Source organism: Pleurodeles waltl, chromosome 3_1 (genome assembly GCF_031143425.1).
Source record: "Pleurodeles waltl isolate 20211129_DDA chromosome 3_1, aPleWal1.hap1.20221129, whole genome shotgun sequence".
In the NCBI taxonomy this organism is placed as follows: domain Eukaryota; kingdom Metazoa; phylum Chordata; class Amphibia; order Caudata; family Salamandridae; genus Pleurodeles; species Pleurodeles waltl.
This window is the reverse complement of record NC_090440.1, coordinates 818,814,034-818,886,122: the sequence shown is the minus strand read 5'-3', so window position 1 is coordinate 818,886,122 and position 72,089 is coordinate 818,814,034.

Here is a 72,089-nt window from a genome sequence, read left to right as displayed (position 1 = left end):
GGGCCCGCCGTGCAGAAGAGCACCGCTGAACAGGGCCCCGCCGTGAAGATAGGCACCGCTGAAGAGGGCCCCGCCGTGCAGAAGAGCACCGCTGAAGAGGGCCCGCCGTGCAGAAGAGCACCGCTGAACAGGGCCCCGCCGTGAAGATAGGCACCGCTGAAGAGGGCCCGCCGTGCAGAAGAGCACCGCTGAAGAGGGCCCCGCCGTGAAGATAGGCACCGCTGAAGAGGGCCCTCCGTGAAGATAGGCACCGCTGAAGAGGGCCTGCCGTGCAGAAGAGCACCGCTGAAGAGGGCCCGCCGTGCAGAAGAGCACCGCTGAACAGGGCCCCGCCGTGAAGATAGGCACCGCTGAAGAGGGCCCCGCCGTGAAGATAGGCACCGCTGAAGAGGGCCCGCCGTGCAGAAGAGCACCGCTGAACAGGGCCCGCCGTGCAGAAGAGCACCGCTGAAGAGGGCCCGCCGTGAAGATAGGCACCGCTGAAGAGGGCCCCGCCGTGAAGATAGGCACCGCTGAAGAGGGCCCGCCGTGCAGAAGAGCACCGCTGAACAGGGCCCGCCGTGCAGATAGGCACCGCTGAAGAGGGCCCCGCCGTGCAGAAGAGCACCGCTGAAGAGGGCCCGCCGTGCAGAAGAGCACCGCTGAACAGGGCCCGCCGTGAAGATAGGCACCGCTGAAGAGGGCCCCGCCGTGCAGAAGAGCACCGCTGAAGAAGGCCCCGCCGTGAAGATAGGCACCGCTGAAGAGGGCCCCGCCGTGAAGATAGGCACCGCTGAAGAGGGCCCGCCGTGCAGAAGAGCACCGCTGAACAGGGCCCGCCGTGCAGAAGAGCACCGCTGAAGAGGGCCCCGCCGTGAAGATAGGCACCGCTGAAGAGGGCCCGCCGTGCAGAAGAGCACCGCCGAACAGGGCCCGCCGTGCAGAAGAGCACCGCTGAAGAGGGCCACGCCGTGAAGATAGGCACCGCTGAAGAGGGCCCCGCCGTGAAGATAGGCACCGCTGAAGAGGGCCCCGCCGTGAAGATAGGCACCGCTGAAGAGGGCCCCGCCATCTCAAGGACCGCTCCGCTGGGCCCTTCTTCTCAAGCACCGCTCCGCTGGGCCCTTCATCTCAAGCACCGCTCAGCTGGGCCCTTCATCTCAAGCACCGCTCCGCTGGGCCCTTCATCTCAAGCACCACTCCGCTGGGCACCGCCGTCTCAAGCACCGCTCCGCTGGGCCCTTCATCTCAAGCACCGCTCCGCTGGGCACCGCCGTCTCAAGCACCGCTCCGCTGGGCCCTTCATCTCAAGCACCGCTCCGCTGGGCCCTTCTTCTCAAGCACCGCTCCGCTGGGCACCGCCGTCTCAAGCACCGCTCCGCTGGGCCCTTCATCTCAAGCACCGCTCCGCTGGGCCCTTCTTCTCAAGCACCGCTCCGCTGGGCCCTTCATCTCAAGCACCGCTCCGCTGGGCACCGCCGTCTCAAGCACCGCTCCGCTGGGCCCTTCTTCTCAAGCACCGCTCCGCTGGGCCCTTCATCTCAAGCACCGCTCCGCTGGGCACCGCCGTCTCAAGCACCGCTCCGCTGGGCCCTTCTTCTCAAGCACCGCTCCGCTGGGCCCTTCATCTCAAGCACCGCTCCGCTGGGCCCTTCATCTCAAGCACCGCTCCGCTGGGCACCGCCGTCTCAAGCACCGCTCCGCTGGGCCCTTCATCTCAAGCACCGCTCCACTGGGCCCCGCCGTCTCAAGCACCGCTCCGCTGGGCCCTTCATCTCAAGCACCGCTCCGCTGGGCCCTTCATCTCAAGCACCGCTCCGCTGGGCCCTTCATCTCAAGCACCGCTCCGCTGGGCACCGCCGTCTCAAGCACCGCTCCGCTGGGCCCTTCATCTCAAGCACCGCTCCGCTGGGCACCGCCGTCTCAAGCACCGCTCCGCTGGGCCCTTCATCTCAAGCACCGCTCCGCTGGGCCCTTCTTCTCAAGCACCGCTCCGCTGGGCACCGGCGTCTCAAGCACCACTCCGCTGGGCCCTTCATCTCAAGCACCGCTCCGCTGGGCCCTTCATCTCAAGCACCGCTCCGCTGGGCCCTTCTTCTCAAGCACCGCTCCGCTGGGCCCTTCATCTCAAGCACCGCTCCGCTGGGCACCGCCGTCTCAAGCACCGCTCCGCTGGGCCCTTCTTCTCAAGCACCGCTCCGCTGGGCCCTTCATCTCAAGCACCGCTCCGCTGGGCACCGCCGTCTCAAGCACCGCTCCGCTGGGCCCTTCTTCTCAAGCACCGCTCCGCTGGGCCCTTCATCTCAAGCACCGCTCCGCTGGGCCCTTCATCTCAAGCACCGCTCCGCTGGGCACCGCCGTCTCAAGCACCGCTCCGCTGGGCCCTTCATCTCAAGCACCGCTCCACTGGGCCCCGCCGTCTCAAGCACCGCTCCGCTGGGCCCTTCATCTCAAGCACCGCTCCGCTGGGCCCTTCATCTCAAGCACCGCTCCGCTGGGCCCTTCATCTCAAGCACCGCTCCGCTGGGCCCTTCATCTCAAGCACCGCTCCGCTGGGCACCGCCGTCTCAAGCACCGCTCCGCTGGGCCCTTCATCTCAAGCACCGCTCCGCTGGGCACCGCCGTCTCAAGCACCGCTCCGCTGGGCCCTTCATCTCAAGCACCGCTCCGCTGGGCCCTTCTTCTCAAGCACCGCTCCGCTGGGCACCGCCGTCTCAAGCACCACTCCGCTGGGCCCTTCATCTCAAGCACCGCTCCGCTGGGCCCTTCATCTCAAGCACCGCTCCGCTGGGCCCTTCTTCTCAAGCACCGCTCCGCTGGGCCCTTCATCTCAAGCACCGCTCCGCTGGGCACCGCCGTCTCAAGCACCGCTCCGCTGGGCCCTTCTTCTCAAGCACCGCTCCGCTGGGCCCTTCATCTCAAGCACCGCTCCGCTGGGCACCGCCGTCTCAAGCACCGCTCCGCTGGGCCCTTCTTCTCAAGCACCGCTCCGCTGGGCCCTTCTTCTCAAGCACCGCTCCGCTGGGCACCGCCGTCTCAAGCACTGTTTATGGTTCACTGTGCCCACCATGCCTCCTCCTTGACCAGTGGAGACTGTCATCCACCTGATGGACTGTGGCTTTGCACTCCCCAGGATGGTACAGTGGGCAGCCCACCCACTGTAGAAACATTGAGAGACTGTGGCTTTGCACTCCCCAGGATGGTACAGTGGGCAGCCCACCCACTGTAGAGACATTGAGAGACTGTGGCTTTGCACTCCCCAGGATGGTACAGTGGGCAGCCCACCCACTGTAGAGACATTGAGAGACTGTGGCTTTGCACTCCCCAGGATGGTACAGTGGGCAGCCCACCCACTGTAGAGAGCAGCCCACCCACTGTAGAGACATTGAGAGACTGTGGCTTTGCACTCCCCAGGATGGTACAGTGGGCAGCCCACCCACTGTAGAGACATTGAGAGACTGTGGCTTTGCACTCCCCAGGATGGTACAGTGGGCAGCCCACCCACTGTAGAGACATTGAGAGACTGTGGCTTTGCACTCCCCAGGATGGTACAGTGGGCATGGTGGCTCCTCGTGGATCTGGCGTCGTGGACTCATGTGGCTGTGGTGCCCCCCCCTTCCCTTCCCCCTGAGGTGCCTGTAATTTTTACATCTGATGCCCCTGCAGTGTTCTCTCCAAGGGACTCAGGTCTCCTGTGTGGGCTTTGCCCTTGTTTCTCAAAACTTTGGCCCACGGACATGATGAATTCGTAGGATGTGCAGGACTTGTTACTTCAGTTATACACTGATGTGTATATCATTTGTTTTCTTGTAAATATCTTTCATGGTTGTACGATAATTTTCAGGAGCTTTTTGGTACATAAATATTTATTCCAAATTTGATTATTTCATAGCATTTTTCAGGGGTGTTTGGGTGGTGTCACTGTGACTTGTTGCTCTGCATTGGTGTGTACATAGATGGGGGGGGGTCGCATATGTGTGTGCCCGTAACCTTTCGTCCTCCCCCCTCCCGTGTGTCGTAGGTGCAGTACTCACCGTTGTCATCTGCGCCGGACTTCGTACTCGTGGTAGATGAGAAGGTAGACGAGAGCAGGTAGGATGTTTAATTCGGGTTCCATGCTGTCCTCCTTCCTCCTGGAGTGCGTAGTGGTGTGCGTTTTCTCGTTCGTAGTCTGTTTCCGCCGTGTTTTTATCGGCGGTGCTCCCGCCCCGGAAAAGGTGGCGGATTGGTGAGTTGTGATAGTGTGGGCGGTACATTGTCTGCCGCCTGGCTGTTGGCGGTGACCGCCGCGCTGTTTGTTTGTACCGCCGTGGCGGTCGGAGTGTTAAAGTGGCTGTCTGTGTTGGCGGTTCCCGCCAGGGTCAGAATTCCATTGTTTTGACCGCCAGCCTGTTGGCAGGTTGGCCGCCGCTTTAACACCGACCGCCAGGGTTAGAATCACCCCCTAAGGCAGGTTTGGATGTTAGGAAGGAATAAAGACAGACATAGCTGCTAAAGTGAGGCAAGTGCAATAAAGCTCAAATAGCTGAAAAAAGCATTTCTACATAGAAATGCATTCAGAACAAGCATATAATGATGAAGGAAAAGTAAAAAAATAATCTTACCTGAACATCTAGGGTGCTTCAGGATGCAGAAAGAGAAAAATAGGATGTGATGTCAATACTCCTCCCCTTTTAGGAATTGCAACCATGTTGGGAAGATTTGTTTGTATGTCGGCAAGGGAACATGCTCTCCAGGACGAAGATAGAAACTGTCAGGTAAGCACTGTAATGGTTAAGACGAACAATGACGTAATGTACACATGGAGATGAGATGTTGCTGAATGGCCAAAGCTGTTGATATATGAACTGGGGGCCATGTTTGAGTCCTGACATCTGCTCAACATCCAGCGATTATGGGCAAATCACTTAATCTTCTCATGCCTAAATTTAAAAAAAAAATGAAACTGACCTCCTTTAACATAATCTCATGCTCATGTATAGAGTGCAAGTTCATACTCTACTAAACTGCAAAAAAAAGTATGCCGCCGAGTTCTGAGCTGGTGGTCTAAACACAGACCGCCAGCCCATTGAGGACCCCGCCGGCCCAATAAACAACATTCTGCTGGGCTGGCAGGCGGAAACAGTGTTTCTGCCAGCCGGCCCAGTGGAATGCTTGGCCTGGACATTGCCAAAGTCTCCACATGGAGCCGTTGGCAATGTAGCAGTGCGGCGCGTGCCGCAACACTCGTCATGCATATCATGCGTGATGGGGCTGTGCAATGGGGCCTCTGGGCACCCATTCTGCCAGCCTTTCCCTGGCAGGGGAAACCGCCAAGGAAAGGCTGGGGGAACATAGGTTATTTATCCGGTGAGCAGTGCTGCTTGCAGCGCTGCCCTGTTGGATAAGGAACTCCGCCATTGTCAGGCTGCCTGGCTGCGGTAACCTGGCAGTGGCGGAGTTCTGCCTGTGGCAGTGTCCATATGAACATTATATGACGGTCCGGACTGCCATGCCGGTGGCGGTAATTATTACCGCCACCACCGGCATGGCGATCCGGACCGCGTGTGTTCATAATGACCACCTAAATTTCCTTATATCCTATGAGATTCAGATTAGGATATCAATTGCCCTTGTGACGGAGTAATTCATCCGCCAATATCAAAATCAGGCCTAAAATTCCTTCTAGTTTGTACCTCATTCTTCAGTTTCACTTTTACTTTCCTCTGAAGTTTCAATGTCTAGCTAACTTGCCTGACTTCAAATAATTGAAACAAAGATACAGGAAGAATACAAACTTGCCTTCATGTATCTATGCTACATTTCCTTGTGAAAGGAAAGCACATCACTTGGTCTGCTTGAATAGACAGCCCATCACGAGACAAGTAAAACTGCTCACATAACTAATAGGAAAGGGAAATGTCATCTGGATGGAATTGATTGTCTTTACTTCTTAGTAGGTCCAACTGGGCCAGGATTTTGGAGAGAAAAAGAAGAACAAAGGTGAAGATCAATCAGATGTGTAACATCTTACTTTTCTGTAGATTAAAGGATCTGTGACAGCTGTTCTAGCAAAGCATGCTTCTGAAACATAAATGTTGCTGAAAATGTAGAGAAACCTCAGTTTGATTTATTGAAGTAACTAATCACAGAAATGATTAGCCTTTTAAAACACTTGAATTAACTTTCTCAGACGAGAGCTTATTGATACAGAAGAAGAAAAGCAGAGTTGTCTTTGATTGGTTTGAAAGAGGACTGTGAAAATAATTTTATCTCCTAGTCTATCTTGAATCTCAGGATTTATATGGAAACCTGATCCAAGGGTTAAAGAACATAGGCCCTAATGATAATATTTGCGGTAAGTGTGGCCCACCACCATGGCGACGGCCGCCAAAAGACCATCACTGTGGCTAACATCCGTCCACCATAATATGACCACAGCCAGATTTCCACCACAAGAAGGGCGGAAATCTGTCTGTGGCCATGCTGGCAGATGATGTTAAGGCGGCGCTGCTACCACCAGTAGCGCCAAGCCAGTAGACCACCACCAGCCGTGTTATGAAAAATATTACTGCCTGGTGGTGTTCTGCTGGCGGTAGCAGTGCCTCGTCCTGTCCCCTGCTGGAAGACCCCCTAGATGCAGGTAAGTTGGGTTTCTGACAGGGGAGAGGCGTGGGGGGTGTTATGTGTGTGTGTATGTGGAGGTGTGTGCATGAAGGTGTGAGTGTGTGCGTGAATGCAAATGTGTGTGTAGTGTTGTTTGCATGTGTGTGCGCATGTGTGGGAATGTGTGTGTGAAAGGAAATGTGAATGCGTGTCTGCATGTCAGTATGAATGTGTGTACGGATGTGTTTGTGAATGAATGGATGCATGCATGTATGAATGCGTGTGTGCCTGTGTGCGTGATTGTGTGAATGCGTGGTGTGTGCCTGCGAGTGCGCGTGTATGGGGGGTGGATTGGAAGAGGGGAGCGTGGATGGAGAGTCGGGGTCATCTGGGAAGTGTAAGGGGGGTGGGTGGGCCTCCTACCAGTGACAGGGAAACAATTCCCTGTCACTGATAGGGCCTACCGGCATGGTTTTCATGACATTACTGACGCCATGAAAACCATGGTGGTAGGCAGGGTCAAAATGCCGCTGGCGGTACAGTAGCGGCCGCCGGGTTGGAGATTGTTATCTCTGGCCCAGCAGCTGCTATCGCCATGGTGGTCGGTGTGGTATATAGGCAGGTTGGCTTCAGCCAACCCCCCAATGTCATAATGTGGCGGTACTACCACCACATTTACAGCAACCGCTGGGGTCATGATCACCGTTATAGTGCTTTGCCGATTCCAACAACTTAAATGTCCAAGTCCTGTTTGTCCTGATAAATGCCTTCTTTGAAGCTGGAAAGTACAAAGGTCCCTGTGACAAAAGGAACATCATATGTTTAGAACAGAAGAAGCAGGTCAGGTGCAACTTGACATTTCATCAAATTGCACACATAAGAAAGTGTCCCCTTTTTCTGAGGAGCGTGGAAAGCCATGCAGGATCATGGAACTCCCATCGAGGAATTCCAGGAACCAATGGAAATTTTACATTTTTGTGAACTTGAAGCAGAGTAATCTGGTTTTTGGCTTTCCAGAAGACTGCTCTGTTACATTTCAAGGAAAAGGAAAAGACTAACAGGTTTCTAGGTAATCATTAAGACGATTTGTCTTCTTTAGAGGAGACCAGTTAAACGTGCCAAAGATGTTGCCTCCAAGAGACCCTTTTGTCATTTGCTCTTTTTTGTGTTTCTGACTATAAAATGTGAGGCTCCTGTGAGTCCATGAAAAAGTAATAAACCTGCTAAGCTACCTTGCCCTACTAAAGATTTTGAGACTCCAAAAAGTTTGAAGGGGAAGCATTTGACTTTTATTGAACCACTAACTCACCCTGTCAGTCCTTCCTTACAGGACATCCATGAAGGGTTCTTAGGTCCTGGTCCTCCTCCTCAATTTTAAACTGGGAGTACTAACAGCTTGAGTTCAACTATGCCTCACCAATGGTTGGCCACTAAGGATGTGTATGTCCCACTGTATTGCATTTATTGGGCCAACACTGATTTTGATGTTTTTATTGTTTCCTTTGGATAGTATTTTATTTCAACAACAATTTCTGATATGTATATATGCCTTTTTCATTATGTGCCCCTTAACTCATTACCTTTTTCTCTTTCACTACCTTGAACTTGAAACTGAAATTTTGTTTGTATCAGTCACATTTTCTTAGTGTTGATGGCATGCATCACTTGTATTTTTCTTTGGGAGGCCTTGATGCTTGTGTGAAACTCCAAGAGTGAGTCAGGAAGTACACACAGAAATGTTTTTATCTACTTGGAATATGATTGATTTGGTGTTGTGAGAGCTCAGTCACAGCTCACATGAAGACCAAGGCTTCTCTCTCTCATAGCTTTCCAAGTATGATATGATCTATGCATATGATAGAGTTTTTTAATGAGAAGTACTCAATATGACTGTAAACAGTATGCATGCCAATGTGTCAAATAATGGAAGGTATTGATGGTGTACCATATGAAATATATGCATCAACTAAGGATAACCATAAAGCTTTGATTTACAGCATGCATATTGATAGCTTTGCAATAAAAAAAAAACTGAAAATAAACCCTGACTGACCCAACCAATTACAATATTTATGGCATATATCAGACTATGAAAATGTGTACTTTGAAATAACTTCTTGAATACAGTCCAATGCTATTTAACATTCATTCCTGCATTGTATAAAGTTCATATCAAAACAGAAAGCTCAAATCAAAATAGAATGCTACTACATCAGATATTGGAAAGTGGAGTTGTTTTCGTAATGCCTACAATTCATGGAGGAGTGTGAGGTTGTTAAGTGGATTATAACAAGTGTGTTCCATATCTTGATCCTTCAGACTAAATGGATGCATGTGTATGTATAATAAACCGTAGCATTTGAGACTGTGGGGGTCATTCTGACCCTGGCGGTCATGGACCGCCAGGGCCAACGACCGCGGAAGCACCGCCAACAGGCTGGCGGTGCTTCCAGGGGCATTCTGACCTCGGCGGTAAAGCCGCGGTCAGAAACGGGAAACCGGCGGTGTCCTGCCGTTTTCCCGCTGCCCCAGGGAATCCTACACGGCGGTGCTGCAAGCAGCGCCGCCATGGGGATTCCGACCCCCTTCCCGCCAGCCTGGTTCTGGCTGGCGGGAACGGGTGTCGTGGGGCCCCCTAACAAGGCCCCACATAGATTTTCAGTGTCTGCGTGGCAGACACTGAAAATCGCGACGGGTGCAACTGCACCCGTCGCACCCCTTCCACTCCGCCGGCTCCATTCGGAGCCGGCATCCTCGTGGAAGGGAGTTTCCCGCTGGGCGGGCGAGCGGCCTTCTGGCGGTCGCCCGCCAGCCCAGCGGGAAACTCAGAATGACCGCCGCGGTCATTTGACCGCGGTGCGGTCATTCGGCGGCTCCCGCCGGGCATGCGGTTACCGCCGCCGGCGGGAGGCGGAATGACCCCCTGTATGTCTATAAAATACTGGGAATGAGATTGTAAGCACAAAGGATAGAAATGTGGGGCGAGCAATGAAATTGTTTCATCAGAATAGTTTTACAAACCTTCCAGTTTTCATCCTGTACAAAGTTTGCACAGTTTTCTGGAGTTGCAAGATACTAAGATAAGATACAGCAAACATTGGCCTTTTCTTTGTTTTCTAAATGTTTGTGCTATAATTTGCTGCAAAAGGTATGAATTTCATGCAAATGTGGCTTTTCATTCTTCACAAAGTAGTAAAGATTTCCATAGAACTTAATGACCATGGAAACATCTAAAAAAAGAACCTTGCAACTCTGTATGTCCTGAATGAATAAAAATTTATTTTAAGCACTAGTTTAGATTAAACAGTGTTCATGCACTGGGCACAGTTGTGCTACACGTGTTTACTAATTTCTCATTTAATGGTTTTGACATTGTCAAATCTGTTTAAAACTAGGAAGCACTTCCGTAAAAGGCGAATTAGTTGCTCAATATACACAGATTACATTTTTCCTGCATGTTATGTGTATGTTATTTGCAGGCCTGGGGGAAATTAATTCACATAATTTCTGGAGTTTTGCATTATACTTGTTCTGTGAAATTGCTGAAATCACACCATTACACCTTGTAGACCACAATGCAAGAAAGGAACATTTCCTATCCTTCCCCATCTTAGAAGTATTCCCTGTCATCCCTGGATCATGTGCCCACACATCTGCTGCACACTTGGTAGCTGCACCACAGAGTTTCCTGCAAATGCATATACATTTTGAGAAATCTTTTGGTGTCCTTCAGCAATTAAACCTATTATAGAATTTAACACCCAAAATGTATATGCTTACAGACTGTAGAAGCATTCCTCCATCCACTATACACAGAAAATGTGTGTTTATGTTTTTCAGCTGGAAACTAGCAGTGTGCAAAATTCATATATATGACTTTTGCAAAATATCACAAAATTTCAGCAAAATTAGATGTAATCACACAAAATGCAAATCCATCATTTTGAACTACATTCTAGCACAAACTGTATCCTCTTAGAGGGTTACTTTTATGGACACTGTTGTTGTCTCTTAAAATCAGTAATCAATGAGGACAGACTCGTTACTGGGCCAAGTTGCTTCCTCTTCTCATGTACTACATAACCATATACATACCCGTAACAGCACGACTGACGGTCCCCTTGATGAGAATGTAAAATTGATCTTAACTGTCGAGGTACTCAATCAGCCAGTTAAGCATAAGAAAATTGAGAACTGTCTTCATAAACTTAAGGCTGATGTAATCATGCTGCAAGAGACCAAGATAACACACAATGACATGACATCATTAAGACATAACTGGATTAGTGATGCTCTTTGCTCTCCAGCCAACAAGAGAAGAGGGGTTATAATGTTGATTTGCAAAACAATTGGACTTATCCGTAGAATCTCACATAACAGATAATGAAGGAAGATGGATCCTAACAAAACTTTCTAAAAACATAAATTCCTTTCATGTCCTCAATACATACGACTGGAACTCTGATGATGCAGAATTTTAGGACTCCTTGACTACTCTGCTTTGCCAAATCCCAGTCAATGAATTACACATCATGGGCAATGACATTTATCTCCCCTGGATGGCATTGTTGATAGGCAATTCAAAACCTCATTTAAGCCCCATAAGTCACACAGGTCACCTCTTAAACTCTGCTCAAGATTCAATCTACATGTCTCTTGGAGATTGCAACACCCTGACATCAGGGATTATACCTTTACCTACAACCCACACAAATGATATTCTATAATTGCCCATCTCTTGATTTCTAACACACACACTAACCTGATCGACCAAACAGATATTCTCTATAGGCTGATCCCATACCGCTCGGCCATAAACCCATCTCTCATGGGCACCAATATGCGACCACCATGTAGAATTTGGAGGTTCAATGACAAATCTATTAAAGATGGTGCTCCAGAGACATCATTGAAGATACCATACTAAACTATAATAAAAACAACTCCAACATATATATCTTGCGTCCACTTTCTGGGATATTCGTAAAGCAACTCTGAGAGGCTCATCAATTGAGATTCAATCCAAATTAAACAAAACCCACAATAACAATCTGCTGGAGTTAGGGAAAGAGATCAAACCCTCGAAACTAGCCACATTTCCAATTCAGATGCTCAAACTCACTCGATTCTTACAAACAACAAATATGAATCGAATTGTATTTTAAGTGAGAAGGCTGGGGTCTTGCTTAACAAAGCCTAAAATTGTGCAAAGTAAACAAAGCAGTACAATGTTGGTGTCATGTATGAAACATAAACAGAACCATAAGGGCATTACTTCACTGAAAGACAAGTTGAATGAGACTCATACAGACCCCAAAAGATCATGCATGTCTTAGAGATTTTTTATAAATCTCTTTGTGAAGATGACTCAGACTCATCCACTGATGAATGTAGAGAATATTTAAATAACATACAAATACCTACTATCACCGACTCAAAGAAGAGGTCCCTTAACTCACCAATGACCCTAGATGAAATCACAGAGGCTAATAAATCCCTTAAACCACACAAAGTCACAGGACCTGATGGCTTTACTGCTAACTTTTATAAGACTTTTGCCTCCACACTTAGTCCTACAGTTCCAGATCTCTTCAGGTACTCTGCAAATGACTAGCAAAAGCTTTTGTCTCGCTTGATTAAACAATCAGAGGTTGGCTTCATGAAGAATCAAATGTCTAGTGATAACACTTGCCTCTTATCCCATTTACTCGAGAGAGACAAATCCACCACCCCTGATACCATGGCAATAACTCTAGATGCTGACAAGGCTTTTGATAGAGTTTCCTGGACATTTTTATGTGAAAACCACTTAAAATTCAACCTGGGTGGGCCTTTACTGGGGTGGTCATGGCTGTCTACAGCGGTCATTCTACCAGAGTGTGACCTGAGGGCCTACTGTCCCCTTCCTTAAGCCTGGAAAGAGGTCTTAGACAGGGTTGTCCCCTATCTGCTCCTTTATTTTAATTATCAGACTTTTACTAAATACCACAGGGCTGACCTGGCAACCCTGATTCATAAAATATCTGGGCTTAGAGTTTGGATTGGACCTGTTAAAAACCCTACACCACAATAAAAAGTTGACATTAAGAACATTGAAAATCTACTAGATGGATGGAACCCTAAATTCATTACTTGATGGGGTGGTATAGAGACAAAATGATGGTGCCCCCGATAGTCAACTATCTTATAAGTATGCTGCCCCCTAGCTTTGTCCAATGACTTCCACCAAAACCTAGACAAGTTGTTCACAAAATATCTATGGCAAAATAAATCCCCTAGAATTTCCATGAAATCTACACCTCCATATGAATCTTGGCGAAGTTCATCTGGCTGGTTTCAGGAGTTATTAAACAGCTTCTTTAGGCTCTTTGTGATTTTCCCTATATCTGGATTACACCCCCTCATGACATTTAGTCGAACAGGAAATTCTTTAAGATTTGAACCCCACAACACTTTTCTCCAACAAACATAAGCCCTCCTTACCAGACATATATCATTAAAAACACACAAATGGGCTCTTTTGGAAAATGGTAGACTACTGAAGATTCCAATTACCCAATCTAAACTGATCTTACTCTGGCATGCCCATAAATTGGCATCCCTGGGCATCCAAGGGCATCTATTTCCTGAAATAATTAGGTACACAACAAATCCCTCTTTTCGTCAGAGAATTACAACAATTTATCCTATTAGATACAGACTTCTATGCCTTCCTAAAACTCAAAGCAAGTTTATCTAAGGCCAAATGCATCTATATGGACCCCTCATTTTCCTCAATCATCTTTTCCTTCAATAAATCCAGTCACCAAACCTTCACATTCTACAGGCTCAACCTCCAACCTCCAACTATCAAAAGAAATGGGTCACACTTGATACCATTTCTTCAGACAATTGGAGCCTGATTTAAAAATTAGTAGTCTCTCATAAAATCACCCCGTAGTCACCCCATACTAAATATTGGCTCCTGCATAGGACATTTTGGACTCTCTCTCGTCTACATAAGATGTTTCTTAGAGTTGACCCAAAGTGAAGCAACTGTAAAAAAGCCACTGGTGATCTCACTCACTTACTTTTTACTGTAGTACTGTTTCCCATTTTTAAGACCGAATAATCAACTTTATCTGGTCCCTATTTGGGATCTAACTGAGACGGGATTTCATCTCACTCATCCAAGGCTTTCTTGATCTACAGATCAAGACACCTAATGATAGTCTACTATTACACATATTACTGACTGCGGCCTGTAAATCCGTACATGCTAACTGGAAAAAAAAAACTGCTGGCACCTCTTTCCAGCCCTGGCTGAACCAGATCTCCTAGTTAAAGGGTGCCAATAACATTACTCTCCAAAACTCACCCTGGAGACCACAGGCCAGATCTGTTTGGAAGGTGCTTGACAACTACTTCGCCAATACCAAACATCCATGAAAATCTGCTTTGTTACTCATTTCCTGTCTACTCAACAAGGACAGCTCCAATAACCATTTTCACATATCAAGAACCTTCACTATTTCTTGTTACTCCGTATAATGCTGAGTACTCCTCACCTTAATGGTCCCTTCATGCACCATACCATAGATTAGTAGTCATTACTTACTCCAATATCCCCTGATGACTTTCACCACATTATTGCCTCTCTGAAAGTGTGAATAATGCTATACCGATTTGCAGAATTGTCATGCCTACTACGGTAATAACCTGTACTTATTTGATTCCTATGTTTTACTTTGCATTTAGACTTTGTGTTATACTTTGCTTTACATTGTATTTCTTTGACAATGTGTACTATATCTCTGTACAATAGAATGGTACAACTTTACCTGCCTTTTTCAACATGTGATTTGTATCCCTGTATTATGGCATTTTTTCATTTTGACTCTCCACATAAAAAACAATAAAGTTTTTGAAATAAAAAATGTTTGTGTCCATGTTTTTCAACTAGCAGTGTACACAATTCACATATTTTACTTTTGCTAAATTGCATGAAATTTCAGCAAAATTACATATAATCACACAAAATGCAAATCTATCATTGTGCAGTACATTCTAGCACAAACTGCATCCTCACACTAATTTTAGACATAAAGATACATTTCATGCTTAAAATAAATATAGCAAAAAATCAAAAGCACTGCAAACAGTCACACACATTCTGCTGTTCCCAGGCTTTTGCAGGATATTTTTCTACGAATAGCACATTTGCAGTAATGTTTGAACGTTTAATTAGATACACTGAGTGGCATAAAGGCAGAATTTCAGGAATTTTGCATAAGAAGTTTGACAGGAAATTACCAAATGAAGCAGATTATGCTGGCATAATTTGTATTTTGAAGGATACTCAGAAGTGCACTGAAAGATGGGCTTTCTGCCATTGAACTGAAAGAATTAAATGGCTAAGCCGTATGTCAGCTAAGTTTAACATGCAGTCAAAATTTGGCTAAGCCATCTTGCCTTCTTTCCGGTTTAGCAAGCCTTTATCAGAGATTGTAATCTCTGATGAACATGCTGGGCTCTTTCACAAAGTATTCTGTCTTTGCAGAGGCGATGGGTGGTTTTGGAAGCCATAGTGCAGGCTGGACTTTCATTTTCCATATTCCCCCCATTTCGTTCTCCTGCTGAGTCTGTTCTCCATTGGAAAAAGAGTGAACGGGATGAAATAAAGCGGGCCTTTCATTTTGCATGATTCTAGAGTTTGGAGCCAACAAATTACCAAACAAGAGCAGAGCAAATGGTCCTGCTTGGCTGTAAGAGCCAGTGCATGAGCAGAGCATTGACAATATTTAGCATGTAAATCAAGCAAGAGGTATCATATAAAACATGATAAAGTCCCTTCAAAATTTCAGATATTTTTTAACACACAGAAGCGTTTCACTTTACTGCGTCCGATAATCAGTGAATTGAGGGACGTTATTAAACGAGTAAGTGATAATTTTTAAATATGATCTGAATTTGTGAATGCCACATGTGAGCAAAAGGGCATGTCAGTTGTCATGCTTACCCTAAATGTGGCCTAGAAAATTATTATGCAGAAAGCAACAATCTAATAACTATTAAATTAAACAAAGAAAGTGTGCTGAGAGCGCACATCCTGAACTCACTTATTTGAAAGTGCTATCACGTGATAATGAAGAAAAAAATTAGACTGTGAAAAATATATATGCCTAGATCATGCAATTTGGACAAGTGGGGAGACTGGCTTTCATTAGAGGTTGCAATTCTTCACTTGTGAGAACACCCCCCCACTGCCGAACTCCCTTAATGTCAAACTCACCTACTACTCACTAGCTGTTACTAAATTTTAACTGGCAGAATTAGCGCATGGTAGCATCTGGACCCGTGTTCCACTATCCAGGAAAACACTCGAGGACCGCCAAGCAACTTGGAATTAGCAGAGCAGAATTCCACATTGTAATTCCGTTTTGCAGAGGTAATTTAGCAGAATAGCTAATTGTCTCTCAGTAAGTACAAAGAAAGAGCCTGAGTGTCCTTCACATTATTGGGTGTGAGTCGATTGAAATTGGCTTTATCGGGACAGCTATGCATCAGAGAAGACAGACAACAGAAGATAGTACCTTACAGCTTTAGCAGGCAGCTTCTAAATTTGGTTGGCTTTTCAGGTACTACAATTACATCATTGGTACAACAGCGCAATGCAGAGTATTTGTCTTGGCCCTGATGCCTGTTAACCATGGCCATTAACCATAGACTAAACCTTTAAAAAAACATTTATGCCTACTGCAGAAGTTTTTAGAACTGGAGTTTTCGCACACAGCTTTCCATTATTTGGATTTCGAAAACATTTTGATTTTTCAAAGGCTATGTCAGTTTAGCTTAAGACACCTTTCAAATGTTCATTTGGCTTTCATTTGCAGATTCATGTGCTCGAGAACCTTTCTGAAACCCGAACATGATCTGCAGAATGGGGTTGGGTTCCGTTATTTCTTTTCTGCCCTCCTGTAGTTAGGGAGAGCAAACAACCATGTATGGATGCTTACCACATTCAAACAATTTTGTGGCCATAATTAACCTTCACGTGCACGATCAAAAACATGTACAGGTCATCGCCAGTCATGGGTGTCACTGTTTGGCCCTTGGGCATGAAATCCTTTTTCCTGCTAAGAAATGCACTTACAAAGCATTTTCCTATAAACTAAATGCATGCTATACGTGTCCACAGAGGTTAAGACTAAGCAATGTGAGTTTTGTCTACTGCATACCTAGGGCAGTGAACTAAAGTGCAGCTCACGGATGTTAAAGAACTTTACAACATGTTATTTAAAAGAAAATATCTACTGAAGCCTCCAGAACGGTATATTCCTAAATTCTAAAGGGAGCTTCTCAAATATTGATGTATTTAAGAAGTGTTGTAGATAAAAAATATGTGTTTGAGAAAATATGGGGCTATCTCTGACTTCAACATGAAAAATCAATTAGTTATATTAAAATAATTCGTATTTGCTGCTACCTCTTTGCCCTAATGAAAAGCCTCGGATCATATGTTGGATTGAAATGTTAAACATTTCAAATACACTGGAGCCAGAATGAGTTTATTAAAATTAATTGATTTTCCATGTAGGAATCCTACAAATAACACTATTCCATGATTATTTGCACTTTTATAAATACACAAATTTATTTGTTTCTGCACACACACCTTTGGTCAATTTTACAACGAGTATCGCACAGTTGCCTGTACTGAACTACTATGTTTGTTGAATGATTCAGATTTCCTAATAGGTGAGTAGTTGGTCAGCTTTTCTAAACGTTTGATGTACATTACATTTATGGTTTTCCTAATATTTTTTCTCTGCCATAAACACCTCGGGCTAATCAGTAGTAATCCTTATTGAATCATTGTTTCATATGCAGTTATACACCTCGCTTCCGTTATGTTGTATAAGGTTGGGCTCACACTTAATAAATGAGATTACAAAGCATCAAGTTGTTGAAACAAAACCTGATTTTTCGAGACAGTGGGCCTGCAAAGTGAACCATAAGACCTTTCCGTATGTACTATAAGAGGTTGCAGTCATCGTTCTTTTTGAGTGGATGGGTTCTGTAAACATGGTTGATAAATGCTTCTCTAACTTCAACCAGGTCATGCCCGCTAGTGACATTGCTCTGTGTTTGATGTTTTAGTTGTGCCAACATAGCAGTGACATTGGTTGCTGCACCCAAAAAGAGACCCAAAACGGTAGTACATTATTCAAATGTGCATTAAGTACAGCACTACGCATGGTCAACCACTGGTACACTAATACCAGCCTGTAGAAAATAATGTTGGTAGGACTTACGATAAAACACCATAGACATTTGTCATAAATTAAAATAAATTGTTGAAAAGAGTTAAAAATAAAAATTTATATAGCCGAGAGTTAAAAAATAACAGTAAAGAGACTTTATTATTTGATTCCATGATATGTTAATAACGTTTTTAAATCTATAAATTACTGTAACAATAATGTTATTAAAATATATTTAAGTCACTTTCTATAAACACTGATTGTAATTATTAATACATAATAAAACAAAATAATTTAAATTTAGGTGGGAATTTATTTGTAACTTAAACGTAAGAAAAATAATTTATATTTTTTTAACATATTCAAAAATAAGTTAATATGACAAGTATTTTTTATTTTGCTCACATTAAAAATTAACATATACAAATATCTTACATGAATATGTAACATTTAAATATTTTTACTAATTTTTTAGTTAAATGAGCTTTTTTATTTTTCCCTATTCGTTATCATGTGGAAATTTAGCAGCCGAGGTGGAGATCTCTCTAAAGAATAGCAAAGATTAAACATGTTTCTATAAACTTTATAATAAATAAGTAAAACTACATTTATATTTAATATTCTTGTGAATTCATTTTATATATTATTGTTCAATGCAGAATAATGAAAAATTATCGTTTAGCACTATTAACTTCATGTTGAATTACATCCATAATTCTTTAAATTGAATTACAATTATTTTTGGTAGTTTAAATTAAAAAATAAATTCACACCTAAAGTAAAAACATACATTTTTAATCATGCATTATTTAAAAATGTGCATACAATAATTACAAATAATGTAATTTAATATTTAAAAACCGTTTTTACAATATTTTTTTACCTAAAAATGGTTAATTGCATATTTGATACTTAAATAATAACAATGATTAAAATGCAATATAGTGCTTAAAAGCATAAAGTGCCAACCGGGGCTACCTGGTCGCACTTGACCAGGTGAAATATTAAGAAATTCTGTCATTTTAGCAGAAATGTTACATTTGCAGAGTATTCTGGATAAGAAAACGTAATGGAATCCACACAAGCCATGCCATCATAGACTTCCACAAGAGCTTAATTTTCAAAACATTCTGAGGTTAGAAGGTTTCCTTGGGTGCTGGCCTACCTGCACCCAAATTGGACAACTACCCACATCACCCAAATGATTGAAATTAAAAACAAATACTGATGATTCCACATTGTATTCTGGGGTCTTTCCTGTCACTGATGATGGGCCCTTTCACACAAATGGGGTACTGTTTTTAAAGGGTGAAAAATGGGGTAGCTTGGTGCTAAGAGTTTTGTCAATCTCCTTAGATTCTAGATCATTCCCTCACAGAAACATGATTAAATTCTGTGATTTTAGCAAAGGTTCAGGATTAGCAGGACATTGTGAGTGCCAGCTGTCCCTTGGTCCAAATTCCACAGCTATACACATTTCCAGAAAGATTGAAACTACAGGGACACTTTTGATGTTTCTATGTTGCATTTTGTGGTCCTTCTGGTCATGGCAGATGGGCCCACTCACACAGTCAGAGTACCATTTTCATTAAGAGAAGTGCAAGCATGTAGGGTGTTAGCAGACTTCCTTGAAGATTTCAGAACATTCCTTCACAGAAATATGATGAAACACTGTGATTTTAGCTACAGTTTGAGGTTAATTGATCATTCTTTGTAAGAAAAAGTGATAGGATCTACACAAACCTCCATGACCTGCACTTCTCCAATTGTCTAGTTTTCATAAATGTTTCAGGTTGGTAGTGTTCTCTTGGTAGCAATTTACCCATGTCTCAAATTTTACAGCTCACTCTCAAGAAAGATTGAAGTACAGTGGGCAAATTATGAGGGTGTCTTTCATTTTGTGGACAATATCCCATCCCCCCCACACAAGTGAGGTAGCATTTTTACTGAAAGAACTGAAAAAAATGGGTAGGGTATATTTGCTATTATCCTTTGAATTTCACTCAATTTTTTGTCTCAAAAATGAAAAACAGGGTACTTGCAGGCACACATTTTGCAAAATATTTATATTGTGGCTAACCCCAAGTTAAGAGTTGTATAAATATTCACTGTTCCTAAACTTAGATTTTCATGGTTTTTGTAAAAAAATGCATGACTTTACAACATATCAATTTTTCATTCATTACAGTTTACCATAAGAGTTGTTAAAACTCACATTCATGGCATGGTCGTCCACAAGACTTTTGCTTTCATTCCTCCATTTTTGCTGAACCTGTTTCGTTGGCATTAGAATGCATGCTATCCCTGCTTACCAGAGTTAAAGTGCTTCTGTTCTCTCTTTTCAACAGGATAACATTGGGACATCTAATTGGCTCATTAAATTTACTTACAAGTCCTGAGCAATTGGTATTACACATACCCAGAGCCTGTGTCAGGGAGACCAGATCCTCAGGGCCTGCGCACGTTCCCAACATGTCCACCACTAGACAGCTCCAAAGCTCCGATAGATATACCACAGAGCCTGAGAGAGTCCCAGTGGGGGATTAGGTAGGGAACAGCTGGGAAGGAGACCTGTAGGAAGCAAGAGGTTAAACAACACAATGCCACAATATAATCACATTGACTTTCAATAGACTATGGTTCTAAGAGTTCTTATACTGTAATCATGGATAACCTAAGAAATTACTATAACTAGACCTCAAGAAATCTAAGTACCTAGAAAAATCTAAAATGGGTTAATACAATGTTTCATATGAGCTTTTCAGGAAATATCACATACTGTCTAGAATACAAGAACCTTCATCAATAATTTTTCAGAATAAACATTGCATTTTTACATGAGGACAAAGGCTATCTGAACATTCCCTGGAAACAACAGGAACTGTATTAGGAGCTTAATATGCACAAAGAATATCGCACTTTGAATTAAGCGTGTCAAAGAAATCCCAAAAGCTCAGGATAAATGTGTGCACCTCAAAAAACACGGCACACCAAAGTCTTCAATGTCATGAAATGATCGCACACTGCCGATCTAAAAGTCAAGCGTTTTATGCCAGGGTTGAATCACGCAATCTGCCAATTCCAACAAGAATATGTAAATGCCATGAAATGATCGCGCACACTGTTGCCGATCTGAATGCCAAGGTTTACATGTTAGAAATGAATTGCGCACTCTGACGATTCGAACAAGAATATGCAAATGCCATGAAAGGATCGCGCACAATGTTGCCGATCTGAATGCCAAAGTTTACATGTTAGAAATGAATCGCACACTCTGCCGATTTGACCAAGAATATGCAAATGCCATGAATTGATCGCGCACACTGTTGCCGATCTGAATGCCAAAGTTTACATGTTAGAAATGAATCGCGCACTCTGCCGATTCGAACAAAAATATGCAAAATGCCATGAAATCACACTCACGCATACAGAGAGTTTCACAACTAGGCCCAAAACTCGAATGTCTTTGAGAACGGGGGTCGGAGCCCAGCCTGACCTCTGCCTTACCACCCTGCTCGAGGATCACCAATATAATGAGGGCAGGCTTGGAATATCAAGGTAGGCCTCCGGAACAGGAGCTCAGGAAGTTGCTGCTGCTCTGCACCGGGGCCTCTGAATAGTGAGCACGTGGAGCTGGGCTGGCTCCCTTATAGAGAGTCAAGCCCAGCCCACAAACCACACCCAGTCATGCTGCAGGGAAAGCTTCTAAAGGTCCTAGAAAGGGACCACACCCTAACACACTCAGTAAGCCTGCAGCAATACCTTGCAAATGAACAGTTATTGCAAACATCATTAATAGTGCTTTTAAAGGTTAAACTCGGCAATGCAAAAGGTTAACATACTGCATATAAACACAATGCATGAATTATGCTCTTGCATAAAGACTGGGATTTTGCATTTTTGTCGCCCGTAGAGTGTGCACTGTCCTGATGTTGACAGCCTGTAAATTAAATACTACCAGTGGTCTGTAGCACTCCTTGTGCCACCCTCTGAGGTAGAACTGCAAAACATGCCTCAGACCTGTCAAAATAGCCTATAGTGCAGTTTTAAAGATGTTTATTGAATAAGATTGCAATTATTTTTTAACATTACTGTAAAAATTGCAAGCATAAAATTAAAAACATGGGGGCATATTTATACTCCGTCTGTGCCAATTGTGTGTTAAAAATGTTGACGCACAATCAGCGAAAACATTGCCCCGTATTTAAACTTTGACTCCCAAGCCCGCGGACGACAAAATGTCGCAGTGTGCGTCATTTTTTGGATGCGGCAACATGCCTTGTGTTAATTATATGCAAGGTAGGCGTTCCCGTCCCAAAAATGGCTTAAACGGTCATGCGTCGTATTTATGCTTTCGTGCAAAAATGACGCATGACCGGGAGGCGGAGCCAGAAAATGACGCACAGCCCAATTTGCACCAAAATTTAACACCTGGGTCAGGGCAGGCTTTAAAATGGGGCAAACACACCTGTATTTAATTAGAACACACAGGACAAACAGCAGAGCAGCAGAGCAGCAACAGGGAGCCATGGAGGTGATTCTAATCCAGCGTGCACACAGACGAGGAGCCCAGCAGCAGCAACAGCAGCTACAACAACACCAGCAGGGACCCCAAAGGCAGCGCAGAAGGCAGGAGAGGATATTCTGCCCCACAACCACCCTTCAGGGCCTCAGGGAACACGACATCATCCAGAGGTACCGGTTGAACTGGCAGGCCATTCAGCAGCTGCTGCACAACATTGAACCGCAGTTGGCCCCCACTTTGGTGACACCCTGCACCATCCCAACAGAAACCAAGCTGCTTGCGGTACTTCATATGCTGGCAAGTTGTTCTTTCCAAACAATTGGTGCCCTGGTTGGCGGAATATCTCAACCATCATTCTCCGCCTTTTTTCCCAAAGTACTGGATGCCATCATTGGACTGACCCCCCCCCACATCTGCTTCCCTAACACACTGCAGAAGCAGCAGGAAACAAAACAGGGGTTCTACCTCATCAGTGGCTTCCCACACATCCTTGGTGCAATCAACTGCACACATGTACGCCTTGTGCCACCTGCTGCAACTGAACACCTCTACCGCAACAGGAAGCACACACATTCCATCAACGTGCAGGCCATAGTCGATCACCAGGGATTGATCACCAACATCGTGGCTAAATATCCTGGGAGTGTACATGACTCATTCATCTTCCATCACTGCACCACCAATGAACACTTCCAGGATGGACAGTATGGCAATGGACTACTTGTTGGTAAGTACAAAAACCTACTTATATACACACTGCACAGCAACCCTCTACGACACACAACACATACACCACAACAGCAACATGTGAACAGGAACATACTGAGGTTGTGACATCACTAGCCATGTTTCTTAAGTCACCATTTGTGAGAAGGTAGCCTCTTTCTAGCCTTGTTACCCCCACTTTTGGCCTGTTTGTGAGTGTATGTCAGGGTGTTTGTCACTGTTTTCACTGTCTCACTGGGATCCTGATAGCCAGGCCTCAGTGCTCATAGTGAAAACACCATGTTTTCAGTATGGTTGTTATGTGTCACTGGGATCCTGCTAGTCAGGACCCCAGTGCTCATAGGTTTGTGGCCTATATGTAGGTGTCACTGGGACCCTGTCACACAGGGCCCCAGTGCTCATAGGTGTGCATGTATATGTTCCCTGTGTGGTGCCTAACTGTCTCACTGAGGCTCTGCTAACCAGAACCTCAGTGGTTATGCTCTCTCATTACTTTTAAATTGTCACTAACAGGCTAGTGACCATTTTTACCAATTTACATTGGCTTACTGGAACACCCTTATAAATCCCTAGTATATGGTACTGAGGTACCCAGGGTATTGGGGTTCCAGGAGACCCCTATGGGCTGCAGCATTTCTTTTGCCACCCATAGGGAGCTCTGACAATTCTTACACAGGCCTGCCACTGCAGCCTGAGTGAAATAACGTCCACGTTATTTCACAGCCATTTTACACTGCACTTAAGTAACTTATAAGTCACCTATATGTCTAACCTTTACCTGGTAAAGGTTAGGTGCAAAGTTACTTAGTGTGAGGGCACCCTGGCACTAGCCAAGGTGCCCCCACATTGTTCAGAGCCAATTCCCTGAACTTTGTGAGTGCGGGGACACCATTACACGCGTGCACTACATATAGGTCACTACCTATATGTAGCTTCACAATGGTAACTCCGAATATGGCCATGTAACATGTCTATGATCATGGAATTGCCCCCTCTATACCATCCTGGCATAGTTGGCACAATCCCATGATCCCAGTGGTCTGTAGCACAGACCCTGGTACTGCCAAACTGCCCTTCCTGGGGTTTCACTGCAGCTGCTGCTGCTGCCAACCCCTCAGACAGGCAGCTGCCCTCCTGGGGTCCAGCCAGGCCTGGCCCAGGATGGCAGAACAAAGAACTTCCTCTGAGAGAGGGTGTGACACCCTCTCCCTTTGGAAAATGGTGTGAAGGCAGGGGAGGAGTAGCCTCCCCCAGCCTCTGGAAATGCTTTGTTGGGCACAGATGTGCCCAATTCTGCATAAGCCAGTCTACACCGGTTCAGGGACCCCTTAGCCCCTGCTCTGGCGCGAAACTGGACAAAGGAAAGGGGAGTGACCACTCCCCTGACCTGCACCTCCCCTGGGAGGTGTCCAGAGCTCCTCCAGTGTGCTCCAGACCTCTGCCATCTTGGAAACAGAGGTGCTGCTGGCACACTGGACTGCTCTAAGTGGCCAGTGCCACCAGGTGACGTCAGAGACTCCTTGTGATAGGCTCCTTCAGGTGTTAGTAGCCTTTCCTCTCTCCTAGGTAGCCAAACCCTCTTTTCTGGCTATTTAGGGTCTCTGTCTCTGGGGAAACTTTAGATAACGAATGCACGAGCTCAGCCGAGTTCCTCTGCATCTCCCTCTTCACCTTCTGATAAGGAATCGACCGCTGACCGCGCTGGAAGCCTGCAAACCTGCAACATAGTAGCAAAGACGACTACTGCAACTCTGTAACGCTGATCCTGCCGCCTTCTCGACTGTTTTCCTGCTTGTGCATGCTGTGGGGGTAGTCTGCCTCCTCTCTGCACCAGAAGCTCCGAAGAAATCTCCCGTGGGTCGACGGAATCTTCCCCCTGCAACCGCAGGCACCAAAAAGCTGCATTACCGGTCCCTTGGGTCTCCTCTCAGCATGACGAGCGAGGTCCCTCGAATCCAGCGACACCGTCCAAGTGACCCCCACAGTCCAGTGACTCTTCAGCCCAAGTTTGGTGGAGGTAAGTCCTTGCCTCACCTCGCTGGGCTGCATTGCTGGGAACCGCGACTTTGCAAGCTTCTCCGGCCCCTGTGCACTTCCGGCGGAAATCCTGTGTGCACAGCCAAGCCTGGGTCCACGGCACTCTAACCTGCATTGCACGACTTTCTAAGTTGGTCTCCGGCGACGTGGGACTCCTTTGTGCAACTTCGGCGAGCACCGTTTCACGCATCCTTGTAGTGCCTGTTTCTGGCACTTCTCCGGGTGCTATCTGCTTCAGTGAGGGCTCTTTGTCTTGCTCGACGTCCCCTCTCTCGGCAGGTCCAATTTGCGACCTCCTGGTCCCTCCTGGGCCCCAGCAGCGTCCAAAAACGCCAAACGCACGATTTGCGTGTAGCAAGGCTTGTTGGCGTCCATCCGGCGGGAAAACACTTCTGCACGACTCTCCAAGGCGTGGGGGATCCATCCTCCAAAAGGGAAGTCTCTAGCCCTTGTCGTTCCTGCAGTATTCACAGTTCTTCAGCCTAGTAAGAGCTCCTTTGCACCAACCGCTGGCATTTCTTGGGCATCTGCCCATCTCCGAGCTGCTTGTGACTTTTGGACTTGGTCCCCTTGTTCCACAGGTACCTTCAGACAGGAATCCATCGTTGTTGCATTGCTGATTTGTGTTTTCCTTGCATTCTCCCTCTAACACGACTATTTTGTCCTTAGGGGAACTTTGGTGCACTTTGCACTCACTTTTCAGGGTCTTGGGGAGGGTTATTTTTCTAACTCTCACTATTTTCTAATAGTCCCAGCGACCCTCTACAAGGTCACATAGGTTTGGGGTCCATTCGTGGTTCGCATTCCACTTCTAGAGTATATGGTTTGTGTTGCCCCTATCCCTATGTTTCCCCATTGCATCCTATTGTAACTATACATTGTTTGCACTGTTTTCTAAGACTATACTGCATATTTTTGCTATTGTGTATATATATCTTGTGTATATTTCCTATCCTCTCACTGAGGGTACACTCTAAGATACTTTGGCATATTGTCATAAAAATAAAGTACCTTTATTTTTAGTATAACTGTGTATTGTGTTTTCTTATGATATTGTGCATATGACACTAAGTGGTACTGTAGTAGCTTCACACGTCTCCTAGTTCAGCCTGAGCTGCTTTGCTAAGCTACCATTATCTATCAGCCTAAGCTGCTAGACACCCTATACACTAATAAGGGATAACTGGGCCTGGTGCAAGGTGCAAGTACCCCTTGGTACTCACTACAAGCCAGTCCAGCCTCCTACATTGGTTGTGCAGCGGTGGGATAAGTGCTTTGAGACTACTTACCACTCTTGTCATTGTACTTTTCATAAGAGAAAAATATACAAAACAAGGTCAGTGTATATACACATAGCCAAAAAGTTTTGCATTTCCTCTTTTCACTCTTTTCTAAGTGCTGAAAAGTACTTCTAAACTTTCAAAAAGTTCTTAAAAGTTTTAAAAGTTTTTTTCTGTCTTTCCAAAAAGTTCTGAAAACTTTTTTCTCTTTTGCTATCACTTTAACTCTCTCTAAAAAATGTCTGGCACAGGAAAAAAAGTTGAACTGTCCAAACTTGCATATGATCACCTTAGCTGGAAAGGAGCAAGGAGTCTCTGCATAGAGAGAGGTTTGAGTGTAGGGAAGAATCCTTCTTTAGAACTGTTAATTAATATGCTTAGAGTACAGGATAAGGCCATAAGTGCCCAATCTGTAGAAAAGGTAGCTAATGGTTCTCAATCTGATCCAGGGACTCCCCCAGGAAAAGGTTCAGGAAAGAAACTTCTCAGCCTGCCCATTACTAGACAGTCTAGCATAGTTGGTACAGAGGTTGAATCACATCATACTGATGATGTGCTCTCACATTATGCTGGTAGCCAAGCTGTTAGGGTGCCCTTTGTAAGGGACAGGTCTCCTTCTGTTCATTCCCATCATACCTCTGTATCTAGAAATGTCCCTCCCACCCACCCTGATGACAGATTGTTAGAAAGGGAGCTCAATAGATTGAGAGTGGAACAAACCAGACTGAAGCTCAAGAAGCAACAGCTGGATTTGGATAGACAGTCTTTAGAAATAGAGAGGGAAAGACAGAAGATGGGTTTAGATACCCATGGTGGCAGCAGCAGTATTCCCCATAGTCATCCTGCAAAAGAGCATGATTCCAGGAATCTGCACAAGATAGTTCCCCCTTATAAGGAGGGGGATGACATTAACAAGTGGTTTGCTGCACTTGAGAGGGCCTGTGCTGTACAGGATGTCCCTCAAAAGCAGTGGGCTGCTATCCTATGGCTATCATTTACTGGAAAAGGTAGGGATAGGCTCCTTACTGTAAAAGAAAATGATGCTAACAATTTCCAAGTTCTTAAGAATGCACTCCTGGATGGTTATGGCTTAACCACTGAACAGTACAGGATAAAGTTCAGAGAGACCAAAAAGGAGTCTTCACAAGACTGGGTTGATTTCATTGACCAGGCAGTGAAGGCCTTGGAGGGGTGGTTACATGGCAGTAAAGTTACTGATTATGAAAGCCTGTATAACACAATCCTGAGAGAGCATATACTTAATAATTGTGTGTCTGATTTGTTGCACCAGTACCTGGTAGACTCTGATCTGACCTCTCCCCAAGAATTGGGAAAGAAGGCAGACAAATGGGTCAGAACAAGGGTGAACAGAAAAGTTCATACAGGGGGTGACAAAGATGGCAATAAGAAGAAAGATGGTGAAAAATCTCAAGATAAGCATGGGGATAAGGGTAAAACCAAAGATCCCACTTCAAATCTTAAACACTCTTCAGAGGGTGGGGATAAAACAAATTCTTCCTCTTCTTCCCAACCTGCACACATTAAAAAGCCCTGGTGCTTTGTGTGTAAAAATAGAGGCCATAGGCCAGGGGATAAGTCCTGTCCAGGTAAACCCCCTGAGCCTACCACCACTAATACATCAAGCTCTAGTGCCCCTAGCAGTAGTGGTACTAGTGGTGGGACTGCTGGCAACAGTCAAGCAAAGGGTGTAGTTGGGTTCACTTATGGGTCCATAGTGGAAACTGATGTAATCAGTCCCAAGACAGTTTCTGTCACACCTAGTGGCATTGGCCTTGCCACACTGGCTGCTTGTCCCCTTACAATGGACAAGTACAGGCAGACAGTTTCAATAAATGGTGTTGAGGCCTTGGCCTACAGGGACACAGGTGCCAGTTTCACTTTGGTGACTGAAAACCTAGTGCCTCCTGAACAACACATCATTGGACAACAGTATAAGATTATTGATGTCCATAACTCCACTAAGTTTCTTCCCTTAGCTATAATTCAGTTTAGTTGGGGTGGAGTTACTGGCCCTAAGCAGGTGGTGGTATCACCTAGCTTACCTGTAGACTGTCTCTTAGGTAATGACCTAGAGGCCTCAGGTTGGGCTGATGTAGAGTTTTATGCCCATGCAGCCATGCTGGGCATCCCTGAGGAATTGTTCCCTCTCATTTCAAGTGAAATGAAAAAGCAAAGGAGAGAAGGCCTGAAAACTCAGGATCCCTCTCCATCAACAGGTAAAAAGGGTATCACAGTATCCCCTAACCACCCTACCATTCAGGATACTATTCCTGTGGTGGGAGAAACCTCTCCTGGGGTGGCACCTGTTCCAAGGGAATCATCAGCTGGCAAAGCTGGACTCCCTGAGGTGGAAGTACCTCTCTGTGGGATAACTAACATTGGTGAGAAAAAGAGCACCATTTTAGTTAACATGGAGCATCCCTCCAACCCTCCCAGAGAAACGTTAGTGCAGAAACTCTGCACTGCCTCACAACACTTAGGACAGCATCCCTGCCCTAGTGTGGAGCTGATAGGACAGCATCCCTGCCCTGCTCCAACCCAAGAGAAACAGCATCCCTGTTCTCTCTTCCAGCCATATGGACAAAGTTTTTGCCCAGCTATGGCTTTTCTGAGACAGCATCCCTGTCTGGCATTTCCATCACTACAAATAGGTTCAGTGGACAATTCCCACTGCTCTAAACTAAAACTTACTGATAGAAACTCTGAAAATACATCTTCACATTGTTGCTTAGCTAAAAAACTTCAAACAGGGTGGTTTACATCCCCACAGGGAAGTAACCATATAGTGGATGATAAAGGGAGTAACCAGTCTATTGCAGAGCTACTCTCTACTTATCACCACTTAGACAATAAAGTCTCAACTGGCCAAGGTTAGCCTTATTGTCCTTCGTTTGGGGGGGGTTGTGTGAGAAGGTAGCCTCTTTCTAGCCTTGTTACCCCCACTTTTGGCCTGTTTGTGAGTGTATGTCAGGGTGTTTGTCACTGTTTTCACTGTCTCACTGGGATCCTGATAGCCAGGCCTCAGTGCTCATAGTGAAAACACCATGTTTTCAGTATGGTTGTTATGTGTCACTGGGATCCTGCTAGTCAGGACCCCAGTGCTCATAGGTTTGTGGCCTATATGTATGTGTCACTGGGACCCTGTCACACAGGGCCCCAGTGCTCATAGGTGTGCATGTATATGTTCCCTGTGTGGTGCCTAACTGTCTCACTGAGGCTCTGCTAACCAGAACCTCAGTGGTTATGCTCTCTCATTACTTTTAAATTGTCACTAACAGGCTAGTGACCATTTTTACCAATTTACATTGGCTTACTGGAACACCCTTATAAATCCCTAGTATATGGTACTGAGGTACCCAGGGTATTGGGGTTCCAGGAGACCCCTATGGGCTGCAGCATTTCTTTTGCCACCCATAGGGAGCTCTGACAATTCTTACACAGGCCTGCCACTGCAGCCTGAGTGAAATAACGTCCACGTTATTTCACAGCCATTTTACACTGCACTTAAGTAACTTATAAGTCACCTATATGTCTAACCTTTACCTGGTAAAGGTTAGGTGCAAAGTTACTTAGTGTGAGGGCACCCTGGCACTAGCCAAGGTGCCCCCACATTGTTCAGAGCCAATTCCCTGAACTTTGTGAGTGCGGGGACACCATTACACGCGTGCACTACATATAGGTCACTACCTATATGTAGCTTCACAATGGTAACTCCGAATATGGCCATGTAACATGTCTATGATCATGGAATTGCCCCCTCTATACCATCCTGGCATAGTTGGCACAATCCCATGATCCCAGTGGTCTGTAGCACAGACCCTGGTACTGCCAAACTGCCCTTCCTGGGGTTTCACTGCAGCTGCTGCTGCTGCCAACCCCTCAGACAGGCAGCTGCCCTCCTGGGGTCCAGCCAGGCCTGGCCCAGGATGGCAGAACAAAGAATTTCCTCTGAGAGAGGGTGTGACACCCTCTCCCTTTGGAAAATGGTGTGAAGGCAGGGGAGGAGTAGCCTCCCCCAGCCTCTGGAAATGCTTTGTTGGGCACAGATGTGCCCAATTCTGCATAAGCCAGTCTACACCGGTTCAGGGACCCCTTAGCCCCTGCTCTGGCGCGAAACTGGACAAAGGAAAGGGGAGTGACCACTCCCCTGACCTGCACCTCCCCTGGGAGGTGTCCAGAGCTCCTCCAGTGTGCTCCAGACCTCTGCCATCTTGGAAACAGAGGTGCTGCTGGCACACTGGACTGCTCTAAGTGGCCAGTGCCACCAGGTGACGTCAGAGACTCCTTGTGATAGGCTCCTTCAGGTGTTAGTAGCCTTTCCTCTCTCCTAGGTAGCCAAACCCTCTTTTCTGGCTATTTAGGGTCTCTGTCTCTGGGGAAACTTTAGATAACGAATGCACGAGCTCAGCCGAGTTCCTCTGCATCTCCCTCTTCACCTTCTGATAAGGAATCGACCGCTGACCGCGCTGGAAGCCTGCAAACCTGCAACATAGTAGCAAAGACGACTACTGCAACTCTGTAACGCTGATCCTGCCGCCTTCTCGACTGTTTTCCTGCTTGTGCATGCTGTGGGGGTAGTCTGCCTCCTCTCTGCACCAGAAGCTCCGAAGAAATCTCCCGTGGGTCGACGGAATCTTCCCCCTGCAACCGCAGGCACCAAAAAGCTGCATTACCGGTCCCTTGTGTCTCCTCTCAGCACGACGAGCGAGGTCCCTCGAATCCAGCGACACTGTCCAAGTGACCCCCACAGTCCAGTGACTCTTCAGCCCAAGTTTGGTGGAGGTAAGTCCTTGCCTCACCTCGCTGGGCTGCATTGCTGGGAACCGCGACTTTGCAAGCTTCTCCGGCCCCTGTGCACTTCCGGCGGAAATCCTGTGTGCACAGCCAAGCCTGGGTCCACGGCACTCTAACCTGCATTGCACGACTTTCTAAGTTGGTCTCCGGCGACGTGGGACTCCTTTGTGCAACTTCGGCGAGCACCGTTTCACGCATCCTCGTAGTGCCTGTTTCTGGCACTTCTCCGGGTGCTACCTGCTTCAGTGAGGGCTCTTTGTCTTGCTCGACGTCCCCTCTCTCGGCAGGTCCAATTTGCGACCTCCTGGTCCCTCCTGGGCCCCAGCAGCGTCCAAAAACGCCAAACGCACGATTTGCGTGTAGCAAGGCTTGTTGGCGTCCATCCGGCGGGAAAACACTTCTGCACGACTCTCCAAGGCGTGGGGGATCCATCCTCCAAAAGGGAAGTCTCTAGCCCTTGTCGTTCCTGCAGTATTCACAGTTCTTCAGCCTAGTAAGAGCTTCTTTGCACCAACCGCTGGCATTTCTTGGGCATCTGCCCATCTCCGAGCTGCTTGTGACTTTTGGACTTGGTCCCCTTGTTCCACAGGTACCTTCAGACAGGAATCCATCGTTGTTGCATTGCTGATTTGTGTTTTCCTTGCATTCTCCCTCTAACACGACTATTTTGTCCTTAGGGGAACTTTGGTGCACTTTGCACTCACTTTTCAGGGTCTTGGGGAGGGTTATTTTTCTAACTCTCACTATTTTCTAATAGTCCCAGCGACCCTCTACAAGGTCACATAGGTTTGGGGTCCATTCGTGGTTCGCATTCCACTTCTAGAGTATATGGTTTGTGTTGCCCCTATCCCTATGTTTCCCCATTGCATCCTATTGTAACTATACATTGTTTGCACTGTTTTCTAAGACTATACTGCATATTTTTGCTATTGTGTATATATATCTTGTGTATATTTCCTATCCTCTCACTGAGGGTACACTCTAAGATACTTTGGCATATTGTCATAAAAATAAAGTACCTTTATTTTTAGTATAACTGTGTATTGTGTTTTCTTATGATATTGTGCATATGACACTAAGTGGTACTGTAGTAGCTTCACACGTCTCCTAGTTCAGCCTGAGCTGCTTTGCTAAGCTACCATTATCTATCAGCCTAAGCTGCTAGACACCCTATACACTAATAAGGGATAACTGGGCCTGGTGCAAGGTGCAAGTACCCCTTGGTACTCACTACAAGCCAGTCCAGCCTCCTACACCATTGAACCTGTCACACATCGGAAATTACTGTAAAGCCTAATGTTAAGTCGTCAAAGATCACAATGTGTGGAGTGGGTTGCCCAAATGTCACCTTGCAAAATGTAAGTGTCCCAATGACCTTTACATTAATCTATTGCCTAAGTCTAAAGGTATGGGATGTCCAGGGTACATTGATATGAACGTGTTAACAAAACTGTCAATTTTAACTGTGTATGGAACTATCATCTCACCCCCAGTGAAGACACACGGACACCTGTATCACAAGTCACAATGCAAGGGAGGGCAAACTGTACTGCAAATCCCAAAACATACTGCTGACAAATGGTTAGCAGACAAACACTCGTTCAGCCAAGGAAACAACTCAATGCAGATGGTACATCCTACAAGCATAGGATGCTACATTATTACACAAAAGAGTCACAGACAACACAAGACAACTACTGCCATGAAAGGTCATTTCAATAGTGCCAGCTACATCAACATGATCCCAATCATTTTCTCTTGCAGCTCATCAGGGGTATGGCATCCAGCCATGGATTATGACACCATTTGGCAACCCAAGTACTGCTGCAGAGCGTGCCTACAATGACGCACATAGGAGGACACGCAGCATTGTCGAGAGGACCTTTGGCATCCTCAAGTCAAGGTTCCGGTGCCTCGACATCACTGGTGCTAGCCTCCTATATTCCCCGCAGATGGTCTGTAGGATCATCCTAACATGTGCAATATTGCACAACATTTGCATCAGAAGGAACATTCCCCTCCTGGAACCAGAGCCCCACATGCCTGAAGAGGAGGAAGAGGAGGATGCTGGCCTGCAACTTGAGGGGAACTACAGAACACGGCCGCTGGTATACGCAGGCGGCAACAGATCGTCAACAATTTCTTTTGAATATGATCACCTTCACCACTTTAGTTAACGAATTTAAATAAACACCTATTCTAATCACCATATAATGGTCTGGCTATTCATTTTTGCACACCTTCATCTCTACTTATCAGAATAAGAGTGTTGCCTCATGGAGCATTGCTGATATAATGAGTAGGACACAGAACATCCCAGAGCTAATGTGATGCCTAACATACAATGGTCACATACCACACACTCTTAATGACATATATCATGTATATTTCTCCTTTGAAGACCAATAGCAGAGGACCACAACTATTTCACACATACATGTTGAAATCAAGGTCCAACGTAGCAAATGGCACACAACTAAGACACCATCACTCAATAAGGGGAAAACAAGCCTCACACATGAGGCAGTCAATGTGCTTTTGCATCAGTAACAGGAATGCCTGACCTGACCCTTGACAGCAGTAAGTCCAACTGCATCCAATATTTGCTAGGAATATCTGTGACCAGAGTCCCATAGAAGCAGAACATAGACAGCACAAGTGCCACACATATGAGCAGCATTGCACACATGACATTCCATGTACATGTAAGCCCATTTCCTAACTCCTGACACATCCATGCCCCTGGTCACAACCCACCTGTCGGAAGAGGTCCCTGGAATACTAAGATGTGTACCCTGATATTCCCTTCTCTACACACACAGACCAACATTAGCAAACCAGTGCACTACACCCTTTCCTATGGTATGCCATTGTCATAGAACATCTGACTGCATGGACATCAGGTTAATTTATACACTGTCTTCTAGTTCAAAGCCCTATTAGCACATGTAGATTGCTTCTCCTGTGAAAATGTCTGTTGGCCCTTAGAATGCAAGTCTCACCTACAGGACTGGTAAGAAACAGATGCAGCCCACACCTGTGATCACCTCCATGCACACCACCCATTTCAAAAAGCACTGCCCCTGATGATGCCTGGAACAGCATAGGAGTTGCCATTATGTCAAATACACCATTAAGCATTGATACTAATTACGCTGTGTAACACAGCCACTGGGTTCATTTATCACCTTCAAAAACACAGGACATACACAGTTTGACATGTCAGCTCTCTAGTTTGTCCTCCAAACAGTCTTAGTCAGACCACTGATTATGTAACTTGTCAAGTATCTGGATCCTGAATCACCTTGCATTCTGTCAGCCTGACTGGCAACTGTACTAAAGTATCCCTATGTCTACATATGTACCACACTTGCATTAGCAAACCTCTCATTCATCAGGGGGTATTGGGCATGGGCTTCTTCAATGCATACACAAATACATTGTATAGCATCATCTGCCTTTTAACTGTACCATTTGAGTTACATCCTCTTGTAAAAGCAAAGTTCATGGCCCATCCCTTGTCTGGGTTGCATTTATGTATGAATGACAAAGTGTGACAGTGTCCCAGGGCCGTAGGCAGGGATTGGGTATGGGGCTTTCAGCACAACCAGCAACCTCTGATAATGTCCATGAAAAATACACAAATGTCAGGACCATGAAAGTTCACACACAGAATCACATTGCTCACAACATAGTGATGGGCCGTGTGTGGTGAATAGCTGCGAGAATAATCAGCACAGAGGCTATGATGTTCCCAGATGCAGTGGGAAGTGTAGAGGCCAACCTGTGTACAAATGTTGTAATGACACCTGCTGGAACATGACACCTGAGACATTATCTCACTCAGCACACCAAGGTTGCCCTGTTGACTGTCTCATTACACGTCTTTAGTGACAGGTTGGGACCATCCAAATGTTGGTTCACATGTCCACATCCACTTTACTCACATTGATGAACCAAGGATACTCAGTAGATACAGGAATAGCTGCCACTGACTCATGATGAGTCCTGGACCGAACTGTGACAAATTACACCCCAAACAATATACAGGATCATCATTGGACCACACACATGAACAAGACACCTATGTGCAATAGATCCCTGGAAATATGTGGACACGTGCTGTCTTGTATGCTGGTCCACTACAGCCACTTGATAGTTGGGGCTCACTTCTATGGCCTCAACTGTGGTGTCATCATACATTTGAGATTCACCCTTGTCTGTCTGTGCAAACAACATGGTACCCACTTCCTCAATGCATGTGTATGACTCACTGTGGGATTCACCAACTAGTGCCTAGGAAACTCTTACCAATCCTCTAGGACATAGGATGTAGAAAATGTGGACCATTGACATGAACAAGCATCTGCCATCCATCTGGTGCATGCTATGTCACATGTGGTGTCTACGTGACCCTAAATCTTGGAAGTCCACTTTACGGGGGTTGTTACATGTATGACTAACACATGCCCTCACTCATTTCCACAATGACTTGCATCTAAGGATTGGACACATGGACGTCACATTCATGCAAGCATATGTACAAATATGCTTCTTGTGATACACACACACTTGGTCAACAAATACATTAGTTGCCAAAGCACACACTTTGAGCCAAAGGCATTTAGGTATTGTACATATGTGTGTCACATTGCTATCCTCTCCTTATGCCAAACATGCACAATTTCTGCAACACATATATGTAGGCCACACTTATGACCAACTATTGCGTCAGCCAACCATAAAAATACTGTGAAGGGAGTAGCGGATCATGGTCCGCTGCAGTATGATGTCACACATGTGAACATACACCGTCAAATCATACTGTCTTCAATCAGCCTATCTCTGATGTGTCCCAAATGTAACATAACCAAAAAACAAGAAAAAGTGCCCAAAACCAGTTAATGCACTGTAATTTTGACGTCCCTAGCGTTATGCGTCATTTTTTGTCTACCAAAACTGTATTTGCGTCATTTGTTTTGACGCACAGGAGTGAAATTTAGCCCGCATCCAGATATTTGTACAGGCCATGTACTATTATGTGGATGCGGGCTAATTTTCACTTCTGTGCGTCCAAAAAAATTACGCAAATACAGTTTTGGTAAACTAAAAATTACGCATAACGCGAAAAAGGCGGGACTTTTCATACAGCAAGTGATGTAATAGGATATCCTGTTTACAGATCATGTACAGTGGGTGTGCTTTCACTTTCACTTTGCAGTCTATGATACTTCTAGACTGTGTGGCTGTGTAGAGAGTGTTGTCCTGAGATTTTGTGCTTTTTTGTCCTGTGTGCTATCTGTATTGTCAATTTGTGAAATAAATATTGTTGCTGTATACTGTACTACTGTGTTTTGTCTACATTTGTACATTTATCTTGTGTTTTTGTTGTTTGTGGGGGTCTGTTGTGGGTAGTGTTAGTTTGGGGGTAGTTGGGCTCTTTTAGTGGTTAAGTTTACTTTTCATCTGTCTTTGTACCCCTACTTCCCCCTCTCCCCCTTTCTATTTCTTTTAACCCATTCCCTTTCACTTCCAAGCATGTCTGGTAGGCCACGTCTTGGCAGGATGGGGGAAGAGGAGTTGGGGGGGCTCATCTGGCTTGTGTTGCATTTCTTGACGCTCATGGTCCAGGCAGGGTGATACAGGGGTATCCAACAGAGGTGCGCAGAATCCGGTGGGGAAAGGTGCTGCATCACCTGCAGCGTGTGTATGCCAGCCAGAGAAGTGACCACCAGCTGAAGCACTGGTGGGCTGACCTCATCACCAGGGAGCAGGATCTCTTGGACCACCTGGGAATCATGATTGGTGGCACTGTTGGGAAGTATGAATCATGTTAATGTGCACTATTAAATGCTCTGTAGTGACATAAGGGGATTAGTACAATGTCTGCCAGCTAACTTGCTGACTGTGTGTAATGCTGGGAAAATATAAAGGGAAAATTGATGCACTATGGCAAGGATCACAATTGCTAGCTGTCAGGTAGCACGTGCTCAGCAAATTTACAGGTTACTTTTCCATGAAGGAAATTGGTGCGGCCTTTTTGTCAGAAAAGCAAACAAAATAGGAGCCAATCATGTCTATATAGGGTACTATTGACAGAGAAGTACAGATGTACCAACATTTAGGCCAACTTTGTTGACGCAATTACTAGACTGACTTTAGAATCACTACATGATGCAGAAAATGAGTGCTGCCTTCACGTCAATTGATAATAGCAAAGTGGCTCAGACATATGTCTCATCTGAGTCTGGTGAGTGTGTAAGGAAAGCGTTCACGGAAGTACTATGAATGTGTGGGATTATTATGTTGCTAGATCTTTTTGGATACATGTCAGATCTGGATTTGAAAACATCATGAAAAGGTGTAAGGTGCCCTCAGCTAACATCTTAGAATGTTTGTTGGAGTTAGTTGTGACACATTCCAAATATGGATGGCAGTCCAAGTGTATGCACATGGCTTCACATCTCCATGGTTGGTGCAAATCACCATAGCTGGGCCACATCAATTGAATAAACTGTAACAACAGGGTGGCTTACAAAAGTCCCTGCCCCTCCCTCTGTACATTGGACCTATGTGTCATTAATGTGTCATGGACACAAGGCATGTTTGACTGGTAATGCAGTCCTCAAGTAACCAGGCTATGGATGTCTCTCTTGGATGCACATGATGAGATGATTACACTCCATATTTTTTTCTGCTCACCATTTACGGGGCATGTTTGCAACCACATTATAGTTAGGGCCAATGTATGTGTGCGGATATGTGTGTAACTGTCACAGGAGACCCATGCTATGTACAAGTTGGCCGTGATATATCAGATGCAGTACCATCATGTCTGAATGGCTGCCAGTTCCTTATTCAGCCTACACATTGTATATGTTTATGAAATTGTTGCGCTGTGCACAGATTTTGAGCACATTTCTTCCTTCCATACCTTACAGGTGGACTGGCACCCTACACTGTGGGAGAGGTGGTGACATTTGAGGATCCCGACCACTCCAGTAAGTTGTTGATATGTCTGTTATGTGTTGTGTTTGCTGGGTATGGACTCGTGTGTGTTGGACGCACAGCAAGGTTTGATGCGTTGGGCAAGCTTTTCTCTTGTTCCATGAGTGGGAATTCAGTTTCTCACATGTTTTGGGTTGGCCAATGCCTATCCAATGGTATCATGTAGGGATTATAGGCCATTCCTGTAGGCCCCACTGTGAGTACAGGGGTTAGTCATGTGGATGACACTTGTATCACCAAGAGTCGCACTGGAAGTCAGCTCCGATTTAGTCAGCCTGTCAGACCCACATTCTCTAAGATTGGTACAGCAAATTGCTTTCCAATAGACATCTGCTTCCCTATTTACCTACGTAATTATGAAACAGTAGGTAGAACCTCCTAGCAGCATGTACTTCCACATGTAGTGCTACAAGTATATGGAACTTGAGTGCAATGGCCTAGGTGTGCATGCAATTCATGATCATGTGTGTTCTAGCAACTCTGTGTCTGATGTAAGTCAGGCCTCACTGGAAGTATATATTGTGTACCAAGTTCTGCATTTCCTGACATGTGTGGCCCTATGAGTGCTCTAGGGTTTGCTGACTCCTAATTGTTGATAGACCTTACCTGTGGTGTGTCTGTAGAGACAAACATGTGTGGAGTTTTATATACACTGCTCGGTGTACATGTTGTTGGCAAATTATAGTTGGTAATCCACCCCCCCCTCAAACAGGGGCATGGGTTTGTGAATGGGGTACCTAGTACTGATGCTACCAGTATGTTACACATACATGTGAATAAGTGACGGTTTGGTTGCAAACTAGTATACACACTCAGGTTTGGCACTTGGTACTATACTTGCAAGTCCAGTTACAACTTGCAGACCATGTGGCTTTAGTTTTGCTTTCCGTACATTGACATTTGTAGCCCAGATCTTGGCGGAGGATATGCAGCATGATTCTTAGCTGATAACTGCCAGAACGCAGATTGCAAGTCAAAGCCAGTTGTTACCCATCTTGTAGGTTATGGATGTGCTATGTGTGATGTGACCTTTGTAGTCTGGCCTGCCATGTACTTCCTCACGGACATTCAATGATCTGTATTGTGATATGAGCTGTTACAAGTACAGTAGATGTATTGTCTGATTAACTTCCTGTGCCATTTCACACAATGCAGTTACTAATGTAGAATATCTGTATTTGTCTTCACAGCTGCTAACATGGCTCCAGACCAGGTCCGTGAATTCCAGCGCCGGGCCATGCGATACCAGCACTTCCTGCTGGTGGAGTCGGGGTTCCGGAGGATGGCCCAGCGATATCTCCATGAACGGGCCTCTGGGGCATGGAGAGGCTTCCCACAGGGTGGGCCTACTTTGACCACCACAGCCACCACCAGCACAACCACCAATCCGAGCCAGGTGGCCCCACCCACAGCTGCCACTGTTGGTCCGACATCTGCTGGACTCCCAGGCCCCAGCATTGCCACCGGTGAAGGACAGCCCACTAGGCCTGGCACCACACCCACACGGACCTCCTCCACCAGTACCCAGACTGCCACTGCTCCATCTGTTGACCCTGCAGCCTTCAACCAAATGGACCGTAAGATGGACAAAGTGCTGCACAAGTAGAGCCACCTGAGCCGGGATGTGCGCCACATTAACCGGCGTGTTAAGTCCATTAAGAGGACCCTCCGGAGGGCCAACCTCTAGACTTTTTGATATGGACATGATTCCCTCCCATCCCTCCTCTTTCCTTGTTCTTATAGTTAGTGGGCTCAGGGGGCTTAGTATAGGCTGTTAGTTTAGTTAGTGTTAGTGGGTGGGGGGTCCTGATTGTTACTATTTTTACTTATTACATGTGTGTGGGCTATGTTGGGGTTCTTGTGTGTTTAAAAAAAATAAATCCCCAAAAACAAAAAAAATTACAACCCCCCCAAAAATAAATACATATTTGTATAGGATAGTACAGTATGTGTTTAGGTTAGTATGTGTTGTCCTCCATGTGTCCCGTCTCATAAGGGGGTTGGGGGGGTAGATGTTTAAAACGTTTCGTTACATGTGATAAGTAAGTGTAGCTTAGGTTAGTTAGGGACAGTTGTGGGTAGTGAGTAGTCAGGGTAGATTAGGGTAGGTAAGATTTTTCCCTCAGTTTCCTCATCTGTGATTAACATTTAATAAATATTTGGTTAACCCTTAATAGTATGTGTTGAATGGTACTTGATCGTGGGTTTGGATTCAGTGTACATCAATTTTGTACTATAACATCTGTGTCCTATGCTACAAACAAATCCCAACTGAGCTGTACGATTGGCAGCTAGCCCAGAGCTACCTTGCAAAGTGTCGACCCTTCGTTGCAACCACCAATCACAGTTTATATGGATTACAATGTGTTTCTGTTGATAAGTGTGTTTTCAAAGTCACAAACAGTGCTTCCAGACTTGGGGGGTCATTCTGACCCTGGCGGTCAATGACCGCCGGAGCACCGCCAACAGGCTGGCGGTGCTCCCATGGGCATTCTGACCGTGGCGGTCCAGCCGCGGTCAGAAACGGAAAACCGGCGGTGTACCGCCGGTTTTCCGCTGCCCTGGGGAATCCTCCATGGCGGCACAGCTTGCTGCGCCGCCATGGGGATTCCGACCCCCATTACCCCCATCCTGTTGGAACAGGATGGCGGTAAGGGGTGTCGTGGGGCCCCCATAACAGGGCCCCACCATGATTTTCAGTGTCTGCCATGCAGACACTGAAAATCGCGACGGGTGCAACTGCACCCGTCGCACCCCTTCCACTCCGCCGGCTCCATTCGGAGCCGGCATCCTCATGGAAGGGTGTTTCCCGCTGGGCTGGCGGGCGGCCTTCTGGCGGTCGCCCGCCAGCCCAGCGGGAAACCCAGAATACCCGCGGCGGTCTTTTGACCGCGCAGCGGTATTCTGGCGGTCCCAGCCAGGCTGGCGGCTTCCGCCGCCGGCCGGGGTCAGAATGACCCCCTTGGTATTGGGGAAACAGTTTAAGGTCTGACTGCAGTGTGATGATTATGCACACCCTTATAAGATGAGTTCTCATTGGCAATCTTGTATTCTTGTCTTCATGACCCTCATACATCATTTGTGACACAGTTCGGCATGATTACCTATTTGTATGTTAACTCAGACACCTTCATTTATGCAGTTTTTGTAGTGTTTACTTAGATTAGTGTGGCATATTATTTGTGTTATTTTTGCATGTTGACAACATTTTCCGGCCACTATTTGATGACTTAGGTATCCCCTGAGGAACCATTCTTCTGTCCAACACAGCCTGATGGTGTATGGTTTCTCACTTCATCAGATTTGTCCCTCAGGATGGGCAGAGTAGGATGCAATCATGGGCACTGTGCAGAATTCTCTGACTACATATTATCAGGATGGTTGTATTGACAAGCTACGTAATTTGACAGTAGACACATTTCAGTTATCTACTGCACAGTTGATATGTCACATTACCCAGAGACAGATTTGTTGTGTAAGTGCTATTTATTGAAAAGTGCTGTAGTGCTACCTGTACATTGTCCATGATTGTGAGTCCATGATAGTGACATCTTACATTGTGATCCTACACAAGGAGTAACGGAAATGCTTTTGACATGCTGAGGTTGATGTTTCAGACAGTGCAGAGGGACAGGATTTGCCAATGAGCAGGAGAGAGACAATCACTGGGCTGGGTGACAAGATATACAGTGGTTTGCAGAACAGTGCTTGAGTAAAGTTGTTGCAAGACTGGCAAGTTACAAAGCGCGGAACCTTGGTAAATGTGGGCCATGTGGCAGGGACTAGTGCTTCCGGGTCATTTTCCTTGTTAATGTGATCTGTTCCATGTCTTCTTCTTCTTCTGATGTGTGTGTTGCCTCCTCTGTCCTTGTTGTTGTTGGTTGTGAACGGGCAACACACACCTCAGTGTTAGAAGACGTGGAGTCAGACATCCCGGTCGCTGCTCCCTGTGAAGGTCTTAAGGGCAGTACTGCAGCAAGGAGGGTCTGCTGGTTCTTGAGAATAACAGCCACATCATGATGATAGGCAGCCAGGTCGGCCCTGAGGGGGTCATGATTGCATTCGTGCATGCGGTGGAAGGTTTGGGGTGCGAGGTGTTGTGGCAACTCCCTTACTGCAGTGGTGAATTCCTTGACAGTTTCTTGTAGTCCTTGCAGTATGTATGTTAGGGCTTGCATAGCTGCTGCCTGATCTGCAGATGACATCATGCACAAACGCATCCCCTCAAGGCTGGCTACCATAGTTTGCATCCCCACTCGCACCTCCTTGGCCAGCTCCCGCTGTACTCCAACTACAGTTCTCTCAAAGCTGGTGTCAGTGTCGTCTGAGTCCTCTGCTGTATTGGAGCTGACAGGTCATATAATTGGGGTGGTGGGTGGATCCTCTGCGATGGCTGCTTGTTCTGTGCTCCTCCTTGTGACTGAAAGTGGGGTCTGGAGGGTGTCAAGGACCTTTTGGATAGTCTCCTGGGGAATGTTTATCGGCTCGTCATCCATTTCATCAGGGAAATCTGGGACAGGCATATCCGCAGGAGATCCATCTTCCTCTGCAATGAAACAGGGTACAATTAGTGTGTCTGTGTTGTGGCAATTTTGATGTGACGTGCCTGCCTTTTGATGAATTCACTTTGTGATCTTGTTTTGTGTTAATTTCTCCAGTCCTTCAGATGGGCATTCTTCCAGGCCTATGGCCCACCTGTATGTCACATGTATGTTATTGAGTTATCAGACGTGTAAGCCTCATCACCTCTAAGTGTTGGTTTATGCCAAATAGAGATTTGCCACCTTCTTTTCCTACTCAAGCCTCCGTCTACATCCATTCTCATGGTGAGACCTTTCACTGGCTGTGGGTATACTGATGGCCCTGACAGCACACTTAACAATCTGGACCTGCCCCAATCTCTGATCTTTCACATCCAGTTAAATGTAATTGACATGTGGCATATCCTATGCATGGCAATGTTATGATCTGATATGGATGTTGACATTGGTAATGTGTCCTGCTGATGTTGGGGAATGTGTGTTACATTGGATTGCCCTGATAATCGTATCAGTGTCCTATTTCCTCCTCTGACTGTGCAGGTGTATTTCAATGACTAGTTACATGTGTCGCCCCCTCAATGCTGTTTTCTGAGCAGTATGACATTTGGGATGTTGCATTGTTTCCCAGGCACAGGTTGGACCCAGTCATATGCAGCATGGGTGTGTCCTTAGTGCTGTGTAGCTCCTATTGTTGTTTACATTGGCTGATGTTTGCGACAACTATGGGCATTGACATTTGAGAGTACTGGGGCCTTTGTCTTGTTTCTGGGGATTGTTGAAGTTGTCATCCTCACCCCCTAATTTAGGTGTGTATGATCCATGGGGAGGTTACTGCCATTGGCTACTTGAGCTGCACACAGAGCAGAGGTGGTAATGGCAACTGTTGTCACAGTTACATTCCAGGTGTCGGTATGGCTAGAGGTTGTTAAGAGGGCTCTAGTTAATGTAGGGGGTATGGTGGCTGATGTGTGCCGGGATGTCAGTTTGACGTTGTGGCCTTCCCTTCTGCTGTGGCTTTCCCTTTGCTCCATCGTTGGCATGACAGCATGCCCCCATGGGACTGTTGTTGGTGTTGTGTAATGGTGTGCCCCAGGTCTTCTCAGAACGGGCCATGCCCCAAAGCCGTGCCCCTTTACCCATGCCACTCCATGTATTAGATGACTTCCATGCATTTAGTGGTCGGTATCCCCCCCTGCTCACAGTTGACATTATTGCATTATAATTCCCCATGCGACTTACCATGCATGTGCGTTGTCTCCTGATAGTCTGCGCTGTCCTGTCCTTGAATCCCTGTGACGATCTCCTCAGGGATGACGGCTGCGACCATCTCCTCCATGTGGTCCAGGGCCTCCTGCTGTGCTGGACTCCCCTCTCCGGTAGCTAGGGCTGCCTTCCTGTTCCTGGCCATCTTTTCCTTGGTCCTGCGCTTGCAGTCATGCTAGCGTTTCTTGCACTCAATGACAGTTCTGCGTACTTCAGCCACACTGTTAATCTTGTCGACAATTTGTTGCCATATTGCCTCTCTCCTACTGATTGGCAACTTTGATGTGACAAACAGTTGGTGCTGGTGTTCCGTCACCTCTTTAACCAGAATTTCCTTCTCCTCTGCACTAAAGCGACACTTTCTTTTCTTCTTAAAAGTGTCCTGGTTCTTGTGTGGGTCATCCTGGCTGGTTCCTGGTCTGCTGTCATCTTCCTGGGGTCTGTAGTGGCATCTGGGATCCATTTTGGCTCTCCTCTGGTGTAATGGCGGTGTTCGCGTTTTTTTTTTACGCTATTGCGTCAAAAAACGGCGCATATCCGGTTTGCAGGGTCGTAAATCGACCCACAGTCATTTCCGCCGCGCTAACGTCATTTTGCTTTACGACTTGACGCTGCGGTGTGCGTCAAAAGTAATGACTCCCACCTGTGGTTTGCGCCGCCGTGCGTCAAAGTATAAATATGATGTCCGCACGGCGCACCAAAATGGCGTTAGCCGGCGGTAAAATTTTTGACGCAAAACTGCGCTGGCGCAGTTTTGCGTCAAAAAGTAGAAATATGGGCCATGGTACTTTATAAAAAAAAATACTTCATAATATTAGGATTAAAAATGTTGCATATAAATAATTTATAGCATAATAAGAAGAGGCGAAAAAATAGTAAGAAGGAAGGAAGGTTATGAGAAGTGTCAATAATAACTGCTGAAAAGATAGAAGAGGAGAGGTAAAATGGGTGTGTAAATATAAATATAAATTCAATAGTAACTTATCAGTAAAAGATCTTAAAAGGGAGTATAAAATGAAGAACATAATAACACATTCACAGAGGTTTGGGTACTTCTTCCAAGAAAGGTCGATGAGTATTTTTATTTCGAGCTCAAGTATCTAGAAAGACAGCAACAGGTGACCAAATAATATCTCTCCTAATAACAAGTGAAACTGGGTTAACATATGCTCATTCTAATCGGTGGTTATAATAAACACTCTACCACCAGGCTTGAAAAGAATGTTATGAGGCTTGTTTACAGTTCTTAGTAATCTGTTGAAAAGCAACTGCAAATAGTAAATCATGTGTAACGGTTTTAGAGACATGGGCCCTTTTTGGCGGTCACTGGACCTCCACACTGGCGTTCATACTCCCGCCAGGCTGGCGGTGCAGACTGCCATATTACGACCACTGCGGTAATCCAACCACAACACTGCCAAATCACTGCTAGTACCCCCAGTGCGGGAAGACCACCGCCGATGGCGGTAGCCATCTACAGGCCAGCGGGGACCAATTCACTGCCCATCACATTATGAGTCAGCAGACCGCCTGGGTTTCCTGGGCGGTACGACTGCCACGAATAGCCTGGCAGAAACTGGCAGTATAAAAGGAGACACTCACCTCCAGGTACACAGACATGGCTGCCATGGAACCCGAACTGGAGGTTTTCCCACTGCTGTATCTCGCCATACACCACCAGGACCGGCGACAACGAAGAAGCCCCCACCTAGCACATGATGGACAGGATAGAAGTATTACACACCCACACACAACACATACCCCTGGTGTAGGAAGTTGGCCTGGTTTATGGTAGGCACCTAAGGTACTTACAACTTATACCAGGTCAGGCTTTCCTCTATTATTGAAGTGTAGGCAGTATGTACCAGACTCTCTAGAGGGAGCTGGGGATGATCAGCCAAGGCTTATCTAGGAGACATACAAAGCTCGTGCAAAACCACAGTAGTAACAGAGCGCTTACACACTTGAAAGAAAACATTCAGTTGTACAAAAATAAAGGTACTTTAATTTTGGTGACACAATACCACAAAGTACTAGAAGGGTAACCTTCCAATAGGAATTAAGTAATACACTAATTATATACACTGGTAAAGAGCAATAGGCATAGAAAAGTTTAGAAAACAGTGCAGTTGCAAATAACCAATAGTGACCATAGGAGGAGCACAAACCATATACTAAAAAAACTGAATCCCGGAGCCCCACCTAGGTAAGTAGAGTGTGTAGAGGGGAGCTGGGAGAACTAGAAAACCACAGAGGTAAGTAACACAGTGCCCCCCATCAACCCAGAAAGCAGGAGTATATCACTGGAATTTCCCCAAACCCCCCAAAAGGAAGGAAAAGAAGAAAAGAAGACACCCAGACAAGTCTACAAGGAACCAGTGGTGGATTCCTGGAGAGGAAGACATGTGGAGAGAGGAAACAAAGTCCAAGAGTCAAAGTGGAATGCAGGAGTAGTAGGAGCTACTACCAATCCCAGCTGTACTTGCAGGAGTTGGTCAACGATGATGAAGAGAAGGTCAGCACTGCAACCCTGGAGCTGGAGAAAAGTTTCTGAAGGATGCAGAAGATGTCCCATGCTGGAAGGAAGATTGCAGTTAGGAGTCAGTACAGGAATTCCACAAACAATCCTTGACAAAGGCAAATATCGCAGTTGGCAGAAAGTGGTGCTGCTGGGGCCAGCAAGGCCCAGGAGGATTCAACCCAGGATGAGGAAAAAGAGGGGACCCCCAGCAACACAGAGAGCCCACGGGAGCATAGGCAGCACCCACAGGAGTCTCACAGGATGGGGACACAGAAGTTGCAGAAGGAGCCCATGCAGCACACTAAAGAAGGGTACCAAACCACAGGAGAACTACACACAGGGCTGTGCATCGCAGGAAGGAGTACTGAGGGCTAGAGCTGCATGTAGTCTGAAGTTTCGTTGGAGGAGATGCAAACAAGCCTTTGCAGCTGCAAGAGACGAGGTGCATGGGGGTAGTATCCTGCTTGAGAAGGCAAGGGCTTACCTCCACAAAAGTTGGATAGCTTGCAGAGAGGACCAAGAGGACTACTACAGACCATTCACCCATGATGCAGGATCCACGCAGCTCAGAATGAGGGGAGATCCATGCAGCCAGTCATCATTGCAGTAGGTGCCTGCAGATGCGGGGGAGTGACTCCTTCACTCCAAGGGAGATTCCTTCTTCTTTCTCATGCGGACTGAAGACTTGCCACCATTAGAGGATGCACAGCCGGGGAAATGTTGCAGAAGCTGGAAGGAGCCATGGAAACAATGTTGCAGGAAGAGTCTTATTTTTGGATGCAGATTGTTGGTTCCTGAAGGGTTCAATCGTGGTTCTAGTGGTTAGAAGTCAAACTGGGGGTTGCAGAGGAGTTCTGCTGGAATCTTGCAAGCAAAGTCTGAGGACACACCCAAGAGAGAGACCCTAAATAGCCCTGAAAAGGGGATTGGTCACATAGCAATGTGACCACCTATCATAAGGGGGCTCTGACATCATCTGCCTGGCCTGACCACTCAGATGATCCCAGAGGTCCCTGCCAACCTACGATTCAAGATGGCGGAACCCAGGGACCTTCTGGAGGAGCTATAGGCACCACCCCTGGGGTGGTGATGGACAGGTGAGTAGTCACTTCCCTTTCCATTGTCCAGTTCCACACCAGTGCAGGGACTGGAGGTCCCTGAACTGGAGTAGACTGGTTTATGCATGTGTCCTTCAAAGCATACCAGTGGTTTAGGGAGGCTACCCCTCCAAGCCATGTAACACCTGTTTCCAAAGGGGGAGGGTGTTAGCCCCCTCTCCCAAAGGAAATCCTTTGTCCTGCTTTCCTGGGCTTGATCTGTCCAAGTACCAGGAGAGCAGAAACCTGTCTGTGAGGTGGCAGCAGCTAGGGCTGCCTGGAAAAACCTGCAGGACTCGTAGGAGCAATGCTGACGGTCCTCTAAGGAGCCCTCAGAGTGCATGGGATAATACTTCCAATTTTGGCAACAGTATTGGGGTATGATTCTAACATGTTTGATACCAAACATGCCTAGGTTCGGAGTTACCATTATGTAGCTGGACATGGGTAGTGACCTATGTCCAGTACACACATAAAATTGCATCCCTGCACTCACGAAGTCCATGAAAATAGCACTGGAGTTCATAGGGGCACCTCTGGTAATGTAGAGGTTCCCTCAAACTCAGGTACTTGCACCCTGCATTTTTCTAGGAGGGCCTGCCATAGGGGTGACTTATAGTAACCTGATGCAGTGACCTACGGTGAAAAAAAGGTGCATGCACCCTTTCATGCAGGCTGCAATGACAAGCCTGCAGACCACTTTGCATGGGCTCCCCATTAGTGGCATAATACATGCTGCAGCCCATGGTGCTCCTCTGGTACCCCAATGCCCTGAGTACCTATGTACCATATACTAGGGACTTACTTAGTATGCCAAATTTGGGGTGAAAGTGGTACAAGTTACCAAGTTAGGAGGGAGAGATCATAATTACTGGGGTCCTGGTTATCAGGATCCCAGTGAACACAGTCAAACACACTGACAAACAGGCAAAAAGTGGGTTTAACCATGCTAAAAAGAGGTTACTTTCCTTCAAGTGGCACGGACAGTGACGGCCACACACACAGAAACAAACGTCTGTATCAACACAAACATCTACAGACACACACGCACACACTCACTACACGAGCGCATATGCAAAATACACACACCACGGCCAACAGATATGTGCCATTCACACAGCACACCGCATACGCACACCACTGCCACTGTCAAACACACTCATACACAACACCCCACAATCACACAACAACAACAACAACATCACAAACACACAAACGCATTGTCAGAAAGGCACATAGAACAACTCCACCCAACAACACATACTGGCAAAAATATGTAGCAACAACACAAGCATGTAAATAGTACAGATATCCAAACAAGGCCTCAGGAGACATTCCACATCCAACCAACATACAAAGGACATCACAGATGCATCACTATACAAACAGATGCACACACCACTAACAAACAAAGCCACACATGACCCTAAGAACACATCACACCAAGCACATGGCACAAGTCATCAACCCACTGCCTGCATCAACATGGACACATCCCATACACATACAACGCTAACATCAAAGTATACAAATATAGCACAGTCATGTTGAAAGAAATCCAGGACAATTTCTCAAACTTGACATCCACAGACAAGTGGGCAGATGTGATTAAAATCAAAATAAATAATTAAAACTATATACAGGTGTTAGAAATGGAATCTTTGGCTGGCAGTCAGGTTACCCCCTGTCCAAGAAAAGATGCTCACCCTAGTCAGGGTAACGAAAAATCACCCTCAGTTAATCCCGCTCACCCTCTTGGTAGCTTGGTACGAGCAGGTAGGCTTAACTTCAGAAGCAAGGTGTAAAGTATTTGTACAAATACACACAGTAACTCAGTCAAAACACTACAAAAGAACACAAAACAGGTTTAGAAAAAAAAATTATATTTATCTAAACAAAACAAGACCAAAACGGCAAAAATCCAAAATACACAAGTCAAGTGATGAATATAAAAAGCAAAACAGTGAAAACATTGTTAGTGTACAAAAGTACCTGGGCAGCATCAAAATAAAGCCGCACAGGCTAGCGTGCATCAAAAAAAGGCCAGCGATCCATCTATCTCTCACTCACTAGCCAAAGCGTGCTTCATTCCTCCTCCAGTTGGGTCGGCGTGTGTCATTTCTTCTCTCCCGCAAAAGAGCAATGCATCGATCTGGACGGGCACCTCAGGTCCAGGCTGGCTTTGCATTGATTTTCCACATCTATCGATGTTGCGTCAAAATCCGGTGGGATGTTGTGAAGAAACTGCGATGCGTGGGGGCTTGGGCCATTAACAGCAGCCGCTGCGGGTGTTGGCATCGTTTCTCCAGCCACATTGCATCAATCTCCCAGCTGCAATGCAGGTGGAGTGTCAATTTAGCTGTGAGGCTGGCAGCGCATCATTTTTCAGCTATAAAGCAGGTGGTGCATTGAATGTTTCCCCGCATGACGGTCTTTGCGAGGAGTTCTGTCCTTTGCACCAGCTGTACCTTTCAAGGGTCCAGAGACAGGTTAGGGCACCACCTGGCAGGCAGGACTCTCGGCAGAAAGCCCAAGTGCTGGCAGAAAGAAGTCTTTGTTGTCCATGAAACATCAACAACAGGAAGCAAGCTCAATTCAAGCCCTTGGAGATTCTTCACCAGTTGGAAGTCACACAAAAGTCAGTCTTTGTCCTCTCTCAGGTAAAGGCAGCTACTGCAGGCCAACCCAGCAAAGCACAGTCACTGGCAAAGGGGCAGTACTCCTCCTCCAGCTTTTCCAGTTCTTCTTCTTGACAGAGGTTCCTCTTGGTTTCAGAAGTAATCTAATTTCCAGGGGTTTCCAGACAAACACAAGGGGGTTGGAGACTGCATTGTGTGAGGGCAGTCACAGCCCTTCCAGGTGTGAGTGACCACTCCTCCCCTCTCTCCTAGCACAGATGGCTCATCAGGATATGCAGGCTATGCCCCAGCTTCCTTTGTGTCACTGTCTGGAGAGAGGTGCAAACAGCCCAACTGTCAAACTGACCCAGACAGGGAATCCGCAAACAGGCAGAGTCACAGAATGGTTTAAGCGAGAAAATGCTCACTTTCTAAAACTGGCATTTTCAAACGCACAATCTTCAAATCAACTTTACTAAAAGATCGATTTTCAAATTGTGAGCTCAGAGACCCCAAACTCCACACGTCTATCTGCTCCCAAAGGGAATCTATGCTTTAATTGTATTTAAAGGCAGCCCCCATGTTAGCCTATGAGAGGGGTAGGCCTTGCAACAGTGAAAACTGAATTTGGCAGTATTTCACTGTTAGGACATATAAAACAGATTAGTATATATCCTACCTTAAACATACACTGCACCCTTCACATGGGGCTACCTAGGGCCTACCTTAGGGGTGTCTTACATGTAAGAAAAGGGAAGGTTTAGGCCTGGCCAGTGGGTACACTTGCCATGTCAAATTGGCAGTTTAAAACTGCACACACAGATGCTGCAGTGGCAGACCTGAGACATGATTACAGAGCTACAAATGTTGGTGGCACAACCAGTGCTGCTGGCCCAGTAGTAGCATTTGATTTACAGGCCATGTGCACCTCTAGTGCACTGTACTAGGGACTTACCAATAAATCCAATATGCCAATCATGGAGATCCAATTACAAACACATTTTATACAGGAGCACTTGTACTTTAGCACTGGATAGCAGTGGTAAAGTTCACAAAGTAACAAGAACAGCAAAAACAGAGTCCAGCACACATCAACAACCTGGGAAACAGATGCAAAAAGTTAGGGGGGACCACACCAAGGATGCCAAGTCTAACACGTGTCCCCCCTGCTGAAAGTGGGGAGAAACTACCAAACCTCATGGGAGTTCTCATCACTAAGGTGGAAGAATCTGGACAGACCATCAGCATTGGTGTGTTCTGTACCAGGACTGTGTTCCACCGTAAAGTCCATCCCTTGTAGGGAAATGGACCACCTCAACAGTTTTGGATTCCCATCCCTCATCTGTATTAACCATCTGAGGGGCCTGTGGTTGGTCTGAACTCGGAAGTGAGTCCCAAACAAGTAGGGTCTTAGGGCCATCTGTACGAACACATTTTCCCATTGACACAGAATGGGAAAAACCCTTTGCTACATCTGGCCCTTAGCTTCTTCAGCGCCCAGACCACAACAAAAGCTTCATGTTCTATGGCACTCCACCTACGTTCCCTGGGAGGAAACCTTCTGCTAATGAAGGCTACAGGTTGATCTAGGCCCTCTTCATTAAGCTGTGAGAGTGCTGCTCCAATACCATGCTCTGAGGTGTCTATTTGCACAACAAACTCCTTGGAGTAGTCAGGTGCCTTCAGCACAGGTGCTGTGCACATGGCAGCCTTCAGGGCATCAAAAGAGGTCTGGCAAGCCTCTGTCCAGATCACTTTGTTTGGTTGATTTTTATAAGTCAACTAAGTCAACGGTGTAACAAGGGTACCATATCCCTTGACAAACCTCCTGTAGTAGCCAATGAGGCCTAAAAAGGCTTTCATCTCAGTCTGTTTTTTGGGAGGCTCCCAAGCCAGAATGGTGTCATTTTGTTTGGATGTAGGGGTGCCACCTGGCCACTACCTGGTGTCCCAAGTACTCCACATAACCCTGCCCAATTTGGCACTTGCTTGCCTTAATAGTGAGGCCTGCCTTTTGAAGGGCCTCCAACACTCTGCAGAGGTAGTGCAGATGTTCCTCCCATGTGGAACTAAAAACAGCAATGTCATCCAGGTAGGCGGCACTGAACTTATCCAGCCCAGCCAACACCTGGTTGACCAACCTCTGAAATGTGGCAGGGTCATTTTTAATACCAAATGGCATCACCTTAAACTGAAAGTGCCCATCTGGGGTAGAAAATGGAGACCTCTTCTTGGCCCCCTCATTTAAGGAAATCTGTCAATATCCAGACGTTAAATCAAATGTGCTAAGGTAGGTGGTAGCTCCCAACCGATCTATGAGCTCAACAGCTTGGGGGATGGGGTGTGCGTCAGTCTTACTGACAGCATTGAGTCCCCGGTTGTCCACACAGAACCGGAGTTCTGGAGTGGCACCAGGTGCAGCAGCCTTTGGGACCAATACCACAGGGCTCGCCCAAGGACTGCTGGAATGCTCAATAACCCCTAGGGTTAACATCTTGGATACCTCATCCTTAATGCTAGCCCTGACCTTGTCAGTCACTCTGTAAACCTTCTGTTTAATGGCTGTACTGTCCCCAATGTCAACATCATGTGTGCACAAGTGTGTGACCCCTGGGATCAAGGAAAACAGGGAGGCGAACTGTCCCAACACCTGGCAACAGTCCCTCTGCTGCTCTGCAATCAGGGAGGGGTAGAGGATCACTCCCTCCACAGACCCATCTTTTTCTCCTACAGACAGGAGGTCAAAAAGAGTCTCACTTTCCTCCTCTACCCCATCATCTGTTGCAAGGAGCATGGGCAGTCTAGTCTGCTCAAAGTGTGGTTTGAGTCTCTTAACATGCAGGACCCTTAAAGGATTCCTGGGAGTCTGCAAGTCCATCAGGTAGGTGACTTCACCCTTGCGCTCCACCACCTCAAATGGCCCAGTCCACTTGTCTTGTAGCACCCTATGCTCACTCGTGCCATCACCCACACTTTTTGACCAGTTTGAAGCTCGACCAGAGCGGCATTTCAGTCATCCCACCATTTCATATCATCCTGGATTGCTTCCAGGTTCTCCTGTGCGAGACTCCTAAAGCGGGCAGTCTGGTTTCTCAGAGCCAGCATGTAGCTAAATACATCCTGGGGGGGTTTACTAGGAGCTTTTTCCAAAGCCTCCTTCACCAGACTTAAAGGTCTCCTCACAGGGTGGCCATAGATCAGCTCAAAGGTACTAAACCCAAGTCCCTTTTGAGGCACCTCCCTGTAAGCAAACAGAAGGCATGGCAAGAGGACGTCCCACTTCCGCCTCAAGGGCTCTGACAGGCCCATAATCATGCCTTTCAAGGTGCGGTTGAATCTCTCAACAAGACCATTGCTTTGGAGGTGGTAAGGAGTGGTGAACTTGTGGGTTACCCCACACACCTTCCACAGAGTCTTCACATATGTAGATATGAAGTTGGTATCCCTATTAGATACCACTTCCTGTATACCCACAATGAGCATCTGAGTGCCTGCTCATTAGGGGCCAGTAGAAGTGGGTGACAAGCCTCTCAAAGGTCTTGTCCTGCCCCAAATGTCCTGCTCAAGGCACATCATAAGCCAACCCCAGTAGGAAGGCCCTGAAGTACTGAGGTACCACCAGGACACGGGCTGACCCAGGCTCAGGAACCTTAGGCTCACTACTGTATACAGGAGGTCGTCATCCCAGTAGATCAGGTGAGATCCTGGCTGCTTGCTAGCCTCCAGGTCTGCAGCCTGATGTCGCAAATCCTCTAGAGTAGAGCATGTCTTCTGTGCTGTACAGAATGCTTCCCTGGTGGGCCCCCCTTCCTGCTGCCACTGTGACAGCTCAGGGACCTCCCCCAGTTCAGCCAGCTGTTCCCCTGTAAGCTCTGGGATGTTACCCTCAGGCTCTGCCTCCTCCCGGACTGTGGGAACTTCTGGGGCAGTTTCCCACACCCCCTGCTCCTTTCTCTTTTTTGCGGTCCCCTGGGCCTACTGTTTCAGGCTCCAGGGGCTCTTGACCACACTGACGGGCTGCCATTGACCTGGTAGATACACATACCCACCCAGGCAGACTCAACGTCTCCAAGTGTGACCTGTGTTCCACCTCCTTCCAAGGGGAATCCTCCAGGTCATTGCCAAGCAAACAATCTACAGGCATGGTTGGACTCACAGCTACCTTCAAGGAACCTGAGACCCCTCCCATTCAAAGGGAGCCTGCGCCACTCTACATAGGCACTCTGAGTTGTCCACTGCAACTACGTGGTGAAGTACACGGGGATAAAGCTGCTCTTCAGACACCAGGTGACTCCTAACTGTAGTCACACTGGCTCATGTGTCTCTCTACCCTATGTCCATTGATGATCACCCACTGCCTTTACTTATTAGTGTTCTAAGGCAATAGGGTTCTCTTGACCATCTCACTGTCCCCTAGTAACACAAGTGTCATCTCAGCTGGCTCCCACCCACCTGGAACCAACTCCTCCCCAAGCGCTACACTAGCCAAACCCTGGGACTGCGCACCAGTGGGTGCTGGTGTATTTTTGGGACATTTGGGGTCCCCCCTCACATGGCCCACTTGGTCACATGCATAACACTTATGTGGGGGATCCCCTGCTACGGGTTTCCCTTTCGAGAACTATGGCTTATTCTAACTGGGGGACTGGGAATCTTTACCCTAGGAATCAGATAAGGGCCCTTTAGAGAACTCCCCCTGTTTACCCTTTCTTCTGAGAGTGACCTTGACCACCCTTGGCATGGTGTCCCCCATACCTCTTTTAGACCCTAGTGTTCTCCCAGAGGTTCGCTTCCTGCTCAAGCTTCCAGGGATCCTGGAGCTTGCTGTCAATTAGGTGCTGGCGCAGCTCTGGAAAACATAAACTGTACAGGTTCTCCCAAGTAATCAAATTGTAAAGCCCCTCATACATTGTTACCTTACGGTTTCCTATTGAGTTCACCCTGTTGACGATCCTCTGCCATAACTCACTTTTCCTGGCTATGAATGTATGCTGGACCTATGCTCCAAACAGTTGTGGGTCCACTTTGACAATTTCATCTACCATGATCCTCAACTCCTTGTCTGTGAATAGTGAGTGTTTCTGTTGTGACATGGTGGATGTGTTGTGGGTAGTGGGGTGTGTAATGTGCAGGGGTGCGGGGTGTGCTGTTTGGTGAGGTGGGCTTGTGTGGTTCGGTGTGCTTGTGGTATATGGTGGTTGTGTGCAGTGGTGATGTGTTTGTTGTTTGCAGGGGTGCAGTTGTGTAGTCTGAGCTACCTGCGTGTTAGGTGTGGTGGTGCCTATAGTATCCAGGTGCAGTGTCTTCTATTTGTGTATTCTGCTATTTCTCTGTGAAAAATTCAGGATGCAAAGGGTTATGGGTATGTGTGGGGCTGTGTATTATAGTGCAGTGATTAGGTGTGCATATATGTTTGTCAGGTGTTAGGTATTCATACTCTCCAATGTGGTGTTGTGTTCTGGTGGAGATGAGTTTTTGACTGCGGCGGTTCGGACCGCCAATGGATTACCACCGTGCAAAAACCGCTGTGCTGATTTGCGGGTCATAATTTAGAGGGTGAGATATTGCTGGAGTGGCAGTGCTGGTAGTGGAACCACCTCTCTTCTGCCCTTGGTCAGACTGATGGTGTTGGATTTTTGGCTGATTTTGGCCGGTCTGTAATTTGTGACTCGCAATACAGCAGTGGGCAGACTGACGACACCTGCGGTCTTTTGGCCCACGCACAGACAGGGGTCTTCTGCTTAGACTGCCAAAGTTGTAATGAGCACCATTGTTTTGGCAAACATCTGAAAGGCTTCCAGGAAAAATAGTTGAAAATTCAAGTGGAATAATTACATGAAAAATAGCATTAATTTGGGACCATACTTTTAGCCAAAATTGGTGGCTTTATGGACATGAAAAGAGAATATGGTATAAATCTGCGTGACCAACAATTTGACAGGGACTCTGGGTTAAATTTACATACGTGAGTTGGGATAATTGGTACTCCATTATATATCAAAAAGAGAGTTTGTTTAGTGTTGGCAGATCTTGATGCTTTGCATATTTTAGCCTAATTTTATCTTATAGGCCATGAAATTTGGAAATCTTGCTCCCATTGTAATTCGCCCTATGATTTATCTCTGTGTCCTTGACCTTTAGTAAGCATTCTGTAAAAAGATGTGGCACTGGAATGAGTGGAAAGTATTATGTGAAAATTAGTATTGTATGTTGGAGCAGGAGTGTGTGATGTTAGTGATCATAAGGTACAAGCAATGTTTTGAGGTAATATATTAAATGTATTACAATATGTTGTGGGTAGCTTGTATATTAATTGTGCTTCTGGAAATATAATGAAAGAGTCATTTGACTGGAGTTGATGAACCCAAAGTAGACCTTTATTGTTTCATGATTTTTTAAAAAACAGAAGAGTGACAAAATTGGTCTCTGTCAGAAAGATAGGAAAAAGGTATTGGTTTTAGTAGTTTATAAGTAGTTTTATGAATAGTAGATGTAGAATGTGTGTTATTTGAGAAAAGGAAAATAATTATTTGACCGAGAAGGAGGATAATATGGATAATTCAATGTCTTTACGAAGGGGAGAGAACTATATAGGTGAATCTGATTAATATTTGGATGTTTGTTTAAGAAGAAATGCAGATTTATAAACTTGAACATTGGGAAAATGAATGCCTTCTTGGGATTTACTTTGTTTAAGTTAAAGGAGGATGAGCGTGTTTTTTTCTTATTTCATAGATAGGAGAAAAGTATATAGTTATTTTTTTTTAAACGTTTAGTAGGCACTATTATGAGGAATGGTAGAAATGGTATATAAAATAATAGTGCAAGCATCATTTTAGTAGTGTTGTCTTCCCCACCATAATAGATAAAGAGCATGCCATTGAGCAGTTGAATTAGATAAATAGGTAATCAATTTAGGTTTAAAGATATAGGGCCTCATGACGACTTTGGCGGTCAAACAAGGCAAAGGCTGTCGGCCTCCCCCCGTTGTATGACAATGTTTCCACTGGCCTGACTGGCGGAAACATCGTATTATGAGATTTTCTCCTGTCAGCCCGGTGGAAACAGAACCACGGCGCCGAGGCCAATGCTATGGCACAACAGCACCCTGCAGACAGTGCACATTCTGAGGGTGCTGGCAGGGGGACTACTACACTGCCCATGATCATGGGCAGTGCAATGGCCCCCTGTGGCCCCCAGCACTGGCTTTCCACCAGCCTTTTCATGACAGGGACCACACCATAAAAAGGCTGGCAGAAAGAAGATTCATGATCAGCACTGCAGTGGCTGACCACAACTTTGACTGCCGCCACCTTATTGGGATCTGTGATCCTGGTAATGGTGGTTGCGGTGGCAGTCCCCTGGCAGTCCGACCACCAGGAGTGCGATGTTCGGACCACCACTGCAGATTCGGTAGTCCACAGAACGCCAAACTCGTAATAGGGCCCATAGTATGTTTAAGAGAGGATGAAAACCAAAGTCTTAGATATATAATTTAGTATGACTATTTCCAATTTGAAAACCAAGTATATTAGAAGTTTTTCTGATTTTTGACAGAAAAGGTTTCAATGCAAGAATAAAAAGAAGTGGGGGAAAGGGCAATCCCAGTTTTACATCTCTTTGTAAAAAAAAAGAAGGAAAGACAAGACCATTTTCAAAAATGAAAGCTATGGTTGGAGTGTATAACAAGGAGATGTAGGAAATAAATGTGGGGCCAAAACCAAGCTAGGAAAGCTTGTGAAAAATAAATGTCCAATCCATGCGATCAAAGGCTTTTTCAGCATCAAGGGAGATAGCTGCTAATGAGTGGGTGTATTGGATTTACTAAGTGTATTGAAGAACACTCTAGTGTTATCAGGAATATATCTGCCTTTGAAGCAGCCTGACTGTTCTTTACCAATAAGAGATGGTAAAAAGGGATCCAAATGAAGAGCAAATCTCTTAGCAAATATTTTATAGTCAGAATTTACCAAGGACGTTGGTCTATACTTTTTACACAAGTGTGGATCTTGTCTATCTTTAGGAATGAGACAAATATTTGCCTCTTGAAAGTGCCACTGGAAGCTTTGGAAGAGAGAATGAGTAAATAAATGATTACGTTTTGGAAGCAGAAGTTTGACAAAATGTGACTAAAATTCAATAGGAAAACTGTCTGGTCCAGGAGCTTCTCCCATTTTAATCAATCTAATTACTTGAAAGATATCTATGTGGTATACATTTACTTCCAATGAGTACATATCGATGGTGGTATCAAAATCTTTTTGAATAGAGGAAAGATATTGTTGTAGGTTACGGATCAGGAATGGATTCAGGGACATAAAGGGTAGTATAATAAAGTTTTGAATTCATCTAACATTGTTAAACCTTTAAAAACAGTATGGGATTTTGCTGTTAGAACACATTCAATTTTATTTTGCGCTTTTTGTAATTTTAAGGTAAGTAGAAATTAACTTACTAGCTTTATTTTGACCTCCATACTATATGGTACTTTCTTTAAGAAGACAGGAAATAGAATTTTCTGTTGAAAGTTTGTTGTATTTAATTTTTTTACAATATGATTATTGAGGTGAGTCATAGAATTAGCAATAGTGTGAACGGTTTCTAAATGTTTAATGCGTTTCAAGATATCAAGCTCTTTTTGGGAGTTTTCTTTTTGGAAGCATAAAAGATAATATAATCACTAGTTGATGCCTTAAATTAATCCTATGCAACCTAAAAAAAGGAAGACTGAAGAATTAGTTAAGGGAAAATACGTTTGTAACAAAAGACTCAAATGAGGACGTGAAAACTGGGTCTAATAACGAAGAGGTATTAAAATGCCATCTTCTATTAGCAGTAATGATAGGGAGTAATTCTAAATCTAATGCTACAGAGATAGGGTCTGGAATCAGTATAGAGCCAGTGCCTGTGTGTATAATGTTTGTGCTAATGGTTTGGGGACAAATAGGTAATCAATGTGAGATTGGGATAGGTGTGTGGAGGAGAAAAATGTGTATTTTCATAGTGGTGGATTACATTATCTCCAGGAGTCAACAAGAGATTGTTGGTCAATGGCTGTAGTGAATTGCTGATGCATGGCAGATAGGATAAAATTTGTCTTAGAGGTTCCATCCATATACAGAGCCAGAGCTAAATTGGAGTCACCAGTAGAGTAGAGATAGCCGGCCAAACAACATTATGAGTTTTAGTAGGTTCATATATGTTAACCAGAGACATAAGAACAGTATTAATCTGAAGATAAATAATCACCCATCTTCCTTCATCATCTGACTCTTGGGAAAGGAACGCAACATGAAATTTCTTATGGCAAAGAATAATAACTCCATATCATTTACCAAAGCCAGGAGAAGCAAAAATATTTTCCACCCATCGACAGATAAGGTTTTGAACTTCTGAGGCAACCACATGTTTCTTGAATTTAGATAAATTGGTGAAAACTCTTTGACTTTTAATAGACAAAACCACACCTTTAACGTCCCAGGAGATAACATGTAACACCACTTGACAATGAGTAATAATTACATTTAAAACAATAAGTTAAAAATACAATATAAAATGGATAATACTCTCAGAAAAGAATGAAAGATGGCAAATAAATACTAGATGCAGTAGACATATGCAAAAGGAAATGACAGAGGAAAAGGGGAGAGAGAGAAGGAAAAGTGGAATTTGTATTTATAAAAGATAATCAACTAGTAGATAGACTTGCAACTTCCATTTCTTCTTCTCTGCAGTTGTCCAAAAACAGTGATAGAACAGTAGCCTCATAGATTGTAGTATTATTTTGTAGGTCACTTTAGAAAGACAAGGCTGAAAGAGTCTAAGGGCATGGTTACGAGTTTGGCGATCGGAAAACCTGACCACCAGACCCGTGGTGAGGAGACTGCCATAGACCTGGCGGTCTCCCCACCTGCCCTATTGCCCTATTACGAGTTTTCCACTGGGCTGACCGGCGGAAACTAAGGTTTCCACCGGTCAGCCCAGTGGAAAACATGCAGTGGCATTAAACTCAGCTCCACATGGAGCCAAGCCTGATGCCATCACACCAAGGGGAGACCAGTACCCTCAGAAAGCACACTGTCTTCTGAGCAGAGAGTGCATTTTCTGATGGTCCTGGGAAGGGGGGCCTCTGCACTGCTCACGATGATGTTGTGGGCAGTGCAGCGACCCCCCTGTGGCCCCCAGCACTTGTTCTCTGCCAGGCGTTTCATGGCAGTTGAACCACCCTGTGAAGGCTGTCGGAGAGCATGGTTGAAATCAGCAGGGCAGCACTGACTTCAGCACCGCTGTGGCTTATCACAATCAAGAATGCCATCAGCCCGTCTGGACCCTGGTGGTTCAATGCCAGGGTTGTAATATGGTGGCCGGACTGACACATCTGCAGCGACCCTTTCGGTGCTGCAAGTCTGGTGGTCTTAAGATCCACGCTTCATTGTGGTTGGCTTAACTTGTGATTTTTGCCCGGTCCGGCATGATCAGATTGCCATAATTGGCTCTATGTTTAGCTAAGTTTAAAAACTCATAACTCCTACCCTACTGATTGGATTTTTTATGTTGTTAGGTAATTTTATTTACAAATGTGTACTGTATTTCTCTAAATTGATTTGGAATGATTATTTTGTTGTGTTTTTACTTCATTACTGTCTGAGTAATGCATAAATACTTTATACCTTGACTCTAATTTAGGCCTAACTGCTTTTGTGCCAAGCTACCAGAGGGTTACGCACAGGTTTATTTAGTGAATTTTGTGGTTCACCCTGACAAGGATTGTGAGTATTCTTTAAAGTGGGTTCTCACCTTCTCTCTTACCAGGCACACCAAATGAAGACTTCAGTTGATAGTTGTGAATTATGTCTTATGATTTGCGTGCCACAAACTGTACAGAGCCTTCAGCCATGTGTGAAAGTGCATGAAGATGCTTAAAATGGGCATGAAATAGGTGGGTGCAAAGGTTGCATGTCTAGGCATTTTATTACTGAAGGATGAGGGATGGGGAAAGGGTGCTGCAAGTTAGTTCATGGGAGCAGGCCACTGAAGATGTATGAAATGCAACATGATGTTAGAGGAGGGCAGACAACTTAAGGCAGTGGAAATAAAATTTGGACATGTAGAGTGATGACCATCATTTTAGGTTTGAGGGTGCTGAAAGAGTTTTTATAATTACATGTCTCCCAGATGTACAAAACACACAAACGTGATATGTGGAAGTATGGCGTTTATTTCAGTGAACAGCAAATGTGGCCCAAACACAGACACTCCTGGAGCTTGCCAGCAACTGCTTCTGGTGTCTGAGAACCATGCCATTCTCAGTGGTGCTTCAGTATTTTAAATATTCCAGACACCAAAAATAGACCACAGCACATCCCCTTTGTACATAAAAGAAAAAGGTGCATCTAATATGTAAACTAGAAACATAACATTCTGTCTTTACAAACAAAGGGAAATCGGATTGTCACAAAGGGAAAAACAAGGTAAAAAAAACTAGATAAAATTGAGTGCAGTATAGAAGAACACTGCATGTTGAAGATGTTGCACAGGAAAAATAAATCTTAGCATAAGTAAATAACTGTTAGAAATGGGGTGTTTGGTTGGTAGTCAGGTTACCCCCTGTCCGAGCAAGGACCTTCACTCTAGTCAGGTTAAGTCCAAATTATCCTGTGCCCACCCTCTGGTAGCTTGGCACTGAGAAGTCAGGCTTAACTTAGAAGGCAATATATAAAGTATTTCTGCAATAAATCATACAATCCTGCAATATAACACCACAAAAATACACCACACAGTGTTTAGAAAAGTACATAATATTTATCTGGATAAATGCAGGTCAAAACGATTAAAGATTAAATAAGCAAATGTCGGGATATCAATAAAAGTGATATCAAATGTCTTAGAGTTAAAATACTACTGTAAAAGCAATATAAAGGGGGTTATTCTAACTTTGGAGGAGTGTTAATCCGTCCCAAAAGTGACGGTAAAGTGACGGATATACCACCAGCCGTATTACGAGTTCCATAGGATATAATGGACTCGTAATACGGCTGGTGGTAAATCTGTCACTTTTCCGTCACTTTTGGGACGGATTAACACCTCCTCCAAAGTTAGAATAACCCCCAAAGTGTCTTAAGTTCTCCTAGAAACAACAAGTGTCTCTTCCAGGGCAATGTACTGGTTTGCATTGAAAAATCCTCGCAAGGGACCGCAGAGGAGGTGGTGCGTGGAAAACAGTGAGTGTGCGTCGGCTTCGCCTTTTCGCACACAGACTTGGGTCTTTATTTTCCATGCGGGGAAGATGTTGCATCGATTTCCGACGTGCGGACTTGGATCCTCTTCGGGTTTTGGGATTTTCAGAAAACCTGGGGACGATGCGTGGAATCCTGGGCTTGCGGAGTGAAGTCACATGGGCTGTGTCGATTCTGGTAGGCGATGCGTGGAATTTTCCTCCGCACGGCAGACGCTGCGTCAATTCCTCTCAGGAAGTCAGGTGGTGTTGTTCTGAGTCGGCTTGCGTAGATCCAGTAGGGTGGTGCGTCGAAGTTCCGGTCACGTTGCTGGTGCTGCGTCGATCTTGTGTTGCCAAGTCGGGCTGCGTTGTTATGGTCTCAGTGTGCGGTTAATTTTTTGCCACAAGGAGGCTGTGCGTCGTTCTTGGCAGGCAGTGCATCAAATTTTCCCCGCACTGGGATTTCAGCTGCAGGAGAGAAGTCCTTTTGGTCCTCAGGCTCCAGGGAACAGGAAGCAAGCTCTTGGAGAGCCTTTGGAGAGCACTTCTGCAGCACAGCAAGACAGCATCAAGACAGCAGGGCAACATCAAGGCAGCAGTCCTCTTCAGAAAGCAGTCAGGTGAGTCCTTAGGCAGCCAGTCAGTTCTTCTTGTCAGGGTGCAGGTTCTGGTTCAGGTATCTTCTCCAGGAAGTGTCTGAGTTGGTAGGGCAGGGGCCCTGTTTTTATACCCAAATGTGCCTTTGAAGTGGGGGAGACTTCAAAGAGTGGCTTAGAAGTGTTCCAATTTCAATTCAATCCTGTCTGCCAGGGTCCCAGTAGGGGTGTGGCAGTCCTTTGTGGGAGAGCAGCCCCTCCACCCTCCCAGGCCAGGAAGACCCATTCAAAATGCAGATGTATGCGAGTGAGGCTGAGTATCCTGTGTTTGGGGTGTGTCTGAGTGAATGCACAAGGAGCTGTCAACTAAACCCAGCCAGACGTGCTAAAAGTGGCATTTCTAAAATAGTAATATTAAATCCAATTTCACCAGTCAGCAGAATATTGTATTACCATTCTGGCCATACTAAATATGACCTTCCGACTCCTTTCAGATCAGCAGCTGCCATTCAAACAGGCGGAGGAGCAGGCATAACAGCAGTGTAAAATGAATTTAGGAGTTTTACACTACCAGGACATGTAAACTACACAGATACATGTCCTGCCTTTTACCTACACCTCACTCTGCCCTAGGGGTTACCCAGGGCACACCTTAGGGGTGACTTATATGTAGTAAAAGGGAGGTTTTAGGCTTGGCAAGTACTTTTAAATGCCAAGTCGAACTGGCAGTGAAACTGCACACACAGGCCTTACAATGGCACGCTTGAGACAAGGTTAAGGGGCTACTTAAGTGAGTGGCACAATCAGTACTGCAGGCCCACTAGTAGCTTTTAATCTACAGGCCCTGGGCACATATAGTGGACTCTATGAGGGACTTATAAGTAAATTAAATAGTCCAATGGGGTATGATCCAAGATTACCATATTTAAAGGGAGAGAGCATTTGCAGTTTAGCACTGGTTAGCAGTGGTAAAGTGTGCAGAGTTTAAAAACCAGCAAAAACTGTATCTCAAAAGTGGAGGTAGGCAGGCAAAAAGTTAGGGGTGACCACCCTAAGGCTGTCAGGTCTAACAATAACAACAAAATGCAACATGCTACCTCAGGCAGAGAGATAGACTGGCAGACAATGATACTAACAGGGCAATTTCTTCAAGTTCATAATCATTATGTGTGGCTTTTGTTTGACCATAGGACTTTACCTATTAACCACACTATTGGAGTCTATTCCAAGGATGACAACCGATAACGTAGCCCTATCACACAATGACATTTTCAACATGTTCCAGAAATCAAAATCACCAAAATCTAATACTATCAAATTGTTTTTCATTTCACAGTCTTCTAAAGGCGCTAAAACGTTCATTTGTCTTTCCTAGCCAGTCCATTCTTTTTAACATAAACTTCCTCTCACACAATCCACACTACCTCTACTACTGTCCAGTCAGTTTTTCACATTGTACCACTTCATATAACATTTCTTGTATTCTATGTACTTCCTGGAGCCTCTATGCATCTAGGCACAGCCCTTTTAGAATTACATGTCAGCCAGCATGGGTTAGGTTTCACTCTGTCATTCTTCCTCACAAAGACAGAAAATGCAAATCTTTGGTAGTACTTTTCGATTTGTCCAGATGGTCCCATATGGTTTCCTGCATAAGTTAGCTGAGTGACCTCCTTATACCAACTGCTCTGGCCTGAGGTGCATAAACGAATATCTTCTGGAAGTCACCCAGAATATCGACTACAAAATGTTATCTAATCCTAATACCCCAGTCGAAATATTGTGACTACCGATAAATTGTGGAAAAAATGTGAAAGGCAAGTATACTATATATTAGTTTGTTACAAAAATGTGAAAGTTTAAAATATTTACTATATTATTGTTTTTATAAGAATGTATTAATACATTGCAATCTTTTTTATTTCTTTTATTATTGTACTGTGATATTTCTTATGAATTATTTTTCAATCAAATCAAATCAAAAACATTTATAAAGCGCGCTACTCACCCTTGAGGGTCTCAAGGCGCTAGGGGGAGGGGGTTACTGCTGCTCGAAGAGCCAGGTCTTGAGCTGCCTCCGGAATGCAAGGTGGTCCTGGGTGGTCCTGAGGTTGGTGGGGAGGGAATTCCATGTCTTGGCCGCCAGGTAGGAGAAGGATTTCCCACCGGCCGTGGTGCGGCGGATGCGAGGGACGGCGGCGAGTGCGAGGTTGGTGGAGCGAAGTTGACGGGTGGGCGTGTAGAAACTGAGGCGACGGTTGAGGTATTCGGGTCCCTTGTTGTGGAGGGCTTTGTGTGCGTGGGTGAGGAGCCGGAAGGTGATCTTTTTGTTGACGGGAAGCCAGTGCAGGTGTCTCAGGTGGGCGGAGATGTGGCTGTTGCGGGGTATGTCAAGGACGAGGCAGGCGGAGTCATTTTGTATTCGCTGCAGACGTTTCTGGAGTTTAGCAGTGGTTCCTGCGTATAGGGTGTTTCCGTAGTCCAGGCGGCTCGTGACGAGGACGTGGGTCACAGTCTTTCTGGTGTCGGCGGGGATCCAGCGGAAGATCTTTCGGAGCATGCGGAGGGTGAGGAAGCAGGAAGATGATACGGCGTTGACTTGTTTGGTCATGGTAATGAAATTATCACGGTTATTAATTTATCTTTTTGGGTTGTTGGATTTATTGGGAGACTGAGTGGGTAGTGATTGTAAATATTATTAATTCATGTCAATTAACAAGTAAAATATATAATTTCTTGCGTTGCGTTGTTATCCATTTCAATACATGTTTACATTTTTTATTCATCAATTTTATTTTTTGAGGTAAGGGGCTTATTTCAATATTTCTGACCAGCATTTTAATAACTGAATCATAAATATTATTCATTATTTTTACATTAATTATGCATATACAAGTTTAATTATTGTATGGTATTTAATTATGTTTGTTAAATTTAATTAATTTTATTATTTTATCTTTTTTGGGGGGATAATTAATTGACCATGTTAATGTTTAAACTAGCAATTATATTTATTTTCAACATCAAGTTTTTTAATTTTGTTTTTTGATGTGGGTTTTTTAATTGGAGCATGGGTATGTAGTTGTTTTGATTTAGAAGAACTATTAATAATATTTTTTTTAAACCTTGTAAATATATAAATCTATTAAATTGCTTTTGGCTGAGCAAATATTTGCAAATTCTTATGATAATTTTCATTAGTTTTTCTTCAAATTGTGTATTTTTTTATATTTGGGCATGGTTTGTTTTTGAACGACTATTTATCTATTAATTTGAAATGATTATTACAAATCTACGTTTTTACAATTAAAATCATTATTTTTCTTACCTTCCCTATCTTTTCCATATGCAATGTTCTCTGTATGAAAAAGCATTACAGCTGCAACTCCTTTCAAAGTCTTTTTCATTTCATTAGCAGAGGAGAGGAAGTTAACCCAAACAGCATCCTCACAAATCTGGTCAGAATGGTATTGAGTGTACACAGAGCAATATCTGATGGCACACCAAAGGCAACTCCAATGCTGAAGAATATGACCCCATTTAGCATGGTCAAAGCCTCTTATATGTTGGACATGGACTGCCTAGCCACCCATTATTCTTATTTAAAGCCTGGAGATTCACACACATCCAAAAAATGTTACCTCCATCCTTGGCTGCCAGAACCACTGGTGTCATCCACTCAGAGGTTTCAGCCTCTTCTATGACACCCAATAAATCTTTCCTTTTGGGAGACCTTGCCCTTAGTGGACTATGGCCCTCATTCTGACCTTGGCGGGCGGCGGAGGCCGCCCGCCAAAGTCCCGCCGTCAGATTACCGTTCCGCGGTCGAAAGACCGCGGCGGTAATTCTGACTTTCCCGCTGGGCTGGCGGGCGGTCGCCTTCAGACCGCCCGCCAGCCCAGCGGGAAAGAGGCTTCCACGATGAAGCCGGCTCGGAATCGAGCCGGCGGAGTGGAAGCTGTGCGACGGGTGCAGTTGCACCCGTCGCGTATTTCACTGTCTGCGCAGCAGACAGTGAAATACATGTAGGGGCCCTCTTACGGGGGCCCCTGCAATGCCCATGCCAGTGGCATGGGCACTGCAGGGGCCCCCAGGGGCCCCGCGACCCCCCCTACCGCCATCCGGATCCCGGCGGTCGGACCGCCGGGATCTGGATGGCGGTAGGGGGGGTCGGAATCCCCGCGGCGGTGCAGCAAGCTGCGCCGCCGTGGAGGATTCAATGGGGCGGCGGTACACTGGCGGGAGCCCGCCAGTGGTGCCGGTCCGACCGCGGCTTTACCGCCGCGGTCGGAATCCCCATTGGAGCACCGCCGGCCTGTCGGCGGTGCTCCCGCGGTCCTCCGCCCTGGCGGTCAAAGACCGCCAGGGTCAGAATGAGGGCCTATGTCTGCTGCCTCAGGAGGAGCATTTAAAGGTCCAGGGGACCATTGCCTTTTCCCCTAGATGTTATTGGAAGCAAGAAACATTTTTTAGGAGCTACACCTGTGCATTTAATGAACAAGGGCTGCTTTAAACAATGGTTCCTGCTTTAAAAAAAACAAATGCCCATCTATAACTTTCCACTTCTTATTTGGTTTTATATGCCAATTACAGACAGGGAGCTGTTTTAACTTACTGTATATGTAGCTCTAAATTTATTCAACAATAAGCTATGTCAATACTGTATAATTACTAAGGTCTCTCATATCAGAATCGTGATATACTGAGATTTTACCACTTTATGTGTTGTTTTTCTTTTACTCCTATAAGGGTTTTATTGTTCCTTGCATGGTGTTATATTCCTGCATTGAATGTTTTATGTGTTATGAAAACTAAGGCAAACTAGTTACTTGTTATGCCAAGTCAGTGTTAAGCCAGTGTTATATATTGGGCATTTAAGGTCTACACAGTTTCTGAATCCTCTTTTAGAGTGGGGGGAGGTGTAGATAAGGGGTGTTTTTCTGAAATTCATTTTTTTTGTTAACATAGTCAATATTGTGGTTTCTCCTTATCCTGCCCTACCTTACTCTCCCTTGTCCCTTTCTTTTTCTTTCATGTTCGCTACTATTATCACATTATGCACTGTCATATGGAGGAAACAATGTTTTGCATTGATCCAGTTTCAAGGTTTTAAATACCACAAGCAAACATCCATATGTCTAGATACTTAATATTATCATCATCATTTTCTTTCTTATGTTCACCTACTCTCTTAAAATTGAATACCTCAATTAAAAAGGCCTCAATCACCCTACGAAGTGTAAAATGTTATTAGATTAATGCCATAATATAAAGGGGGATACTATCTTTATGCAGGAAACAAGATCAGGTTCCACTGAGACCAGAAGTATGCCACACTCATGGATTCAAAAGAGTGTTTGCTCTCCAGCTCAATAGAAGAAGAATGGCGTAATCATACTATGCTAAAAGAAAAGCCAAAAAGCACACCAAAGCCCTGATTTCAGGGGTCCTCATGCCACCTTAGTGCCGTCATAGCGACATTTTTTTTTTTTACACTAAGGCAGTGGTAAATGCATGCATTGTGTCACTTTGTAAACCCTTGCACCATATTATGCTTGTGCCAGGCATAATGTACGCAAGAGGGGCATTTCCCCATTAGGGAGGCTGAAAAATGGCCAAGGTAAGGTAAGCAATTTCCTTGCACCATTTGTTCAGCACTTTTAACACCTGCTCAGAGCAGGCATTAAAGAAGGCCTGCCATTTAATACAATGGGCCGCTATGTACTCTGCAGGAGTAGTGCCAACATTCTCCAGGAATTCTGATGCAATTGCCCACACTCTGTGCCATGGTGAACTGTATTTTAAATACCACACACATGGTGACGGTATGGGGTGCTAAGAGGCGCATGGAAAGTGCCACTTTCCTTAAATCTGGTACAAAATTTCCTCTCTTATGATGGTAATGGTAAACAGTACTTTACATCATCAATATGTTTGCCCATACTTTTGATTACCCTCTTTTTTGGACCATATTAGATAAATAACTAAACTCCCAAACATCAGCAATGTAAGTATAGGTAATGATTTTAATCTCCTTCAGGAAACTACTTTAGACACACTTTCTAAATGTGATTACAAAATGAACAAGTCACACACAATGCGTAAAATGCATAAGGTTAATAACTTTGTGAACATATATTGCTATATAACCCAGCCGTGTGTTCATTTTTATACTCCCATCCCTTCAATTCAGTGTTCAGGAAAGACTATTACCTCAGCAGTAATAATCTTGTCTCAATGTCTAATAGCCCCACCATACAACCAATCATGATCTCTGACCATGCGTGCCCCCTAAATTAGGCTCTATGTGCCCACAGGGCAGGTTACATGGTTTTTAAAAAGTAGGGCAAATATACTTATGTTTTACATGTTCCGGAAAAATCTTTTTCACTGTGGTAAGGCTGGCTCTCCCATATGAAAATACTGCATTACATTACAAAACTGGTTTTGAGTGATCACGAGGCATGGTGTAACCAATATAATAGCAAAACCTCTAGGTGGGAACAAGAAGCTCTGTACAGAAAAGAATGGTTCTGCCTTGTTGATGTTAGGTCGAGAGGGGCACTGTTGGATAGTTTTCAGTAATACACACAACAAATACTGTAGCAGTGGATATGGTCACCCCTGGGAGCATTGTCCTCATGGCTAGGCAGTTAACATGGAGTGACTAGGAGTCTCCCCCACCCACGGGCTAGTACTGGTCACACTGAATACCCACCTCAGAACACCTCTGGACCAGTGGAAGACAATAATAAGGACTTTACCTGCTGTTGTGACATGTGAGCAGACCCTCAAGGGTTGGACCTGCTCTCATGTTTACCCAGGATGGAGAAGGGAACTCCAAGAGTCAGTTGGCTGACCTCCTGTTAAGCTATAGTGACACAAAAGCTGCAAGGATCCCACATAACTATAGAGCTCAGCTGGTCAGTTCCAACTCAACCAGCTGGTGGCTTCTCCTAGAGTAGGTCCTGACCTATCAGTGCTGTTCCTATGATCCCGAAGACCTTGAATAGGTGTCAGAGTGTACGCCTCTTGCCGAACTCTAAAGCTGAAATTAACAAATGTATGCAAGGATTTTTGCCTGGAGAACCAACAGAAGACCAGAACCAACATGCCTATTCAGTCTGATGAAAGAGCATTGCAGTGGGGCCAACGATTCAGACTGCTCCTGCTCTGAGCTTTTCCACAGAGGGAAATCCTTTTTAGCTGGACTTTGCAGAGAAGGTATCTAGCCTTGTGAAGCTCTGTTCAGCTACATCTTGCAGCCTTGCCACCCTGATGTAATCTGAGACCAGGAAATAGTGATGAAGTCCAAAGTATTTTGAATTTCTCCTGTTCAGAGCTTTCACTACAAAATCTGGCATCAGCAAAACATTTTCAGATGGCTATCCGGGCTTGTGGAACAATTTTTGCCACAGCCTGCTGACTTTCCCATTGAGAATTTTTGACTTCCATTTCAGAGACTAAAAAATTGATTTGTCGATGGCGGGGAATATTCCATCGCAAATATGACAGATATCCCATCCGCAATATTACGATCCCATTATATCCTATGGGGATCATAATACAACAGACAGGATACTCATCTCACAAGTGACAGAGTAACCCCCTTCGCCAAGATCTAAATCAGGTCCTAAGTCAGAAAGTAAAACTTCCAACCGGGATCAACCTGGAATCTGTACCTAATCCACATTTCATTGTGGTCAGCCTTAAACCATACCCTTGTTCCAAGCTAGCATGAACAGATTCCCACAGTTGGCACTTTGCACTTTCTGGTGCCATTTTTAGCTAAAACTTAAAAAATTCCTACCTCTGGATCCTCTTATTGGATTGTTGTACTTTTGTCGGTCATACAAACCTGGATATGTCTCAGAAAAAAACTTTTGAGTTGGAAATTTGCAGGGGCCAATGCTTGTTTAGAAAGACCAATTCTTGTTGGAACTAATGCTTGTTAGAGACCAATGCTTGTTTGGGAACATGTGTTGAACAAGCCTCCAGCATCCCTATGACTGGGCCCCTCATTAGGAGTTTGGCGGGTGGAAAAGGCCGCCTGCCAAACTCCAGCAGTACAGGAGACCGCCAGTGCGGCCTCCTTCCAAGGGCCCCTATTGTGATTTTCCTGCTGGGCCGGCAGGAAACGCACCAAAAAATTGATGCCGGCTCATAATACAGCCTGCGGCAATGCTGTTGTGCGTCGGATGCACAAGCACCTGTCGTGGAAATGATTGTCTGCAAAGCAAACAGTTGTTTGTGTGAAGGGGCTGGCCAAGTACATGGGCAGTGCAGGGGCCCCCATCTCTGACAGCCTTTACATGGCAGTAAAATGCCAGCAGACAGAGGGGTCGTTATCCCCAGGGTAGCACTGCATGCAGCGCTGCCCTAGCGGATGGGGGCTGCGAGCACCACCAGGCCGTCTGGCAGCCAAGAAGTGGCAGTGTCGGCGGTTCGACCATGGTGCTTTTGGCGTTGTCGTAATGCTGCAGTCAAACCACTGCTTTGGCAGTGGTCCGACCGCAACAGTGACCGCCAGGGTCATAATGAGGCCCTGGGTGTGCCTCGATATGACTCAGATGGGTATGGTTGGATGCTGCAGGTATTTAAACCACACCCGGCCTGAGTGAATTGCTTGCTGTAAAGGTCACCAGCTATGGAGAAGGCATCTCTGCTCCTCTGCTTTTGATCTTCATGTTTTGTTCTGTCCAGCATCTTGGTGGCTACTTATGGAAGAAGAAGAAACCGAGGGAATTAACCTTTAAAAAGGCAGTAACTTTAAGTTGTGGTGAGGAAAATACAGCTTGTAAAAGGCATACATTATAAATGTTTGCACAGTTTTACTGGCTGTGACTCAAATGGCTCTAGCCAATCTTTCATGTACATTAAGAAGTGAATAAGGTAGAGGCAGTTGGGTGACAATATGAAGCAAGGCTTCATTACTGTCAGGGATTTTTGTGGAGTCATGTGTTTTTGACAGTCCATCCTCTGGGAATAAAAAATTCAACGTTTTAAGTTTACAAACAGCTGAAAATGTTCTTCTTGCT